The sequence below is a fragment of the Staurois parvus genome, unplaced genomic scaffold (genome assembly GCF_062004578.1).
Source record: "Staurois parvus isolate SC_StPar_1 unplaced genomic scaffold, SC_StPar_1.0 ptg000652l, whole genome shotgun sequence".
Taxonomy (NCBI): Eukaryota; Metazoa; Chordata; class Amphibia; order Anura; family Ranidae; genus Staurois; species Staurois parvus.
Genome location: NW_028318448.1, coordinates 79,082 through 151,170, shown reverse-complemented (window position 1 = coordinate 151,170; position 72,089 = coordinate 79,082).

Sequence of the window (72,089 nt, the reverse complement as noted above, 5' to 3'; positions counted from 1 at the left end):
AGTGATTGTTTTAAACTAATGTATTGCTTGTTAAAATAAATAATATAAGTTCTGTGAGTGCACATCACTGCTTCATTTGTATGTACCTTGCTTTCTCTGAAAACATACCAGCACATATTTCAGAGGGTGTGCAGGTACCACACTAGTATATTAAATTATTTTATTTATATATACATACATACAAAAATCTATACAAATTCCACATAACTTTCAAAAATAGTATCTCCTATGAAGGCACAAATCGTCAACAAAACCCTGTTTTGGTTTTGATTCCATTTAGCTAAATGAAAAGGTATGAAAAGGCATGAACAGTATTTTAAGGGCAAGATGTTCAATATGGTCTGGAGTGAAAGCTCTATCAATATGGTCTAAGAAATCTAAACTCCAATGATGCAGTAATTTTCTCCTCTATAGCCACTTTTCTTGTTTCTCCTTACCATGTTTAGCTTTTCCTATTGCAACACTAGAAACCTAGGTGTGACAAGAAAACATACTATTTTTGGACGAAAGTATAGTCAAAAACTGAACATAGAAAGACTTATTGAATGTTGTCAGACTTGTCTTGTTAGCAGGACTATTTCAAGTCTTCTTGTCAAACCTGGCAGCATTTGAACTGCTTCCATACCCAACACTCACAAAAATCCCAAGCCTCTCTGCTTAGTAGCTGTTCTTTTATAGTATACAGAAACACTGCACAATTTAGCCTATGTATTCTAGGAAAGAAGAAAGCTGAAGACCAGTGGGGTGAGCTCAGAAAATTGTTCTATGTTGCCGCTAGGAAGCACTGCATGAGATCATTTGTTTCCTTGCTATACAGAAGAAATGGTTCTACTTGTTAGCAATGCTTTTTTTTTTCTAATTTCCAAGAGCAGCCAATGTTTATAAAGAGTGAGCCCTAAAGACACAAAATTCTTACTGTGTAATGTAAATCCTAATAATGAATTTAGTTGCTCATTTTTTTGTCTGTTAAATGTACAATTAACCACTTCCGCCCCAGAAGGTTTTCCCCTCTTCCTGACTAGGCCATTTTCTGCTATTTGGCACTGCGCAATTTCAGCTGGTAATTGTGTGGTCATGCAACGCTGTACCCAAACAAAATGTATGTCTTTTTTTTCACACAGATAGAGTTTTCTTTTGGTGGTATTTGATCACTGCTGGGTTTTTTACTTTTTGTGATATAAACAAAAAAGACAGAAATTTTTTTTTAAAAAATATATTCTTTACTTTCTGTTATAAAATATATCCAATAAACTCAAATTTAGGCCAAAATGTACTCTGCTACATGTCTTTGGTAAAAAAAAATCCCAATACGTGTATATTAATTGATTTGTGTGAACATTGTAGCGTCTACAAACTATGGTATATACACTGGGATTTACACAGGTTTTACTTTCTGACTGCCTATCACATTTCGTAAGGTGATAAAATTGCAGGGCAGTACAAAGTCCCCTTAAATGACTCCTTTTTGGAAAGTATCCACCACAAGAAATTTGCTGGAGGGCATGTTGAGTCCATGGAAGATTTTACTTTTTGCTATCTTGGCATTTCAGGCCCACATCAAAAAACTTCTGCCACACACCACCCACTCTTTTAACCACTTGAAGACCAAGCCTTTTCTGACACTTTTTGTTTACATAAAAAAAATTTTTTTTTGCTAAAAGATTACTGTGAACCCCCCCCCCCAAATATTATATTTTTTTAAAGTAGGTTCCCTAGAGCATAAACGATGGGTGTTTAAATTTTCTATGTCACACAGTAATTGCGCAGCAATTTCTCACACACAAATTATTTTGGAAAAAATACACTTTTTTGAATTTCAATGCACAGACACAGGATATATTGCCCAATTGTTTGATATTTTATAAAAGATGATACGCCAAGCAAATAGATACCAAACATGACATGCTTTAAAATTGCATATGCCCGTGCAACAGCGACAAACTGCGTAAATTTTTAACATCCATAGGCAACGCTTTAAAAGCATTTACAGGTTACCACTTAAGATTTACACAGAAAGTCTAGTGCTAGAATTACTGCCTGCAATCAGACATAAGCGGTGATAGCTCACATGCATGGTGCAATCTTTGTTTACATACCAACATGGGACCAAGGCTTGTGTTCACCTTTGCGCAAACAACCATGGGGGAGGGGGCAGGGGTGCTTTTTTACAAATTATTTATATATATATTTATTTATTTATTTTTACACTGTCCCTTTCATTTTTTTAAAATCACTTTTATTGTTATCACAGGGAATTTAAATATCTCCTGTGATAGCAATAGGCAGTGACAGGTACTCTTTTCTAAGAAATCTCTGGTCTGTTAGACTCTAGATCTTAGCTCTGCCCTAAAGCATCTTGTCACACTATGATCAGTGTGATTAGATGCTTTCCCAATTTAAATGTTCCTTCCTGTTGGTTGTAAAAGCGATGCAGCAACAATTAGCCACTAGGATTGCTTTTACATGAAAACTGACCAATAGCTGAAAAAAAACAATATCAGGATGACGCCTGTAGCTACAGCCATCACCCTGGTTTAACCACTCAAAGTCCAGCGACGTACCAGTACTTTGCTGGTCCTTGCTGGGCATACAGTATATGTAACAGTAGAGAACATGGGCATATGATGAAATGGATCTGTGAACTAATATGACCACAATTCATTCTTTTTTGCAATGCCCATGTTGAGGGTTAGGCCCAGAAAAGTTTTAAATTTGGATACTGTGAAGGTTTCTATGCAAACTGTTTGGCAAGAGCTGAGTTTGGGTGGGCGGCGATGTATTCGTATGCTTTGGCACACAATCAATTGATAAAAATCTTCCATAGAAAGCATCAGAGGGGCTAAACGCTAGTGCTGGCAGTGAAATGGGCTAATCCTGCTAACACTGCCTTTTTGGGGACACTATACTAAGGAGGCACTAGTATACTTCTGTTCGTGATCAATATATTCATCCAAACAAATACTATACTAGCAATGGTGGTGATCAGCAACCTATAGCATGAGTACGATAGTGTACGGGCAATCTAACGCTGGGAGGGGCGCTGATTCTGACAATATCTGATGTCCCTAGTGGCAGTAATACAGTAATCAGTGAAAAATTCGACATACTGGCACTGTACTAATGGCACTGGCTGGGTGACAGGGTTGAAAGGGTTAATAGGGTAGATCAAAAGAGTTAAATGTGCTAATCTAATGTGTGTGTGTGTAAAATGTAGTGCTTTCACTCACAGTGTGGTGTTCTCGCTTCTCTCCTTGGACCGACCCGTGAATGCGCCCTCACACAAGGAAATAGGACAGGCAGTCAGCAAGTAAAAAAAAAAACTTTAAAAATGTAAAAAAAATTCTCAATATTTTATTTTGTTTTAACATTATTATTTATAAAAAAAATACTTTCATGAGAGTTGTTCAATGTTACCATAGTAACATTGTACTACTCTGGGGCAGTGATCAGGATTTTTTTTGTTTACACTTAATATTATAATAATAAAGATTACTGCTCCTGCAATGCAATGCTTGCTTTGATATGTCATGAATGGATTAAGTCTATGACAGTTCAAAATACTAGTGATCTGTGAGTGGCTACAGCTAATCACATGGTACAGAGTGCTGTTATTGGTCCATGTACCGTGTAAGAGCTGTGGGCCAATCACAGCTCCCCAGGAAAAGAAGCAAAGCTGTTATGAATCAGATTGATTTATAACAGCTTTGCTAGCATTGTGATCATGGGATCGCATAATGATCACCTGATCATTGGGTCCCAATTAATGAGGTCTGCATTCCGCTGTATCTGGTGGACACAGAAGTCATGGGGGGGCATGCTGCGTGCCTGAGTGGGCGTGCAGTGCCCCCTGTGTTAGTACAGCCAGAGAGATGTACTGTTGCCCGTCCCAGAGTTGCCCATCTGCAGTACAAGTACTGCCGGCAGTTGGCAAGTGGTTAAAAGTCCTGCCAGAGACTCACTGAGGTACAACCTTCTGTGTTGCAGTGCAATCTCATGCAGAGCTATAAGTCATGTCTAGCTGTCCTCTGTGAACTACAGAATACCCCCATGTTATTTATTGATTGCAGGAACTTTTATAGCGCCGTCAGTTTACACAGCGCTTTAGATACTGTATGTTGTACAATCACATCAGTCCCTAACCCTCAATGGGCGTACATGAAGAAAATGAGAAGGAGACATTCTGTAGGGCAAATTGGGAACAAGCAACTTAGGGTGAAAACACTGTTCCCCCATAGATACAATAAAGTCAGTGAGCATAGAAAGGAAATGTGTTTCTGTCAGATTCACCACATGAATATAAAGAAAAAAGCATTACAAAAAAAGAAAACTAATGCAACCATCAAATATAAGGACCAGTAAGCTGCAATATATTACAGTTTACATACACAAAATGCACTAAAATAACACTTGATAACCAAAAGGTATTGCCTATACTGTATTATTATATACTATAATTCTGCTCTGCAGTTTTTTTTTTTGCTACTTAACCACGGGTGCATTTCAAGCCAACAAATAATAAATCTTACATTTTAAATCATCGATACATTTTTGCTAAATCTTCTCTATATAGAAATTTTTATTCAATGATTTCCAATTACAGAAAATAGATTTTTTTTGAAAGAAGGGAATATGACCTGTGCGACAAACAAGGAAATCTGAGGGAATAACAGATGCCTGCCTTGCTGAGAAAAACAACAGGAGCTTCTGCAAAGTGAACTGAATGATTTAATGTTACAATTTAGACATGGAGTACTAGAACAGTAAATATGGAGTGAACGAATGTCAAATCGGGGAATACCAATCAAAATGCAGTGGAGATTTTTCTGTCATCTTTAGGTCACCAGTTTTTAGAGTGAAATAATGATGAACTAACAAGGGTAAAAGAAGGTAATATTAAATTCTAGGAAATCATGTCTCCATAGAAAGGCACACAGGCTGCTGTCATACACGGAGCATTAAACAGCTTGAATGTGTTAATGTACCAATATTCATTTTCTTTCTCTGTGGGTTTCTATCTTAAAGGTTATCTGATAACAACTATAAAAACTCTTTTCTCCCTGCAGAGTGGGTTAATTTTTCATAGAGAACAGCTATTGGTATGATCCATGCCTCATTAGTTTATGGGAGGGAGCCGGTCTCCATTAATTCTCTTTTCACTTCATTTGCTTGCCTCGGTTATAATTAGCTCCAGAATAACTTGGGCAGCTTTCAACAGATTTATTAACACAATTGCATTCTCCAGGAGCAGGTTTTATTCTTACATTTATTTTGTTGTCAGAAGTTAGAAAAAAAAAACCCTGAAGTGGCCTATGGCAGAAAAAAAATGTTCCATTAATTTGTCTTGTCTTGGTTGAAAAAGTCAGTAGTATGTAAAATAATGGGGTTGATTTACTAAAGGCCAATAGGCTGTGCATGTTGCAAGTGCAATTGTACGTATTTTCCCTAGAGCTTAGTGAATGTGTTGAAGCTCTACTGATTTGAATCATCCAATCATGTGTAAGCAAAACTGCTGTTTTTTTTTTTTTGTTTTACAAAGTGAAGCTTCGCCACCTTACAATTACTAAGGAAAATAAGTGCAACTGCAAAGTGCACAGTCTATTTGTCTTTAGTAAATCAACCCCCGTGTGTATTATACAGTTGTACCTCAGTTTACGAACTCCTCGGTCAGCGTAATTTTCGGTTTACGAATGAAAATCCATTGAAAATAATGCCTCAGTTTACAAACTTTTTTCTCAATACAAAGTGTATGTCGGTGCCAATTTTTAAATGCAATTGCTGGCTTTTTTTCTTTCTTTCTATAGCTCACAGAATTAGCTGTCACTTTCCCCAGAGCAAAAGGATATCTCGGGAAACAAACTAAAAGGAAAGATTGTTTCTTTTAACTCAGGGAAATAAACTAAAAGGAAACTTTCTTTCTTTTAGCTGGGGGGAAAATGACAGCTGCTTCTCTGAGCTATAGAGAAGAAAAAAAAATAGCCAGTTATTAAATTTAAAAACCGGCACTGACCTATAGTGACAGCTACTTTTTAAAACTTTTTTTCTGACCTCCGGAATGGATTAATTGGTTTTCAATGCATTCCTATGGAAAACTGCATTTCAATTTATGAATTTTCTGCAATATGAAATGTCCCGGAGAATGCATTAAATACGTAAACCGAGGTACACCTGTATAACTTAAGAAGCAACACTAACAATGAAAGCAGTTATTAGGGCCTCTGTAAAATATCACCCGTTCCTGTCTTTAGCCTTGGGTCTGTTATTGTCTTCTAGTTAATATATTTGCTTTAGCATGTCACCTCACATTTTGCACTTTCTCTCTAGTTTTCACTGAAATGTGTCCAAGCTGTATCAGTGTTTTTAGCTGCTCGATTATTCCCAAGTGTTTCAAATATGTGAATGTGTGAGGCAGTGGGGAAGATTCACTAAAATCAATGCACAGAGAATCTGGTGCAGCTGTGAATAGTAACCAATCAGCTTCTAGGTTTTATTGCCAAAGTGTAATTAGCCACTTACCCTCCAGATAATTTACCCCCCTTCCTGATCAGGCCATTTTTTTGCGATAAGGTGTTGCATTACTTTAACTGATAATTGTGCAGTCATGCCATGCTGCGTCCATTTTTCCCACAAATAGAGCGTTCTTTTAGTGGTATTTGATTGAATGTGCGGTTTTTATTTTTTTGTGCTATAAACAAAAAAGACCGACAATTCTGAAAAAAAAAACTATATTTTTTACTTTTTGTTATTAAACATGTCCAGTAAAAAATTTTAAAAATCAAATTTCAACAAAAATTTAGGTCAAAATGTATTCTGCTACATGTCTTTGCTAAAACAAAAATCCCAATACATGTAAATTAGTTGGTTTACCTGAAAGTTACAGCATTTACAAATGGCGGTATATATACTGGAATTTTTTTTTAAAAAAACATTTTTTACTAGTAATGGCGGCTGTAACAGCGTATACCCAGAGATGGATGCGGTTCAACCATTTTGGCTTCAACCTCCATCTTGGCAAAGGGTTTAACCATCCTGACAAACATATTCCCCCTCATTCTCCCCCTTCCTCTCTGTTCAGCCACAGTGACATCTGGTTGTGGATCACTGGCAGGCTAGAGCCAGCAGGGAGCCCAGAGCTAATAAACACCTCTCTGAGCCAGGGCCTAGCTGTCCAAAGAACCTGTAAAATGTAACACCTCGTATAAGATAAGGCAAGCTTTCCCAGGAGTTCAAGACATTCCAAGGAAGGCGGGACCAGCTAACACTTTTAAAAAATACATTTTCCCCCTATGTCTCATATCTTGGAATATGAGAGACTTACATAAAAACCGGACATATCGTCAGATTGGCCACGAGAAGGCGAACAGTTTGGTAGTGTCACTTGCATTGTCTCGAATACATAGGAAAACAGAAAAGTAGATCTTGTGAACTGTACAGTGTATAATTATTATTATTATTATTTCATAATTCATATCCAATCAATCCTCAGACGTGTCTGCATAATAATCTACCCGCGGGTGGAATGTCACTTGTACAGATGGGAAGTTATGGGCCAAAATATGAGTTATGGGAGATTTTGGCTCTAGTTGAGGTATCCACCCATACCTCCATGCCCTATACGGGGTATTGGTCCTTGAATTCAGAGACACCCCTGCTGGGGACAACAAAATAGGCTGTCAGGCCTAAGAGTTTGAGTTGAAGATGTCTCCCATTTTAACATCATTACCACCTGGGGAGACCCGTGCCCTTTTGCTCTGAAGCTTGGATCTGCTAACCCAGGACTTTGGCAAGCACCTTAACCCTTTCACCTCTCTCTGATATCTCTTTGCTGTGCTGTTATTCTCTGTATATTTATATATATATCTTAGTTACACCTTTTCTGTAAATATTTTTATTGCACCCGTTTGACCTTTTAGTAATAAATCTTTCCTTCTGAAAGTGTTGAACTGTTTCTATAGCGCTTTATTGCAATCTACGAATTCCTGCCTCTAAAGAGAATGCTACTGTGTTTGTTTAGCCTGCGGTGACCGTATTATGCAGACGATTATCTCAACCATTATGGTGTTTTAGCTGATATCGCAGAGTTTCCTCTTTCTCTGTACAAAAAGGAGGTGGTGGCAGTGTGAAGGGTTAATTGCGTAATTAACCTGACCAGGTAACAATCGCTCAGGCTGCCGGTACATCGATTGTGGTCCAATTAGCTGGAAAATCGTTGTGCATGGTGCAGCTGGGTGTGGCATTGTTACGCACGTGACATCATGGTTTTAGATCGGCTAGTCCTTCGGTCACGAGTTTGGTGAAAAGGTCTGGGGTCTGACGCCACGATCGTGACAGCGGCCATCAATTATAGCGGGCATTCTGACGTTGGAGGGAACTGACTTGGTGTCACTGACATCCCCAGTGACACCAATACAGTGATCAGTGCTAATAAAAAGCACTGACACTGTACTTATGGCACTGGGCAGGAAGGGGTTAAGATGTGGGGCGATCAAAGGGTTAACTGTGTGCTGTTTTACTATGTGGGCTGTGTGTTTATTTTACTGTAAGCACACTGCTTTGTATGGCTCTGCTATGCAGTGTGCAGGAGCTGACAGGGGAGAGATCTGTATTGTTTACATACAGGTCTCTACCCTGATGGAAATCCTCAGTGATTGCCTGGTGCTGGTGGGAAATCACTGGGTGGGACCCGGTGATTGACAGCCGGGGCGACGAATGGTCCCCTGTGGCATGGAGAATAGTATATATATATATATATATATATATATATATATATATATATATATATATATATAGATTCTTGTTTTTTTTTAAATCCCATATTTCTCCTTTACAAAGGAAATTATGAGATCGTCAATTGCAGGCAAGAGGAACATTGTTTTCATACCCCATTCACAAAACTTGTCATGTGACTTTGGATGCATGTTGCATGTCAAGTTGTACCCCATATTTTCCAATGATAACCATTCATATTTGTGCAACTTAAAGTTTCAGCGACATCATAGTTCATGAACTACTTTGATCCAACTTTTATGCAACTTGAGGGCCATAGACTTCAATGTTAACCCTCAAAGGTTGTGTAAAAGTTGTACTTGACAAGTCACATCCAAGTCGCTCCCATCCAAATTTGCATCAAAGTTGTGTCAAAGTTGCATCAAAGTTGAACCAAAGTTGCACTCTAAAGTCCCTCGATTTTGGAGTCCTACAAGTGTGAATGGGGTCTTTATAATCAGAGGTATTAGAGTAACTTTGTAGTAAAACACAAGGTGAAAAGCTGCAGCAGAGACTGCTCAAGATTAAGATTACGGGGACATGACCTCAATCTAATAGGAGGAAATTTCAAAACTAATCTAAGAAAGTATTATGTTACCGAGAAGTTGATGTTTGGAACAGACTTCTAGCAGAGGTAGTAAATCAGTCAACAATAAGAAGATTTAAATATGTTTGGGACAAACAGAGATCTATATTCAGACAAAAAAGTTAAAAAAAAGAGTACAAAAAAACAAACCAAAAACAAAACAAAAAAAAAAGCAGATTCGATGGACCAGTCTTCTTTCTGCCATCATTTTTTATATGTTTCTATCTGTGTCAACAGCAAAGAACTGCACAGGCCCCCAGATTTAAAGGATATGAGCCAGTATCTTATTCCAAGAAGTAGATGCTGACCCTGCCTACACAAAAATGGTGCTGGAGGAAAAAAAAGTGCATAAAGGTGTTGTGGGGGGATATGGGATCTCTGTGAGAGGTAATAAATACATAAAAGTGTTACATTTCACACTTAACATGTATGCACTAAACAAGAAAAAATACTGTATGCCAGGTCTGTTTTCAATATACAAAGCAGAGAGTCTAACATAGATTACGCTGGCATATACAACATTTTTTATTCATGCAAAGGCTGCTATCATGTATATTTTAATTGAAATAATGGCAAACGTCACCCATATTAGATACATCAGTCTTCCATGGTGAGCATTATTATTTACATGGTTGGGCTTTTTAACAAAAACGTCTGCCCATTGCTTTTGAGATTGGATAGAGTGGCTCTTCATAGACACATGCACTGATGCAGCACATTTCAGATTAGTGGGCTGATAACAGTGTATCTAATTTGGAAAACTGCAGCCTGCAAAAACATCTGTCTTACATCATGCTTGGAGGGGAGATGGATGTGAATATAAATAGATACGTGAATCTAATTCAATACTGTACTGTATATACAAGCACATACCAGTGTAGCATAAATACCAGTTGCATAGCAACTAATCTGATCATTCCGTCCCATAACAAGCAATAGTGGGTATTATTATAAGCTACATGTCAGATAAATGTGAGACTTGGCTGATCTCTCCAGGGAACAATTTATGCCATGAATTGCTTAAATGGTGTAAATAATATACACAAATGCGTTTTATTTTCACAACAGCTTAATTACTTTTCTAAATAAAAATAATTACAGTCTGGGAATTATTTCTTTTTCTCCCTGCTTTTATGTAATAATTTGTTTCTTATTTAGAAGGAGTCTTTTGTTTACCTTTCCTTTTTAATAAATGATCATTAATCCAAACCACCAAAACTTTAAAGCATATTCTTTTTTTTTTTAATCAGATTTTATTCAGCTTTCAGCTTTTGTGGTGGCCGTAGGCACAAAGCAACACATGGGCAAACATTACAGTTACACAGGTAAAGATAATTGTGTAAGTCTGCAATAGAGCGAAACCATGAAAGCACAGAGTGCTAAAATATATCATATGGTACACTCACCCAGAGCAGGTGTAGACAGTATATGATGCAATCATTATGTACATTGGTAGTGAAACATTAGAGGAAACCAAAGTGCAGAACTTTTACATCTAGCTCCAAAAAAGCTTAGACACATCTTTGTGTGTACACTCCAGGTCACAGATAACCAACCTAGGTCATCCCCAGCCTCATGCTAGAAGTTTCAAATCAGATCATATTTTATAAGGGAAGCCCTCTGCTCCTATGTGAGTTTTTCAAGTGTTATCAACTTATTAAGTTAAGAGGTCCAGTCTCATTTTGTAGGAGCAACAATACCGACCCATCTAAAAATAATAATTTGATGTGCAGCAAATAATGTCCTTTGCACTACAACAGTAGTGAAAGCATAAAGGTTGGGGTAAGCAGATGTAGCCAGGTGCTATGTTAGAAATGAGACTAAGGGACAATGACAAGTAGAACTATGGATCAAGCAGTTTCCCTCTAGTGCCCTGTATTTAGATTATTAGAACACTTCTTGTCAGCAGAGGGAGAGCTATCTTCCGAGAGACAGCAGAGAATCTTGGGACCTGTAGTCCCACTACCACCCCACATGATATTCAAGAGTGCTGCTTGAACTACACAACCCAGGTGGCTGGCCTAAGAAAGAGAATTGTGGGAGAGCTTATTATATTTGGCTGCGATTGGCAGGCTCACTTTCTTGGCTTGGGACTTCTGATAGGATGATTGGAAGCCAACATCCCGCACACAATCGCAGTGGACCCTTGCAGCCTAGCTGGTTACCTTCATGTTTTAGACATCAGATCTGCCTAGCTGTGTCACACATACTGTAACTAGACTAGGCACAACCATTCAACTTTATTATGAAACCCTCATAGTTCATCTCCACGTTCTTGCTGCCTATTCACCACACTGACAGCTGTCTGGATGACCATCCTTCCCCTCTCAGCTGAAACACAAGAGCCTGCACAGCACATTCTGTTTCCTTTGAGGCTGCCTCCATATCAGGATTGGTGAGTGGGTGGACACTCTACATTTTTCTGTCATTCAACTGCTTAGAGACACTGCATGCAGACATCTTTATACTTCAGTCACTAAACCTCTGCTATTAGTACTCCAGTTCAGGGGTGGACTGACCATTTGAATACTCGGGCACTGCCCTAGGCCTGGGGGTCAGTAGGGGGACCCATGAGATGCCCCTGGTACCTTTCATTGGCTTTTTCATAGGCTTTTTTGGGTGTGGGTGAGGACACAGCGGCCCCATGATCCCCTATTGCCAGGGGGCCCCATGAGTTGTCAGTCCACCCCTGCTCCAGTTGTACACTTGCTTACCATCACTGGCCTTTAAATTTTCAGCATTGTCTATGGGTCCCAACATTGCTAGCAGAATACAAATTTTATCCCTAACTGGAACCTTCTCCTATACAAGTCATGAAACACAATTCATCCAGTTAAAGAGGCACTCTACCCTTATGTACCAATACTAAACCAAAAGGGTATTTCAGTGATATTTAACTCAGTGCATCAGTGGTCCAGAGGGAGCAGATGCGTTTCTAACTCTATCTCCCCTCAACTAGTGTTGCACTTTGGGTGCTGCCTTTAATTGTACTTAACCTGTTTAGATAGATATACATTGCTAATCTAATATTATGTAACTGCTTGGTATTGTTCTTAAATTCACTAATTTTATATTTCCCTTATAAGATTAAAGTGATACTAAACTCAGGACCCTGCATTCACTATATCCGGTCTCCCGCAGTACACATAACATGGAAATGCAATTATTTTAGTAAATATAAACTGATAAATACCTTTTCTCATCAGCAGTTAGAGCAGTCTTGTGACTTCAGCAGAGCACTGGTTAAAGCTTGTAGGAGGAGTTTTCTTTCTGCTCTAGGAGGATGTGAAATCCTTGACCCTCTGTCTGGACAGTGCTGATTGGCCATGTGCTGATCACATGCACTCTCCCAAGAAAGAAAAAACCTCTCTAGTAATACACACCAAACTGAGCAAGTGCATGTGACTACAGATTCAGTCTGTATCAGGTGGTCATTTCAACAAGAGGGGCAGAGAAAAAAGGATCAAACTGCCTTTTTACACAATACAGAGGATTAATCCCTTAGGTTTCACAGTGAGTATAACAAGCATGCTTTACTGCATATACAGACTGATTTTACTGTTGTGGGTTTAGTAACACTTTAAGTGGGCTATTCTACTGTTAATAGGAGCCCATGCTTATGAGCATGCGATATAACAGTGCTGCTAAAGAATTGTGTCTCTTGCTCTTATTATTCTCTGTGCTAATATTCTTTATTACTAATTTGGGAGCATTAATTAAGCATGTCTGAAGGTCAGGGCAACAACCGCGGACAAGCACCATCTAGGGGCCCCTACGGGGGTAGTGTTGCACAAATTTCTAAAACACCACAAATTAGGAAACATTGCTATTGCTCGGCAATATTGGATTTTAATGGTACGCCATTAGGTCGAACAATTTTCTTTAAAATAATATATTTATTTCACAGATATTTAAAAACATACATGATAACCCTAACAGGTCCAAAGAAATGTATGCAATGTGATCAAATCACACATAATGCACAACAATGTTTACAGATTCGGGTCAGAACAACCAAAAGTATATTGAAAATCAAGAGTTTATGCATTATTCTAGTTAAAGCCTCTTAAAGGGCTGGACAGGGCATCCTTCTCATAAGTTGTCAACAGATTTTGCAGTCACCACTTCCTCAGGACAGAACAATTGTTGTATAATACACTAAACATAGTGAAAGAGACATTAGTATCATAACGTGTGACAATCATCTAATACATAAATCAATAATTTTAAACTTATGACCATTCTTTCACAATCTTGGACAGTGAAGCACTGGTATAATAGTCTCCCAGGAGTCTCACAGGGTGGAAGAGCAGCTAATAGGACCCTGGTAATTAGATAATGCATTGTATCCAGGTAAATAAAGCGTTAAATCTCACAAATCTACACTAAACATTCCCCCTCACTGTGTACCCATGTGTTACAAGAAGAGGTTGTTGATCAGGGACGATAATCCAAGGCAGTATCACCTCAAATCACAATTTCTATATTAGTAGCTAATATAGAGTATCCCCAAGCTAGAGATAGAAACATAAAACAATATATAAAGTCAATGGCTATTCACACAATCCTCACTTCTGCTCCACAGCCAGATAACCCTTCCAGTAAACTACATATATAAACTTTATAGAGTGGAGCAGAGATGTGATTTTTTTTGGTTCCACCCAACTGATTTGCAGTTGAGCCACTAAAAAATACAAACAGATGTTCAGAAGTGAGAGGCCTCCAAGGTCTTTGGGGTACTGTAATATTGACAAAGCTATCTGTGATTGTTTCTTCTTCCAAACTAGTTCCCTAAAAACCTCTTGAAATTGGGCAAATAGCTTTGCTGGGATCAGGACGGGGAGTTATGAAGAATATAGAACCCAAAAATACATCCCCCTGCGAGAAGAGGTTGGACTTTAAAGGCAACTCAACTAATAACTTTATATAATATTAATTTTATTATAAGTTCATAAAAAATCATATCACGTACACAAATATTGGTAAAAAACACAGAATGGCTGAATACATAATGTATGAGTAAAAGCTCAAATGGTGGAAATGAGCAGGAAAGTCTTCAGTAGAGTACCCGACATGTTTAATAGTTGATTAGTGGTTACACAAGCCCAAGCTTTGTTTCAATATGAAATCATCTGTATCTTTGCAAAACAAGGGGCTTATAACTCCCCCACTTAATATTTAACCATTAGCCGCCCGGCCAATGGCCGTTTGGCGGCTTCAAATGTGCCTCTGCACTCCGGGTGCACGCCATTTGGCGTGCTCCTGCACATGCGCAGTTTGCGCTAATGCAGAGCGGCGCAGCAGTGTGATCTGTCATCGGCCGTGCACCTCGGACACGGCCGATGACAGATCCGAGTACCGGCTCCCGTTGCTGGTACCATGTGACATGGTCACATGACAGTTGTATACAATGGATGGCTTCATTCATGATGCCATCCATTGTATACTAGTGCCTAGCTGTGAATGGTCACAGCTAATCACATGCACATGTCATGTGATTAGCTGTGACCAAATCACAGCTAAGCACAAAAAAAAAAAAAAAAAAAAGCTGAATGAATCGATTTCATTCAGTTAAATGCTTGCTTATAGCAAAGTAATTCTTTGCTATAAGCAAATTGTGTAAAAAAAAAAAATACTGATCACTTCCCCAAAGTAGTACAATGTTACTATGGTAACATTGTACTACTTTGGTCATAGTAAAATATGAAAAAAAATCTTAAAAAAAATAAAAAAAAATGTAATAAAAAATTAAATATAATAATAAAAAAAAAATATATATATATATATTTTTTTTCATACTGTCACCAGTCAGTGTCCCTGTTCACCACCATGCCAGTTATATGATGACGCTGTACTGCACTGGTGACAGTATGTAAAAAAAAATAGTGAAAATAATTTTTTTTATTTTTTCATTTTCCGAAAAATTATGACAAAAAAATACAACTTCAAAAAACTCGCCATGCCTCTTATGAAGTACGTCGGACTGTCTACTCTGCAAAAAGGGGTCATTTGGGGGATATCTGTACTGTTCTGACATTCTTGGACCTCAAGAAATTAGATTGGCTGTCAGTACTTCAGGATTGATCAATTTTCAGATCTATACCATAGTTTGTGAACTCTATAACTTTCCTACAAACTAAAAAATACATCCTAATTTGGGTTATTTTCACCAAAGACATGTAGCAGAATACATCTCGGCCTAAATTTATGAAGAACAATTATTTATTTGCAAACTTTTATAACAGAAACAAAGAAAAATGTGGGTTTTTTTCAAAATTTTTGGTCTTTTTTTGTTAATTTAGCAAAAAATAAAAACCCCAGCGGTGATTAAATACCACCAAAAGAAAGCTCTAGTTGTGTGAAGAAAATGATAAAATTTTAGTTTGGGTACAGTGTTGTATGACCGCGCAATTGTCATTCAAAGTGTGAGAGCGCTGAAACCTGAAAAACGGCCTGGGCAGGGAGGTGTAAAATTGCACGGTATTGAAACGGTTAAAATATGTATATTGTTTACATGTACTTTATGGGAGGTCTGCATTTTCAGTTGATGCATATACTTTTCAATATGAACAGGCCTCCATGCACTACATACAGGGGAAGCTGGCTCTTGACTGTGTTAGTGAGGATAATTTTATTGTTAGATTGATCAGTAGATATTCCCCCTCATAGTGATTGAACCAGGTTCTTTCTTAGTTAGGGGTGTTATGGCCTTCTATAGCATCCCCATATGTACATATTTAGTTGTCTGTTTTGATATACACAGTAATTACACCTAGTGTTTTTCTTTTTTCTTTCTGTGGGTTTAGTTTTTCAACTTGGCCTTGGATGTTGCTGGGTGACCTCAGTGTGGGATCTCTGTGGCCCCCTGAGATGGGGGGGGGGTGGAATCTGTGATGGCTGTTTATCTGGTGGTGTCAGTAGATGATAAGAGAGTGCTTTTAACTGTTTTTGAACAATTAAATTAATTTTGGATGGTATGTTTTTGATTGATGATGAAACAATGTACATTTATAACCCCATTTGTATGGCTTCTCACTATTGCTTTTTGCATCGCAGAGTTCAATCTTACCATCCTCTCCTTCAGTCTAGACCTGATGAAAGAAATGCATTTTTCTGAAATGTGTTCGGTACTTTACTGAAGAAATCTTTCCCGCTCATTTCCACCATTTGGAGGAGGAAGATCCACACTTACATCAAGTTTTTACTCATACATTATGTACTCAGCCATTCTGTGTTTTTTATCAATATTTGTTTATGTGATTTGATTTTTATGAATTTGTAAAATGACTTTATCATTTTAGTTATTAGTTGAGCTGCCTTTAAAGTCCCACCACTTCTCTCAAGGGAATATTTTTTTTTTGGGTTCTATACCATCTTTGGATATTGGCAACATTTGAGTGACTGTGGTGGTTTCAAAAACAAACCATATCAAGAATATAGAGCGGCTGGGGCATATAAATAATTTTTATAAGGTTTAATCTGCCTATGACCAATAATGGAAGTTACACAATGTGTGACTCTTCAATGCATGAAGCAGGGACAGTAAATTTAAGAGCAATATATTGTTTGATAGCTGGGGTAATGCAGATAACCAAATAAGAAATCTGATGGAGAATTTTAAGATGTGAGAGAAAGCCATCCAGGTTGTTTGGGAGTTGATTGACATGGAGAAGAGCTGACTTTTCCCAATTGAATGTAAGGCTGGAGTAAAATCCATAATCGTTTAGGAAGTTCATGTTACGAACTAAGGAAGATTTAGTATTGGAGAGGAATTATAACCACCAGGGTTTTGCAAGTGGTTTAATGGCAATTGCAAGTAGTAATAGGGACTATGGGCAGCCCTGTCTTGTCCCTCTATATAAAGCAAAGGGGGGGTTCTTTGTGAGCAATACTATCAATCTCAAAATAAAAACTATCCATGCTTAACAAAAAGATTAGTGAGTGCACTCTCAGCATAGAAACCTGGCTGCCCATAGATACATAGGTGCATCATGTGGGGGTTTAAGCTCACACTCTTTACCGACACACCTATGCATTACAAAGGTGGTAAGAGGTTAACTCAGGCTATAACTTTGTCAGTTTTTGTTTAAAGATGTAAGAAAAAGTAAGATATACATAAACATGAGAATTAGCCCCTTCTTTACATGAATTGTAACAAGTGAGGCAGGTGTCAGCAAAAAGTTGAATCTAGTGTTCACAAATGATTAAACTATCCTGTATGTCTGCCATTTGGCTCCAGGAGGCTTTTAGAGGAAATTTAGTTATAATGTTGTTCAACTACCTCAATACTAGTCACTTTTGCCCTCTTCCTGTCCAGGCCATTTTTACGATTTCAGCGTTGTTACACTTTGAATGACAATTACTCAGTCAGGCACCATCGTACCTAAATTAAATTTTTATGATTTTTTTTAGACAGATAGAGCTTTGTTTTGGTGGTATTTAATCACACCTTGGTTTTTTTGTTTCTTGTATAACAACAATAAAAAAAAAAAGAAAAGTTTTTTCTTGGTTTCTATTATAAAATTATGCAAATAAATAAAATGTCTTCATAAATTTAGACCAACATGTATTCTGCTATATTTCTTTGTTAAAAAATAAGCCAAACAGTGCATTTTATTTAATGTGTGTGAAATTTAAAGAGAGTACAAACTATGGTATATATATATATATATATATATATGAAAAAATTGATCAAATGATGTACTGACTGCTTATCTCATTTCTTGAGGCACTAAAATGGACGGTATACATACCCCCCAAATCACCCCTTTCACAAAGTTATCATTGTAACAAGATAACACGCATAGGAATACTTATAATCACACCCCAAAACACATTCTGCTATGCCTCCCGCGTATACAGACACCACAAATGAGAGACATTTTCAAGCCTATATACAGTCATGGCCGAAATTGTTGGCACCCTTGATATTTCTCCAGGAAATCATGTATTTCTCACGAAACGTATTGCATTAACACATGTTTTGCTATACACATGTTTATTCCCTTTGTGTGTATTGGGACAAAACAAAAAAAGGGAGGAAAGAAAGCAAATTCGACATAATGTCACACAAACCTCCAAAAATGGGCTGGACAAAAGTATTGGCACCCTTTCACAACTGCGGATAAATAAGAATGTTACAAGCATGTGATGCTCCTGTAAACTCACCTGGGGCAAGTAACAGGTGTGGGCAATATAGAAATCACACCTGAAAGCAGATAAAAAGGAGAGACGTTCACTTAACCTTTGCATTGTGTGTCTGTCTGTGCCACACTAAGCATGGACAACAGAAAGAGGAGACGAGAACTGTCTGAGGACCTGAGAACCAAAATTGTGGCAAAATATCAACAATCTCAAGGTTACAAGTCCATCTCCAGAGAACTAGATTTGCCTTTGTCCACAGTGCGCAACATTATCAAGAAGTTTGCAACCCATGGCACTGTAGCTAATCTCCCTGGTCGTGGACGGATGAGGAAAATTGATGAAAGATTGCAACGCAGAATAGTCCGGATGGTGGATAAGCAGCCCCAAACATGTTCCAAAGACATTCAAGCTGTCCTGCAGGCTCAGGGAGCATCAGTGTCAGCGCGAACTATCCGTCGACATTTAAATGAAATGAAACGCTATGGCAGGAGACCCAGGAGGACCCCACTGCTGACACAGAGACATAAAAAAGCAAGACTACAGTTTGCCAAAATGTACTTGAGTAAGCCAAAAGCCTTCTGGGAAAACGTCTTGTGGACAGATGAGACCAAGATAGAGCTTTTCGGTAAAGCACATCATTCTACTGTTTACCGAAAACGGAATGAGGCCTACAAAGAACAAAACACAGTACCTACGGTAAAATATGGTGGAGGTTCAATGATGTTTTGGGGTTGTTTTGCTGCCTCTGGCACTGGGTGCCTTGACTGTGTGCAAGGCGTCATGAAATCTGAGGATTACCAAAGGATTTTGGGTCGCACTGTAGGGCCCAGTGTCAGAAAGCTGGGTTTGCGTCCAAGATCCTGGGTCTTCCAGCAGGACAATGACCCCAAACATACGTCAAAAAGCACTCAGAAATGGATGGCAAAGAAGCGCTGGAGAGTTCTGAAGTGGCCAGCAATGAGCCCAGATCTAAATCCCATTGAACACCTGTGGAGAGATCTTAAAATTGCTGTTGGGAAAAGGTGTCCTTCCAATAAGAGAGACCTGGAGCTGTTTGCAAAGGAAGAGTGGTCCAAAATTCCGGGTGAGAGGTGTCAGAAGCTTATTGATGGTTATAGGAAGCGACTGATTTCAGTTATGTTTTCCAAAGGGTGTGCAACCAAATATTAAGTTAAGGGTGCCAATACTTTTGTCCAGCCCATTTTTGGGGTTTTGTGTGACATTATGTCATATTTGCTTTTCTGCCTCTGTTTTATATTTGTTCCAATACATACAAAGGGAATAAACATGTGTATAGCAAAACATGTGTTAATGCAATACCTTTTTTGTGTGAAATACTTGATTTTCAGGAAAAATATCAAGGGTGCCAACAATTTCGGCCATGACTGTACATAGATCCCTATATATAAGTTGGAAGTGATGAAACGCATCAGAGTGAGGCTGTGCGGTGACCGGAAGTGGCGTTGTGAACTGGAACCGGAAGGGACGCAGGAGCGCCATTTTGTGGGATCCAGCGGTGGTAAGAGCAAAAAATGTGTATCCTGCTATATGGAAATTAACAGGCATTTTTATTAGCTCATTTTGTGGGTGGCTTTCTACTTATTTAATAAACAATTTGTTATTGGTTACTGTACCATTGGAGTTTATCTCTTATTTAACATGAACATTATATCTGGTGGAGAGCAGTTAGGAGATTTATGGAGATTCTGAAGTTTACATGCTGACATCATACTTGGAGATTTCATAAGCGATACATGCCGACCATGAGAATGGAAGGCATATGGGTCTGGTGAGTGCATACCCAAAAGGGAAGGCATTTTTTTGAGCACGTGGTGATTTTGGTTTGGGAATATCAAAAGATTGTAACACTGAAACACTTGTTATGATGGACTTTATTTTCACACCAATTGTTTGATTTTTATCACATGATTGTTTGAGTTTCACTATATATTTTTTTATTTTCACATTTTATCATTGGAAAATGTGTTTCACTTAATAGCTGATCAAAGCGCCACTGGAATATTTATATATATATATATATATATTTGTTTGTTTATATGCATTGAGGGGCTTCATATTCAATGAGCACCTTCAGACATTCTAGGAGAATAAAGTATGCATCTAATTTGTTTACTACATATAACATTTTGAGAGGCCCTGGACCACCATAACAGGGGTAACACCCATAAAATGCCAAATTTTAAAAATAAATTACCCCAACTTATTTTCTAAGAGGACTGCTGAGTTTTTTGAAGACTTCATTTTTTGCTACAAGTTTCTGGAAAATGTGGAATGAAAATGTATATTATTTTCATTACACAAAGTTGTCAATTTAATACATTTCTCACATACAGCATGGGCATACTTAGAATTACAGCCCAAAACACATTCTACTACTCCTACTTAGTATGGCAATACCACTTGTGTGAACCTTTTTCAATGCCTGAACTGATTATGTACTGGACATTGTATTTTGTGTATCACACAAATCAACCAATTGTATCAAAATCAATGTCCTGTATTGATCACCTCTATATGAGAGGTCGGGGAATGTAGCTTATAGAGTATTGCATCACCTATAGCAGTCCCTGTACCTTTAAGCCAAGGCTAGTCCACTTGTACGTTGCCTCCCCAGGAATGCCATGTTCACTGACCAGGAGGTACAGGAGGCTTAGAAAGGAAAGGAAGATCAAAAGAGTCCTTTTGATTCCAGGAGTGCAGTTGTCCAAAGTGGATGTCTGGCACTGGTGTTTTGCAGTAAACATAGTTAGTTGGATGTGCAGATGGGTCAGTTCAGGTACAGGCAGAGGCATGTTCAGCAAACAGGCAATGGATCATTCAAAGAAACAGGCAGAAACATGTTCAATAAATAGGGCAATCAGATACACTGATTCTAGCTAAACTGGTCTGGCGACACTGTGACTGGTGTGTTGGTGACAAGAGAACTGTGACTGGATGCACTATTAGGGCTTTTTCACACTTGAGTTTGGGGGACAGAAAACTTTGCAGTTGAGCTATGGTTTTATTACTGCTCAACTGCTATCCCCTTTAGCGGCAGGGCAGTGGCTCGGGGTGTACATATGCCAAGGCTGTAATGTTTTGCTCTGCAGCTGTGGCTGTAATGACACCCCCTGTACTCCTGCCAATTATGACTCATTCATGTAAACGGGTTGCTTGTGTGGGTCAACAGGGCTAAAGCAGGTGATGAGGATACAATGCCTTCTAACTGCTCTTTGAAGAGTGATCTGAACATAGATGGCTCTTCAGAGAGCATCACAGATGTGAACAAGTCCTTATAGTGCCACAATGACTGCTGTGGTGTTGATCAGGAACACTGGCTGCTGTGGCGGTGATCAAGATTACTATAACTGGTGTGATTAGGGACAATATGACTGGGTTTGCAGTGATCAGAGACACTGGGACTGGTGTGGTGGTGATCAGCACTGAAGTCAGAGTGTCTATACTGGCATGTGTTCCATTCCAGTCCAGTGCACCTGTCAAAGAATTTTTGACCAAGGAATTTTGTAGGTCAGTGATTGGAGCCTGATGGGGAGCTGAAAGACTAGTTTCTCATCAGGTCCACCTTGCTGTTGATTAACAGAGCACAGCAGTAAGCAGATCCATAGCCACTATTCAGTCCAATAGCAGCATTTAAATCCGTCCACTACCATCTGATGTCAATCAAAAGTAAGGTGGAACTAGTCTCTCAGTTCCCCTGCAGTTTTCTCCCAGCAAGTCATTTCCAGAATATGGATATTGCAAAATTTGGGTAATGACATCACCAGTATCCCTACCTTCTTTACTTACATTCAGCTTTTGGACAGGTAATTACCCAGGCAACAGATGAGTTGGCTGGTGATAGACCTTGTGTGGAAAGCTTTCAAGTGGCACAGGCGTGCCCACTTTGTGAACGGGAATACTACTGTACGCCAGGTTAAAACTGGACTTAATAAATTTGGTAATGTTTCAGAAACTGGCACAAAGTAATTAGGTGCAGGTAGTCTTAAAAAAAACTACAGCCAAAAAGGTGTTGTTAATGTTTTATCCACAATGGTCCAAAGGTGACATTTTAAAAGGCTTTTTCCAGTTATCAAGTTGACATTGATTGATGGCCCTAGAAATATTTCTTTCACTCTGACATTGGCTGCAATACCTAATATTTGTGGTGTAGGGATGGGTTTAAAGTCTTTTTTTGTGTGTTTTTTATTTATAATATGTTACTTTAATGTTTTTAACTTTTTTTACACTCAACTTTCTAGCTATCACAATGTGATTGGATAGTATAAATGATCCTAATAGCATAATAGAAATGATCCTGTATGATAGCATAGTAGAAATGACAGGTCTATTAGACTATTAGACCCCTAGACCCCGTGTATCATCTTTGAACCCTGCTGAAACTGTTAAACTAAATATCATGTTTGATCAGCTGCTTCTGTGGCCAGTGTTGCTGAGGAAAGATAGCTGTGAAACCAGAAGTGACAAAATGCTTGTTGCTTCCTTGTTCATTCGCCAAAGAGGAGATCAGAGAATGGATGTTTGCTTATCTCTCTCCATTCAACCCACCAACATCTGTCATGCTCATTCTGGCACTGCAGGAGTGCATGTATAAATATCATGCCGACTGTCAGCTTTCTTGTGGAAGTGATTTACAGCTGTCTGATAACTTCTAAAGAGTAGTGAAATTTCACTTTGCTAAGAATAAATAATCACGTGCAAGTTAAAAAAAAAAAAAAATCAAGATTTTTGCTTGTATGTGAATAGATAATGGGTATTGGCGGACCTTTACCTTATTCACTCTCTTGCAATGTAATCTGTTTTTTTGTCATTAGCAAATCAACCCCAATGACTTTTCCAATTAAGTGACTGTTTATTAGAAGATCCAATAACTGACAAAGAAAGGAGCTGCTCTCTGCTCCTGATAGTCCCTGGTGTCTCACTCATTTCCTCATTATCACTGCTGTGGTACCCACTCACACCTAACAGACTTAGCCCTTGCAGCCTCTAGGGCTGTCACAGAATATATCTCAGAGAAGCTACTCCTCGTAGTACCAACTGCCCTGTAGTGATATGATGCATACACATCTAGGAATCGCTCTCAATTTTGCCCAAGTCGGGGAGATGGGCACATTGCAAAAACTCTGGGTATGGCTTCTAAACATTAAAGAAGTACTGACCATCTTTTTCTGCACTGAAAGAGAAAAATCAGACCAGAACTCCTGTTACATATAACATACATATGAACCAAAAGCAAACACAAAGTCAAATTCCTATGCTGCGCCTGTGCTCAAATTAAAGTACTTGTAAACCTCTGACATGACATATCAATAAAGCATGTTCCCTCTATATATACCGATACCCTGAGGAAGTCACGTGATAAGCGTGACGCAACGCGTCGGTACGCGGGGAGGAACTTCCGGTTACGTGGTGACATCATTTCCTGCTTGGGGGCCATATTGGAACACCTTTCCAGATACCCATGCAGTACACCCTTAGCATATGGTAGAAAAGCGATTATGTAAAGTATACAATGTGAGTGGGCATTTTATATTTATTTATTTATGCTGGATTAAACAGTTTGCACTATGGAGGATCTTTTTTGTTTCATTATGATCCTGGGAGATGCTTGCTGGTAGCTGTGTGGAGGCATGGGATTGAAGGACGCATACCATCACTGAGGGGAAGCCTGTGAGGAGTCTGTCCCTATTAGGATCGGTGTGATCCCTAAAGTGAGCTGGCCCTTTTGGGTCTATGTAAGGAGGTGAGGGGGCATTTTGACCACTGAAGGATAGTCACCTATCGATCACCTACACATCACTATTTGCATGAGAGTGCAGTTGGAGCACCATCATATGTGTTGTTGTTTTGGGACGATTATTCATGATTATTTATTTGTTTGCTGTTGGCTCTGGATATTTGTTAATGTTATTCACATATTTGTTGTGTGTTGTATGACACGTAACACTTTGCACTGTTTATGTTCCCATGTAGAGGGAATTCAGGTGTTGCACATATTATTATTTATTTGGATCCCTCAAGTGTGTTGTTTAGGGGGGATTGATTGTTGTGCACTTATATATATGTATTTCACATATTGCTTATCAATATTATTATTTAGTTTGTTTTTAGCGCTACACTGTGTTATTTATTCCCTCTATAGTGTGTTCTCAATTCAGAGAATTAAGTATCATTTCTGTCTGCGACCTTGTTCCTCTGCTATCTGCACAAGCCGCTTGTGACACGTTTTCCTGACACCAGAGATAAAAAGCTGACGGGGAGGGAATCCAGCACACAGCCTATGATTGACCTCTACTCCTGTGTGCTGTGTGAAAGGGAGCATGTCCATTCCTTCCAATCAGCTCTCACTGAGCTCTGCAGAGTGTAAATTCAGCTCCCCACTCACTGTTTTCTAAGAGCTAAGGCAAGTTGTATAAATGCCCCTGCAGATAAACAGGTACAACTTATGTAGAATGATTTGTTTGAGTTTTGAGTATCACCTGAGTCTAGTCACTTCACTGGGTATATGTAAGGGTTTACAATCACCTTTATGTATAAATAAACTTAACATAGCTTCATCATTTAAGGACCTATTGGTAGATAACACTAAACTGATACTCATGACAGGTTCCAGTTCTATGACCAAGGATGGAAACTTTGCTCTTGCATCTTTCATAATGATCTCCTCAAAAAGTAATTTCAACATAGAATTGAAATACAGGAGGTGTAATATAAAGGTTTCTTCCCTGAGGCACAACACAAGTTAGACACTTAAATTATTGCCAATGCGTTAGTTGGTAAAAGATAATAAAATGGAACCAATAAAAAATGTCAGGCCTTCAGGTAAACTGCTCAAAATCACAGGCAAAATATATCTCTAGATAGTCAGATTGTGGCTGTCGTGAAGAAAACTTAAAAAATCAAATGGCAATTGGAAGCTCTACCACATCTGGGCATTCAACTAACCCCTTCTCTGTATGCTTTATACCAAAAAAAATACCCTTTACTATAAAGAAAATTACCCACCGATCTGGATAGATGAGTCTCCTGACTCCTGAGTATATTGAGTCTCCTTCATGGTTTGGAAGGTTGTACTCTATTAAAATGAATGTCTTACCTAGAATACTGTATTATTTTAGGACACTTCCAGTTAACTTAAACACACTGGATGTCATGTTATTTCAAAGAATTGTACTGAAATTTATATAGGGCATTAAGAAACCTTGGGTGAATAACACATACACTGTTTGCTCCTAAGCACAGAAGGGGTTTGGGGGTCCCCCAACCCATCAGCCACCTGATGTAGCTGTCTCTTAGGGATAGACCCACTAACTTACTGTATGTTCCACCCTCTCTTTTTCTTTGAGTCTTTGAGACAAACTAAACATGTCTCATAATTTCAAATGCGCACCCAGCTACTTGACTCCATTGTTCAATATTCAATCTTTCACCCCAGGGCTCACCCCCATGCTGTATCAGTGGTGAATTAACAATTTGCTCTTGTGTATTGCTGATCTTTGTAAAGAAGACAGGGTCATCTCACTCCAATACCTACAAAAAAGAATCAGCTTCCAGACTCTGAGCTCATTCACTACATGCAGTTGATCTACTTTGTACACTTTTTAGAACACGATGGTGACATATTCAGCCTAACAGCCTTTGAAGCTTTGTGAAAGTCGTGTGATAAATGCTTGGGTGATATTTTAGCAATCTATTCTATATTCACATCAAAACCCCTCAAACAGTATATGCTTAAATGGGAATGTGATCTCAATATGGAAATGGAATAAAATGACTGGCATACAGTAGCAAGCCAGGCTTCCAGATCATATACTAACACTTCCATAACTGAGGCTAACTGCAAAGTCCTACTAAGATGGTATATGGTAGAGCAACAGAAATGTGAGCAGCTCTGCATAGGAGCTCCGGTAGCACCGCTGCTTTAAATCTGATGCTGTGGACACAGCAAGCCCACAAACCTCTCTACTTAAGGGAATCCTGACTACTGACATCTCACTGCCACCTCCGATATGGTCAGGGGCGGACTGACAACTCATGGGGCCCCCAGGCAATAGAGGATAATGGGGCCCCTGTGTCCTCACCCACACCCAAAAAAGCCTATGAAAAAGGTACCAGGGGCATCTCATGGGGCCCCCTACTGACCCAGGGCCCTCAGGCAGTGCCCGAGTTCCCAAATGGTCAGTCCTTCCCTGCATATGGTGAAACTGGGGCACAGCTCTTCCAAACTTTCTAGGGATCACTCCCTACGACCCTCCCCAGGCTGCTCTAAAGATGGTGGCTGTCCAACGGCTCCAAGTGCTATCCCCCAGAAGGAGAAGCACAAGAAGATGGGGGTGAGTGATCTTACTAAAAAGACTACAGCCTTGAAACCCAAACCCCCTAGTACCACCAGGGATCAATTTGTGGAGTAGGTTCGATTCCCCTTCCCTCAATCCATGGAAGACAGACTTGAATCTCCCCCTAGGCATTTTGGGCTGGAGTGGGTGGAGGAAGGGGGAAGCTATTCTCTCACATGCAGCGTGTCTGCTGTTTCTCCTGATGGGACACCTTTCTCTCCCTCACAACCAGAAGAGGAGGAATTATCACTGAAACATGTTCTGGAGGCTATCCATACATGCCAAGCCACCCTTACAACTGAGATTGATTCAGTGAATGTGGACCTGTCATTTCACAAACATGATATGCAAAAAATTAAAGGCAGACTGTCTACAGCATAACAACATATCAGCAATGTGGAGGATGCTGTGGACTCCTTGCAATGTGATGTTTGTTTCCTATAACAGTCTACCACAGACCACTCTGCCAAATTGAACAATCTTGAAGATAGGCTACACCGTAACAATTTGCTCTTTATTGGCTTTCCTGAGGGTTCGGAGGGCATAGATCCTGAATGTTTTATGGATATTTGGCTCAAATCTGCCCTATCTGTGGACCCTTTTTGCTATCGAAAGAGCCCATCATGTACCACTGCACCCCCTGCCTTCTGGAGCGCCACCATGACCTCTCCTCATCAAACTCCTGCATTTCAAGGATAAGGAACAGATCCTGAGATCAGCGTGTACTCTTGGTACTTTAACATTCAATGGAAACAATATCTCCATTTTCCCAGATTTTTCTGCTGCCACGCAGAAACAACGGGCCACTTACATTACAGTTAAGAAGAGGCTGTGTGACAAGAATCTGATCAAATTATGTGTAGATCATGGCAGCAGAGCACAATTTTGTATTTCCCCAGGGGATGCCTCCGCATGGTTGGATGGCCTCCCTTCTGCTGGTGTCCATATAAACGATGGCTTGCTGTGCCAAATATATCATGTCAGATGTGCCACCATGTTTGTGCGCTCTGTCTAACATGGCGTTCAGTTATAGTTTTTCTATATTGACCTTTTATGTGTATTGTAGTTTTATTTCCCTCTGTTCTTACCCAGGGAGTGTTTGGGCATGGCCCCTACAGGTTGTTGATTTTTGGGGAGAAAGCCCGCTATAATGTTTTTTGATGGGCCGTGAGGGGGGAAGGGGGTTCTTAGTTTTGGCATCCCTGATATATATTACCTTCTTTCACCTACTCATTCTATTATTACTGTCTGGGTTCTGGAGGTGGCAACTGCGGCTAGCAATCTGGGACATGATACAATGGCCCGTGCTGTTTATAATTTCGCTTTTCTCTAACTCATGCAATTTACCTTAGTGTCATGGAATGTAAGGGGTCTCAATTCGAAAATCAAACGTTCACTGCTTCCCACCCACTTAAAGAAACTGGGGCCCAGGTAATTTTCCTATAAGAGACCCATTTGGTGGGATCCAAAGTGATGGCCCTTAAATGCATATTTCCCATGCTTTTCATGCTACCTATTCCTCTTATTCCAGAGGAGTATCTATTTTGATCACTAAAGCTTTACCTGTCCAGATTGAGGAGGTATTCTTGACCCTCAGGGCTGCTATATTATACTAATACTTGGTCATTGTGATATATTTTATATTTTGGTTTGGTTACCCCCTCCTTTTGACACTCATAGGTTGTCTGCCTGCACCTCTAAATTAGTTGCAAAAGGTACAATTGTTATAGCAGGTGACTTTAATGCTGTTATAAATCCTTCTGTAGATAGGTTGCGGGGTTCCTATATCTCTTCTTCAGCCCTTCTAAGTGGACAGTTATGGGTGGGTTGATGTTTGCAGCTTATGCATTATGATCAAAGACGTTACTCTTATCACTTTGAGTCCTATGGAACCCTTTCTAGACTTGATATGGTTTTTACTACTACTGCTTAGCTCCAACTGGTTATAACAGTCCGTTACCTGCCTGGGCTATCTTGGATCATTCCCCATTGGAGCTCCAGTTCTGGATACTCCATGGCTGCGCACATGGCGGATGAGTCCTTTTTGGCTCTCAGACCCTATGGTCCTTTACAATGCCATGATGATAAGACCAGTTATTGGCAGGAGGCTGATTCTATGACATCCTTGGGCCTCCAATGGGTTGCTTTTAAGGCTGTTATAAGGGGCTCCTATATGACTGGGATGAGGGCACTAAAGAAAGCACTAAACAAAGCCATTGCATCCACTCTGGCAGAGTTATCCTAAAAAGTAACAGACATGGAAAATCAGTATGTTGCCTATACCTCTTCTCATACTTATCTTCAATGGAAGGAGGCTCAGAGAGCTTATAATATTGCCCTAACTGACAGGACCCAGAAGAAGTTGCTTTATCAAGCACATCTTTGATTCAGGTGATAAAAATGGACATCTAATTGCCGTTTTGGCTAGACCTGTATCTCCAGGATATCCCCAGGCTTTTGGACAGCAGTGGTACCCTCTGGACCTCCACTGACCAAATTCTAAACATGTTTTTACAGTTTTATGAAGACCTATAGACTTCTAGGGCCTACGATGGTTCAGCTGACCTCATGGGATATCTCAGTGGCATCCAGCTTCCTACTCTTTCTATGGAGGGCAGTCTGTCTTTGGATAGTCCAATTACCCCTGAAGAGATAGATGAAACTTTGGGCCTCTTTGCGAAACATCAAAATCCAGGTATGGATAGCCTCCCTATTGAATGGTACTTGACCCATAGGAAGTATCTTGTACCTCAATTAGCCGCTCTTTATACAGTCATTAGGGAGGATGAAATTCTACCCATTTCAATGCGTGAGGCTTTGATAGTGTTAATCCCTGAATCTCATAAAGATTTGAACCTTTGTGAATCGTATCAGCCTATATCTTTAATCAATACAGACCTCAAAATTATCTCCAAAATCCTGGCTCTACACCTTAATGCTGTTATAGCCTCCCTTGTAAAGTCTGACCAAATGCGGTTTATTCCTGGCTGCTCTACTTTCACTAATCTCCGTTGACTCTTTACAAATCTTCAGATGCCGACTGTCATGGATTCCTGTAGGGCACTGATATCGCTTGATACTCATAAGGCCTTTGACTCTATAGAATGGCCCTATCTATTCTTGGTTCTTCAGAAATATGGTTTTGGGTAAGTGTTTCTTGGGTGGATAAATATCTCGTATAACCAGCCAAGAGCTCGTATCAGGGTTCCCGGTCTAATCTCTGAATCCTTCTCAATGTGTCGGGGCATAAGGCAGGGGTGTCCACTTTCACTTCTACTTTTTACACTGACCATCGAACCATTGGCAGAACTCCTCAGGACCTGCTCTTTGGTTTGGGGAATCCTATTTGGTGCTCTAGAAGGACGGGTTTCACTCTATGACAATGATATGTTATTGTATATCTCGGACCCTCAGACCACTACACCGCATGTCCTTTCTCTAAATCAACAGTTTGGGCAATACTCGGGTTATAAAGTGAACTGGTCTGAGTTCAATTTGTTTCTCATAGATGAGATCCCCTCCTTTAGTTTGCCTCCTGGTTGCCCACTACAACTTAAGTCTAAATTTTGATATCTTAGGATAGAGGTTCAACTTCCTCTAGCTACGTTTTATGACAATAATTTAGCACCTTGTATCTCCTCCTTCCGTATTAAGGTCCCTTAATGGATTAAGCTTCCCTTGTCCTTATTGGGAAGGGTAAACCTGTTTAGGATGGTGTTTCTTCCTAAATTTTTATATATCATGGCCAATTCACCTGTCCTTATCCCAAAAAAACGTTTTTCAGGAAATTAATTCCATTCTTACATCCTTCTTATGGTACCCTAAACCTCCCAGGGTATCCTTCACCACTTTACAACTGCCCATTATTAGGGGGGGATTAGCTATTCCTAACATACGCTTGTATTACTATGCTGCTTAACTCATATATTTACACTGGTGGTTGTTTCCACAAATAAATAATACTGCAACTGCAGCGGAGGCTGCTACAGTCTCTTCCTATGAAACCCTTTCTAACCTGTTCTTTAGACAATCCTTACTTATTACCAATGGTACTTCTGTTCACCATATGTCCCTTTGTACTTATAGGCAGTGCTCTATCTCCCTGGCAGAACAAGATCATTTTTGTTCCCCTAATCAGCCATTTTGGAATAATCCACACTTACCACATTTTACCTCTCTTACTTGTGGCCGATTATGAGCAGGACAAGGAATAACTTATCTACACCAACTGTATGAGGGGGGCACATTCAAATCTTTGGCCAAATGTGCCAGGAGTTACGCATTCCCATGCATTGGTCCTTTTACTACAGTATGTACAACTCACACTGCAGAGGCACTTGAATAGGCCTTCCTTTGTCCAGATCATATGGGACTGATATCTTCCTATTATTCTTTGCTCATGGGTAAATCTGACTCCTACCTATCAAAAATTCAGAAAAAGTAGTTGGGAGATATCCTCAATCTCAGCCCCGAAAATTGGCAGGAGTTGTTCAATTCACATTCAGGGAAAGTGATTTCAGCTAAAAATAAGCTTATTCAGTTTCATTATCTCCATCACCCTGGGCCATTTGTTTAAAATGCGGAAAAGAGATACCCCTACCTGTCATAAATGTGAAAGTGAGCCTGGTAATTTTCTACATATGGTATGGAGCTATCAGAAGATACGACCCTTTATCCCATTTTTGTAGCCCCAAATGGTGTCTGTTGGGAATATTTGAAGATTTGGAATTGTCTACCATCTCCAAACACTTACTTTGCCTTCTGCTTTACTATGCTCGTAAGACAATTGTACTTAATTGAATCTGTTCTGAGACATTACATATTGGGTTATGGAAGAAGGTTATCAATCACATCTTACCTTTGTATAAATTGACATATGAAGCCAGAGGTTGTCTCCGATATCTGACCTCATATAAGGAATTATTTTGTTATGTTATTGTTATGTAATCGGCCTAATTTTTATCCATATCTCAGCACTGGAACATTTATATTTTTTTCTTGCATGCCACCTTGACTAATGACCTACTTTTCTTCTCAGGTATAAGTGAATGAACTTTTTCTGTTAATCTACTATATAGGGGGTACATGCCGAGTTTTTTTTTCCTGCCTTTTTTGTGCTTGTTTTTTATATCTATCTCTTTTCTCTTCATTGTGCAGGATGTGTCTGCCAATTGATTGGTCGTGAGTTGTATAAAACCATGAGTAAATGGCTCCTTATGTTTCTATAATTGTACTTAGTGTGCATCAAATACTACAGTCATGATTGTAACACTTATAATGGGGTATGTGACTCTATATTGTGTTTGTACTATTGTATTCATCTTATGATGGTATCCCTGCTATATATTTACGCTAACTGCTTGATTATTGCCATGTATACCTGATGTCCCTTCTACTCAATAAAACCAAATTTAAAAAAAAAAAAAAATGGTATATGGCCCTGTCAAAATTGGCCTCTTACATCCCCGTAGCCTCACCATTATGCTTTAGGGATGTGGGCAAGAAGGCTTATATCTCCATATCTGGTGGACTAGTACGAAAGTGAGACAGTTTTGAATTTTTTTTGTAGAATTATTATACTCCCTGACTGGGACAAATCTCAAAAAGACCTAACAATAAGCTTTATTGGACCACCATGTACAAGAGGCTCCGAGGCATGTAAGACAGCTAAACTCCTTTGTATTTATAGCTGCACAAATTGCTATAGTTAGATCTTGGAAGTCTCCTACTATCTCATTTCATCTGATTAAGGGTAAATTATCTTGGATGATGATTAATGAGAAACTCTCTGTCATCTTGAATGATAAATTGAAGTGTTTTGAGAAACCTTGGGACCCCTGGATCAATTATCTCTCAGGGAATGCCTAGCACCCCCCCCCAAGCACCTATGATATTTGCAGAACATTATGGCTGCACAGTGTTTCTTCCTTTTATTTCTTTCCTCTCTCTTCTTAGTGAGTAGTACATTTATCTATAGCGAAATCCACTTGGATGTCTTACTGGGTATCCAGAAAAGAATGTGTGTACTAAGACCCATCTTTCTAACTAACTCATTGTGCTAACCTTGTGTATATAATGCCTATTAAGCTGTAAAAATGGACAGGAGGCACCCCTGGCCCCAGTTCTACGCCTCCTTGAACTGATTGGGAGGTATGAGATTAGGGGAAGTCTACTCGCTTTGACAATGCTTGCTGACTGCAAGATTCTGTATGGCATAAAATTGTACCTAATAATTGTACATGCATATACACTTCTGTTTAATTTTTCAACAATCCACTGGTTTGATTCTATGAGAGTTTGTATTTACAATGTAAGTTTTTTAAAAAATAAACAAAAAGGATTGGACACAAAAAGGAACCTATGACATTACGACTGTTAAAATCATATGTCTGTGCACAGAGATAGATATGAAGGGAAATATCTTGGCATAGCTGACCATAGAAAATACGGACAAATTCAATATATCTGCCATTTTTACTCACAGTACTATTATAATTTCAAGGTTTCAAGAATTTAAGATTTTCAGGCTAATTCACAAATACACCTTTATTTTCATTTTTTACATAGCTTTTTCAACTATTTTAAATATGCAAGAAAAAGTGTGTTTTAAATTGCATGTTCTGGCACTTTTATTGCCTGCATGGCAGTTATTATCAATTATTTATCTGTCTACCACTTTCAGCGATGGAAAACATGAATTATTTTATTTTTTCTATGAAGTGCATTTTAAGTGAGCTGGAAGTAAGGAATATATTACAATCACGCTCTGTGATTTGTTAAAATGCATGAATAGAGAGCAAAGCAGAGTTAAAGCAGTATATCCAGTGACAAAAAATATATTCAATGACATCCTTTCTTTAGCTCACTTGCATCATATTATCTGGTTAATTTAGCATAAAGTAGTTTAGAGAAATATGAAAATCTGGAACATTATAAGACTGAAACCTTAATGTACCACAAAATAGTGACAGATGTACTTCAGAAATCATGCTCCAAATACTTTTAAGCCTACACGTATTGCTAAAGCTTTGGTTTATTACTGCCATCACTTGTTTAATGTGTTACTATTTTCAATAGACTGGAAATAGGGTACTTGATTTATATGCTATCCTTATCAGACTGTCAGAAAGTGACACACTGTTATGAACTTGTGTGTAATGGTAAACAAGAATCATTTAATATAAACCTCTGATTACAATACTTTTAGCGGTCAGCTTTTAATGTTTTCTGTTCTTTCAGTAGAAATTGCTATCTTCAAAAGAAACATAAATCAGTCCTTAATTTTGCTGTATCCTAAATCTGTATATGGTGGAATGTAATACAATTGTAATTATAGCTTATGATACCAGAGGCTGTAATGTACCAAATACCTTTGTAGCACCACATTGTAAATTTATTAGGGTGTTTGGATATAATTAGCAAGACAGAGGGGACACTGGAACTGTGGCTTGAAGATAACACTTATTAATTAAGGACATTGATGACTTTACCAGGCATGGACAGGAAGACAAAATGGAGAACTTTTACCAAGCTAAATCAGTAATAATGCTATACTTGTACAGTGCTATACTTATGCTCCATATATACTTACATAGTGTAGCCCAGGGGTTGGCAACCTGTCGATCGCGATCGACCGCGGGGAACCGACAGGTCGGTCGTGAAAGTGGGTCTGCCTCCCCCCAGCCTCCACCGCTCTTGTGTTACAGGCAGAGCAGAGAGCAGGAGGCAGCATAGTGCTGGATGGAGGGCGGAATCGGGGGTGGAAGCTGCTCAGTGATTATTTGCTAGGCTGTCCAACCCAACATTGTGTTGTCTTCTGATCTCTGCTCTGCTCTACACATGCTGACAGGTAGGCAGTGCTGCCTGTGTGTGTGTGATATGAACGGGACACAGGAGACACTGTGGGGGGGGCTTAGGAGATATTGTGGGAGGGGGGCTTAGGAGATAGTGTGGGGGGCTTAGGAGACACTGTGGGAAGGGAGGCTTAGGAGACACTGTGGGAGGAGGGCTTAGGAGACACTGTGGGAAGGGGGCCTTATGAAACACTGTGGAATGGGGGAAACAGGAGACTCTGTGGGAGTGGGGGCTTAGGAGACACTGTAGGAGGGGGGCTTAGGAGACACTGTAGGAGGGGGAGTTTGGAGACACTGTGGGAGGGGGGGACAAAGTAACAGTGGGGGAGGGTATTTTGATGAGAAAAGGACAGGGGACACTGCTTTGGGGGATGGGGAGGCAGAGGACACTTTGTGGGGGGCAGAGAACACTGCTATGGGGAAGGGTAGAGGACACTACACAGTGGGGGGACATGGTGATGTAAAGAGGGCAAAGGACACTGGTTTGGTGGATACAGGACACTACTGGGGGGGAAGGGGGCAGAGGATAGAACAGTGGGGGGATGTGGTGTGAAGGGGGGCAGAGGACACTGCTTTAAGGGGGGTTCAGGACACTACTGTGGGGTGAAGGGGGCAAAGAACACAGCATTGGAGGTACAGGACACTACTATGGGGGGAATGGGAACAATGGACACTACAGTGAGGGGGTGATGTGAAGGGGGACAGGGGAAACTACTGTGGGGGGTGATGTTTTTTTTTATGGGCGCTGCCTAGAACCCCCCCCCCCAGGATTTTTTCTTTACTACATGTTGTCCAGGTAGGCCTCAACCTCCTAAAGGTTGCCTACCCCTGGTGTAACCCTACCCCTGTAAGGGCTGCTGGTACCAGCTGGATCTTCCCCAATAGTTTGCAAGTCACCCAAGCACCAGTCCATACAATCCAAAGAATCAGTCTAGGGGATGTCTTTTGTAGTTTATTGTTTAAAGAACTTTAACAGGAGAGGGGGTTACAGCATGGGATACTCCAAAAAGCTTGGCACTTAGTTTTTTAGAGGACAATCTTCTTCTTGAGTAATAGTGGGTACTGAACAGTCTAAGGCCCCATAGCTGAAGACCATGGGGCAACTGGTTACCTTGCTCTGATGCACAACTACTGCTGCCCATTGCAGTTTCCAAAGCACTACACAGTCCCAGGGATCAGTTTAAGGTCTTTGCTCACAAGTCCCTAGGACTGATGCCACCTTCCTCTGGACACGATCCAGTAAGTAAGCTGGCACATATCTAGACCAGATCTCCTACAGTGAACTTCTGCAATCGGCTCTCCCTTCTGAATTTTGATATCCTGTTAGCCATTAGTACCACACTACATTGTTCAATATATTTCATAATTTTGACAGGTCCATTCTATCATTGCACTGCCTATTTTTTATCCCTTGTGCATTTCTGGAGGTCATCTACTTGAAGGCACTCAACCTACTATGTTTTCTCTGATGTACTTTTGTTCAATGTGAGTTATTTTATATTGCGTTTTTGTTTATTGATGTTTCTTTTCATTTTTTTTGTTTTCTTTATTATGATCAACAATGATATATACATGTATTACAGAAATCATCAGTGATAATAACCCCTGATGAAGACATATGCTATCTGAAAAGTGAAATGCTTTTGGATCTCATATTTGTACATCTGGCACTCCTTTTGAAGCACTGAAGATATGGTTTAAGTGATTGATGGCTTATTAGCATTTTTTGTGTTTTTACTATGGTGATGTATATACTGTTTTGGGGTTTATGTAGCCCACAGAGCGATCTTTTAATAATTTGATGTTAAATAAAAGCTTTGTAATTTTTACTATACAATTTGTGTTTAAATTGGGTGCTTTGAAGTCCCCAGGTTTTTAAAGATATTATTGAGTTGGGATGCGGCACCATAATATTTTTTGCTGGAAATAAGGAACATGTATTCAAAACACTATACCCAGTAAGTGAAGATCTAAACAAGAGCTGTGCCCTCAGAGCCATTAAAAGTAGACAGTAAAAAAATAAAAAAATAAAAGCAACAGTACACACATAACAATCAAATACAAAATAAATGGAAAGAAAACACAAATAGAAATAACATAAACCACTTGAATCTGGAAGGTTTTACCCCCATCATGACCAAGACATTTTTTGCTATTCAGCACTGTGATACTTTAATTGGCAAATGCTCATGCAATACTGTACCCAAATGAAATTGATATCATTTTTCACACAAAAAGAGCTTTCTTTTGTTGGAATTTGATCACCACAGGGTTTTTTATTTTTATTATATAAATGAAAAAAGACCAAACATTTTGAAAAAAAATGTGTTTCCTATTTTCTGCATAAAACATATCTGATAAAATAAAATTTCTTCATGAATTTAGGCCAAAATGTATTCTGCTACATCTCAATAAGTGTATATTAATTGGTTTGTTTGAAAGTAAAAGTGTCTACAAACTATGGTACTATGGCACTGGAGTAGACCCTAAAATGCCAGGATAGTATAAACATCCCCCAAATGACCTCTTTTTGGAAAGTGGACACCCCAAGGTATTTACTGAAAGGTATGTTGAGTCTTTGGAAGATATTATTTTTTTGCAACAAATTTTTGAAAAATGAAAAAAGAAAGCAAAAATGTATTTTTGTTTTCTTTTTTTAATTTTCCAAAACCTTGTGACAAGGTCTGCAGAATACTCAACATACCTCTTAGCAAATACCTTGGAAAGCTTTTGAAAGCATTAAGGTGCTCATTGGCTTTGGGCCCATGTATGCAACTAAGCTCCCAAAAAGTCTCACACATGAGGTAGCCAGGGCGGACTGACCATTTGGAAACTCGGGCACTGCCCGAGGGCCCGGGGTCAGTAGGGGGCCCCATGAGATGCTCCTGGTACCTTTTTCATAAGCTTTTTTGAGTTTGGGCTAAGACACAGGGGCCCCATGATCCCCTATTGCCCTGGGGCCCCATGAGTTGTCAGTCCGCCCCTGGAGGTAGCAGAATGTGTTGTGGGGTGTAATGCCATTTATACCCATGGCCAAGACTCAACATGGCTCTCAGCAAATACCTTAAGGGTGTTGCTCTCAGAATAAATTATCAGTGCCTGCAGCACTTTAGGGGGAGATTTCTCCATCCACAGTTAAAAAAAAAAGAATGTGTATGCCCAGCATTAGGAGCATTGGGTGGTCAGCGAGCAGGAGTTTCTATGCTTCAGCATATACGTCTTTCACTTTGACTACGACAGTGTGGCAGGTAATCCAGTGACAAATGACACTGGCTGAGAAGGACGCTAGCTGACTCTGATGCTATCTGACGTCACTGGTGACATTAATGCAGTAATCAGTGACAAATACTGTACACTATACAAATGACACTGGTGACAGGACAATCAAAGGGCTAACTGGAGGGCAATCAAGGGGTTAAATGTACCTAACAAGTGCATGCAAGAACATGTGTTGATTTTGGTCACACAGGACCTGGCTTTTTTCTCTCCCTGAACGAAAAGAGCTCAGTGTGGAAAAACTGGTCAGATCCTGTGTGTTCAGCTGATCAGCAGGTTCATACCCAAAATCATTGGCCAAAACCTGTTTACAAACTTGTGCTGTAGCCAATCACAGCACAGGTCAGCAGGGGGTGTACACATGCGTGTCTGAAGTTCATCACAATGTATGGGTAAGTTGTGGTGCCTGGCTGTGCCACAGTAAAGTAGTTAAATAAAATAAAAAAAAAAACATCACTTTTTTTTCAAGGACATTTTGACTACCCAAATTACAACACTCACATTCTAATAACACCATATTCTAATAGCTAATGTCTCCTAAATTTCAAAACTGATTAAACACTTGTAGTGCTGTATTTTTTTTTTTTTAAGTTTCTTTATAGGACAATTCCCCCTACAGAAGACGTGTCATTACACGAAACGCGTCTAGGAGTAGCCCTTGCACGCCTTGACATCACGCCGCTGGATCAGGAGGTCCGGCGGCCACCCCATGGTTCCACTGGTCAGTGTATTCAGGAGCTTTTTATTACTCACAATCACCCTGTGCGTTTATACTCATATTGTTACTTCATTTATTTTATCTTAATAAACCTTTACAATACTACACTATGAGCACTTCTATCTTTACCACTTGGCACTGAGCCTCCACACCTCAGCCCAGTATTCCAGGTACCTGTCCAGGCTGGAGAAGTAAGAGTGTTAGACCAGACCACTATCCCCGGCACCTGCCATCTGAGTGACCACCAGAGGATACTCCCATTACCAGGCTATACTTTCACAGGACGTTCGGCTACATGAGATCTTTATACGCGCATTAAGATTGCGCTTCCGGTGAGTGGGCAATCTCTCTATATCTCCATGTCGGGATACTGGAACACACTCGTTTTTGATTGAGATTATACCTATTACCTTGGACTGTTTATCATTCAGTTTATTTAATTCTATATAGCCACTATTATTGATTCCCGGTCACCAGTGGGGCCCCAGCTGTCACTGACAGCTATGACTGAGAGCGAGCAGCTTTGTGAAATGACTGACTGTTGGCTCTCAAAAGGCATATTAATGTACCTGGAACGAGGCATGATTAAACCTATACTAATTGTAGGTGAGGAGGACGCTAATCTGACTTCTCTGCAATCTGTAATCACAAGGTCTTTAGGAGGCCAGTAGTTTACTTTCTCTTTGCTTACAACATCACCATTCATATTCAAACTTCCAAAGCAGGGCTGAATCTGATTGGTTGGCTGGTACCTTATAAACTAAACACTATTAAAAAAAATACATTTGGCCAAAAAACATTATAGTTTCCCTTTAAGATGTCAGGTAGAGCATACCTCCTTGCAGGAAGTTTTTGCTAAAGCATGTTGGCATTCCCCTGCAAAACTACTTCTGCCTTCTGTTTGCAAGTTATTAGTAAAATTCACATGTGAATTTCTAGTTATGACATTTTACATTGAATGAAGCAGTTGCAAATATCAGAACTTAAGATATATTTATTCACACTTAATAAACAGCTGTTCAGTTTAGATAGAGTAGTACGATTTCAGTTGGCAATGATTTTAAATTATTTATTTTGTATTTAATGGTCCTAGACAGGGGGAGCATCTATAATTTGTTTTAGCCATATAAAAATTATTATTTTAAATTTATACTGTCTTAATTTTATGAACAACTTTGAATTTTCCATTGGAATATACTTTTTTAGCTAAAAGGAAAGGAGACTAAAAATAAACATTAAATTCTGTATTCATGAAGCTGCAATTTTTTTCAGCATGTTCACTTATTTAGAAAAATTATGTTTACAGACCTAATGGGTATATGCATTTTATGTTATATTCTTTCCATTGTATCTTTTTGCCTATGTTACACATTAACGTCACCATAAAACATCCAGAAGTATATATTTTCTATGCTTTTAAAGATGTTTAGTCAAAAGGAAAATGTTAATGTCAAATGAAGAGTAATGTTTTCCTGGTGCCAACATAGCAGCATACATGTGGTAGTAGCCTTTCCTACTTCCACCCACAGGATCAGTGCATATTAATAAAGAGTTGATGCCCACACAACAGCCTATTCCCTCAATACACCATGATCGAAGATAGCACACTTGCAAGCAGTACCCAATAAGTAGCCAGAACAGTTATAGCTAGTTCCTTTGAAACCAACAAGGTGCCAGTGGACAGTCACCTTGTGGTTCCTAAAGTTAATTCAAAAAAGCCACTATCTGACTGGACTGCAGCTACCAGAAGTATTTGCTGTATAGTCGACCAGCTGCATCTGACCACTGTGGGTACCGTACAGAGAGATGTCAGTTGACACGATAGGCAGGATAGCCAAACAGATCCTTTTTATGGTGCGTTCCTGTAGCACTACTGATGGGCTCAGTAGTCCTCACTACAGCTGACTATGGAGGGAAGGCAATAGATTACTCACTTGCTTATAAGATAGCATTTGCTTAAAATGTAACTAAAAGCAAAACTTTTTTTTAGTTTTGGACAGAATGGAGATGTATTGGAATACCTGTCAAGTTTTTATTGCTACCTCTGCTTCTGTGAGGGAGATTCACCCTCTCTATTTATCCTGTTTGCCATTATCATTGAAAGTAATTGTAAAAGAAATCACACATTTTGGGTTTTCCCCAGAACATTAATGGAGGGGGGGAGGTGGAATCTTCCAATGGGGACACTAGTTATATCTATAGTTCTACTTCAAGCTTCCCAACCTGGTAGCTGGTTATTGGTCTACCACATGTATGCTGCCATGTTGGCACCGGGAAAATGGAAAATTGCATCGAATACATGCCATAATTTTCCTTTGCTGGTGTCAGTCCTTGGCAGCATATTGAACCCACCCAGTTCATCCCTTGCAATGTACAGATAATGGGCTGTTGTATGGGCATCAAATCTTTATAGTTATGCACTGGTCCAGTGGGTGGAAGTGGTCGAGGCTACTACCACAAGGAAAATTATGGTAAGTGTTTGATACAATTTTCCATTAATACCTTTGCATAGTATCTAATACGCTAGGACTACTGCTGTTTTTTATATTTTGGGGGGCTTGAGTAGCCTGATCCCTTTGCTTTACTTCCATAATATGTTTCTACCCATCTTGGAGTTTGGTTTACCTTGTTGGGTTGTTCTTACTCTTCTAGCTGCATTTCATAGCATAATGTAAATAAACATCATACGGAGAAAGTAGGGTACTTTTGCAATGGCCTGAAAATTCAAGCAGAGATTTTGCCTCTGAAATTCATAAGAAATATAATTAAGTGTGGTTTAAGTCTCCACCATTTACCAAAATCTCAAATATAGTCAAATAGATATATTAATACACCTTGAATGTGTGTCTTTTCAAAATAATACTTTGTGTGGATTAAAAATTTAGTAGGGACATGGGCTTACAGGTAAGAAAAAAAGATGCTGGTACAAGCTGTCAATGACAGACTGTAAGAGTATTGGAAACCGACTTTATTACAAAAAAGAACTACATTCATAAATCAAAAACAATATTACTGTTCATTCAATTTAAAAAAAAGAAAAGAAAATATATGGGTAAATAACCCCATTCTTTGTGCTCCAGGTGATGGGCTCTTTAAGAGATACCGCCAGAGTTAATGACTGAGAAGGCTGATAAGGAAGAAAAAGGTAGAAAGGAAGAGGAAATGAAATAATGGGAGGGTTGTTGAATGTTGTACCTGTTTGATGTTTGACATGCCTGTCAAAAAGCTCCACTGTTAGCTGGTCAGTGTGGTACCATTGTGTTTGGATTTTGTTTCACTAAAGTTTTTTACCTGGCTGAACTAAGCATATATCTTTTCTGTTACTGGGATTATACTGACTTGAAATTAAGCATCTCTTTTTGAGTTCTCTTTTGTGGATATGGACATTTATTCCACTGCTGACAAGCCTTTTAAGTTTATACCCTTCCTGTTGGCATAACGTACATATGTTTCAGCACAGTGGGTGGACGATAACACTAGCTTTACACTTCAGCCCCTGTCCGTTTAAGGATGAAAAAAGACACCCATGTATTTCTATGGACTAGCAGATGTAAACAGATTATCATCTGTTTACATACATTAATGTCTGCATCCATTAACATCCTTTTTTTTTTAATGGAAGAACACCCTATTTTTCTTCCTAAAAAAAAACCCAGAACATACAATGGCTGTAAATGGACAAAACGGACATACAGTCCATTTTTGCATTGGTAAAGGATGTAAAAAAAGGATGTAAACTGATGAATAACTTGCGTAAATTGATGAAAAACTGATGTGAACTGATGAAAAACTGATGTAAACTGATGAATAACTGATACTAACTGATCAGTTTTTTCTTGGAAAAAATGTGACTGAACTGATGAAAAACCTGAACGCCCATGTGAAAGGACCCATACACTTTATTGCTAAAAGTATTGGGACACCCCTCCATCTAGACACCTAGTCATGCAGACTGCTTCTACAAACATTTGTGAAAGAATGGGTCGCTCTCAGGAGCTCAGTGAATTCAAGCGTGGTACCGTGATAGGTTGCCACCTGTGCAATAAGCCCATCCGTGAAATTTCCTTGCTACTAAATATTACACGGTCAACTGTTAGTGGTATGATAACAAAGTAGAAGCAACTGGGAACAACATAAAGTGATGGGCCACGTAAAATGACAGAGAGGGGTCAGCACATGCTGAAGCGCACAGCGCGCAGAAGTCGCCAACTGTCTGCAGAGTCAATAGTTAAAGACCTCCAAACTTTGTGTGGCTTTTAGATTAGCACAACAGTGTGTAGAGAACTTCATGGAATAGGTTTCTCTGGAGTGACAAATCACACTTCTCTGTCTAACAATCCGATGGAAGTGTCTGGGTTTGGCGGTTGCCAGGAAAACGGTATTTGCCTGACTGCATTGTGCCAAGTGTAAATTTTGGTGGAGGGGGGATTATGGTATGGGGTTGATTTTCAGGGGTTGGGCTTGGCCCTTTAGTTGCAGTAAAGGGAACTCTTCAGCATACCAAGACATTTTGGACAATTTCATGCTCTCAACTTTGTGGGAACAGTTTGTGGAAGGCCCCTTCCTGTTCCCTCATGACTGCTCACCAGTGCACAAAGCAAGGTCCATAAAGACATGGATGAGCGAGTTTGGGGTGGAGAAACTTAATTGGCCTGCACCTCGACCTGATAGAACACCTTTGGGATGAATTACAGCGCTGACTGCGAGCCAGGCCTTCTTGTCCGTCATCAGTGCCTGATCTCACAAATGCACTTCTGGATGAATAGTCAAACATTCCCATAGACACACTCCTAAACCTTGTGGACAGTCTTCCCAGAAGAGTTGAAACTGTCATAGCTGCAAAGGATGGGCCAACTCAATACTGAACCCTATGGACTAAAACCATGGGACAATGAGATGCCATTAAGGTTCATGTGCGTGTAAAGGCAGGCGTCCCAATACTTTTTGCAATATAGTGTAGATAAGTCAGTTGTCCTTACCGTTTTGTGCTGAGCAGCTCCCAGCACAGTAACTTAGTCACAGGATAGAGAACGACCTTTTATACAGACCTCCTTTATCTTTGGTGCAGCATTATATAGAGGCCAGCAAAAGTAAAAACTATGTCTTGATCAGAATCATACTTAAGTGATATAAAACAAAGCAAACACAAAAACCTAATCTGGATATAATTACCTGCCTCAATTCTTCATGAATGACAGGAAACATGGGGAAATATATCTCCCTTCGCAATGTCAGTAGGTCAATATATTGTGAGGTTTCCCACATACCCTTAGTAAAACAAACATTGTTTTCCCAAAATTTTAGTAAGTTCTGCTTTGGGTCCTAGAGCCTGCTCTGGGTGGGAGGAAGTCACTATCCCTAAGTCCACATCTTACCTGATAGCCAGACCTAATTATTAATGTCAGCTGTCTACAGGCTATTATATTTGCAGGTTAATTGATGCTCAGGGCTCTCCCTTGCTTTCTCTGCTATGGCAGCCTGCTGTTCAGTGAAAAGGCTGACAGAACACTAAAAAGGTACAAGTGCTGCTTGTTTATTTTGGAGAACCTACTGGGGACACCCTGTTAGTCAGTAACTAACAGTTTAGTTATTATCTTGGACAAGTTGATGTTTTGTTTGTTTTATGCTATGGACTTACTGTACAAAGTAACTGAAACTGTGTTTGTTTGGTACCTTGCTAAATAAAAGTGCAGGACAAGGCTGCCTGGACTGTTCCTGTGTATCCCTGTCTCATGCATGATTTACCGCTGCCAATACCAGTTGACCCAATCCTGGTATATTTATTTTCATAATCTAAAAATGTATATTTGTCACATGGAAAAATTAGGTACATCCCTACCTTTACCACAACTTCAAATTTGTGAAATTAGAATCAGGAGTTCCAAATTTAGTGAGAATGATTAGCAAGTGGTACTTGACTCACCTCAGATATCCAGAATCTGGTGCTCTCTTTGCTCTTGACACCCAGGGGTTTATTTACTAAAGCTGGTTCACTCAGAATCTGGTGCAGCTGTGCATGGTGGCCAATCAGTTTCTAACCTCAGCTTGTTCAATTAAGCTTTAGCAATAAAACCTGGAAGCTGATTGGTTTCTATGCAGAAGTGCACCAGATTCTGAGTGAACCGACTTTAGTAAATAAACCCGACCCTTGTCATCATGCCAAATGTAAAGAGCTCTCTAAGGCCCCCCAAAAAAAGGTTGTGGAAGCCTATGAGTCTGCAAGGGCTTTAAAAAGATTATCTAATTATTAGAAATCAATCATTCCATTGTAACCAAAATATTCAAAGACTGGTGGGCAGCTATGTAAATTACCTACAAGAAGGGAAATGCCAGCTTCTGAGGGCAAGGGTGTACCTACTTTTCCCACAGTACACTATTGATATTTTTGTTGAATAAATGATTGAAATGGCCATTTATTCACCTTACTGACTCTTACTGACCCATCTGACCAGCAGCATTTTGGATTTGGGCACAATTTTTCATCAATGAACATGGAATTTGGCTGACCTGTGAAACTGGGAGATCTGCCTAAAAACCTCATCTCTAGTATGAAAATATATACAAAAGGGGAAAAATAATGCAGCTCTATATTCATTAATACATTAATGAATGTATTTTAATGAAAACATTGTAATTACCTTTCATCAGCCTCTTGGAGTCCCTATACAGCAGAGATTAGATTGAGAGATAAAGAAGAAGCAAAAAGAGTCTGTGATTTCATGTGCTGACAAGGAACTTTCTGATAAGAGGAGAAAACAAGGTGAAAAGGAGATGATCTTATCATGGTGCTGCTTCTCCTTCACTGTCCATTCAGAAATTGGGTGCAGGTTCTTGATAACCTGAACTCAGAGAAAGTGAGTTTAATGATGTTTAATGATGCTGACCATTCAACTGAGAACCTAGAAGACATCTAGTTGAGTACTGTGGGAAAATCTTTTAATGAGCTGTTTATTTATTTTTACTTTTTCAATAATAATTTTTTATTATTTTTAAACAACAAAGACATATAAGTATATACAGGAAAAAGAAAATACAAAATAAAAAAATAAAAAAAAGCATGCGAGAACTTCTGGACATCAGACACAGAAAAGCCACATTATCCATAAATAATATTAAGTCAAATAAAGAGATTCCAACAAAAATGGAAAGTTCCAAACAGGGGCGGACTGACCATTTAGCCACTCGGGCACTGCCCGAGGGCCCGGGGTCAGTAGGGGGCCCCATGAGATGTCCCTGGTACCTTTCATAGGCTTTTTTGGGTGTGGTTTGAGTGTGGGTGAGGGCACAGGGGGCCCCATGATTTCCTATTGCCCAGGGGCCCCATGAGTTGTCACCCCTGCTTCCAAACCCTAACATTAAATAACCTTTTCTTTTGTATACAGTATCTGTTGGTTACTGATCTAAGCAAGTGTCTCACAGTGCTTTACATGGTTACTTCATATGTAATTTAGGGGAAACTACTAAAATAAAAAAATGTTTTTTATGTATTAACTAATTTTAATGAATGGAGTTTGTGGTAGAAATTTCTATTTTTTTCACATGCTACGTAGTTCACAAGCAAAAACCAATATGCGTCTGAGATTAAAATAAGAAGGATGTTTAGACATTATGCACCTCACCTACCTATACTTCAATAGGTACTATATTCATCAGCATCTTCAGTTATAGCTTGGCATTATAAAAGTATAAAACATTTTTTTACTGTAGCTTTCCAAACATTTCAGCAAAATGGCATTTTCCCTCTATGAGAAAATCAATCAGGAATTCATTGAAAACAAATGCCTGCATTATAGGCTTTATTTTCCAAAAACGTTTCTTCCAATATTTCATTGCATGCCAATTGTGAAAATATCAATTTGCCTGGGTGTAAGTTAAAGGTATTTTATGAAAACACTGAAGAAAAAGGATCCACTATATTCCTCACTGCATTTGCCTCTTACTTTTAAATCAGGGAGCAGAGCATTGTGTCCAGCTGAATTTAATGGTATACTCCAGAAAAACATGCAAACAGTTTTGCATTTAACTTGTTTCAAGGTACACAGTCCCAGGCCATTGTTGTTCCACTACAGGGCTAACAGAAGCAGAAGTCTCCTGCAAACTGCTTTGCAGCACTGCATCTTTCCAAGCCCATACAGATCCACCTTATCAGCTCACTGTGTGTGTATGGCCAAAACTACATGACACCATCTATCTAGTCCAAAGCAACACCTATAGCGGTTGAAAGTTACATCTTAAACCAGAGCCTTGCAGTAACCTGGAAGATAATTAATGCTTTTAACTTTGTTTCATTTTGTACTATTTCTCTGTTGTACCATACACTACAACCAACATACAGTTTGCTTGGCATTGTTCTGCTATACCAATTTTCCAGAGCTCTGTCTAATGTGAATACATTCTGATTTTAGATCTGCATAGAGACCCCCTGGAAGACCCTTCACAAGATGCAACTTATACATTTGTCTTACTTCAAATTACCCATTATTATACATCTCAGTATACCCACCCTCTTTAATGCTACTCTCACAATTGCTTAAGCTGGAATAATACTTCCAGGATCATGAAAATTTTCTGAATGTTTTGATTACTTTTTCAAAGAAAAAACTACCACTTGTTGCTCTAAAAAAAATTCAGCTAGAGGTATCTGTGTTATGGATCTTCATTGTCCTGGGCAGATATGGAACCTGGAAATTCAAAATAAGCCCTTAACTTCTTCACGCCTAAGGGTAAAACAAATCTTAATGCCTAAGCACAGTTTTGCAACTTTGACATGTGTTAGCAAAACCGTACATATCATCACTACTTTGTGCATCCAGGTGGATTATACCTTGTTTTTTTCAGGACAAATAGAGCTTTCATTTGGTGATAAATGGTAATGGATATATCCTGATTTTTTTTATTACCAAAGGAAAACTGGCCCAAAATAGTAAAACATTTTTTTTTAAATGTAGCTGTATATTTCTTGCTACTACCATAACCTACCACCAAAGAACAACTCAAAATAATTTCTCCTGCTCCTGTTGATTGCAGCAGTGCCACATGTGTGTATGTTAGTTGTTTGTACCCATAGTACAGCCCAGAAACAATAGTACGCAATTTGCTTTTTTATCCTGCCACTAACTGACACTGATACTAATTTAAAAATTAAATTAAAAAAAAAACTGACCCTGACCCTTGACCCTGACCTTTGACCCTGAGATTAACCTTTGACCTGAGTTTGACTCAAACACTAACCCTGGCACAGACCTAGATCAATCCTTGATCTAGGTATTTGTTTATTTTTTTATTTAATTTTTTTGTATTATAATTTCTATTTATTTATTTTTTACACATACTTGTTTTTTTTCTCTCTGAAAGTACAGAGAGAGAGAGAGAGCGATACAATGTATCTCTCTCCTCCATTCAGAGAGAGAAAACAAGGGGAGCGGGCTTCACAGTGGCTGATCACTGAGATAGCCAATCAGAGGCTATCACAGCGATCAAGTGACCCAGAATTGGGAGTTCCGGGTCCCAATAATTATAACGGGACCCAAGGCTTTCAGTGACACCCCAGTCTTTGATTTGGGAGTGCTCCATGCAGTGCACTCCCAGCACAAAGACAGGTACCCCACGGAAAAAAGCCCAGTTCTGTGAGTCCGCTAATTTGTGAACAGTCAGCATCAAGGGGTTAAACTACACTTGTAAGAGACTTTAATCACATCTGTTTTTTTTCTGTTTGCGCCTTCTTAGGCTGTGTGCTGAATTTCCCTCCTGTCTATTATGTGTAGAGTATTTTCACATAACATAGATACAATCATATACTGTAGACATACATGACTTATAAAGACATTTCAGACCACCCTTCAGATATCATCTGTCTACAAGGGAGTTTTTCTTAGGTTTTATATTCTCAGTTCTTCCATAAGAACTACCAGAGACATTTCACGTTGTCTTCTCAGGAACATATTATTGCCAGTTCCTTATACCATTGTGGTCACCTAACTGAATATATTTAATTATTAAGCATTGTTCTAGAACACTTCTATGCACCCTTTAAAATCTCCTCTAACATTTTTCTAACATAATGATGGACACTCTTCAATATCAAACCCTTATATAGTATGGCGATCTCAACTTTGCTCTAAATGCTGTTGTAGACAAAACCACTCAGTAGATAGATAAACTCATTCAAACATACTAAGTTATTGCAATTTCTTCTACTCTGTGACCTTACAAAATATTTGGAGTGTTTGTTTCATTTGACATTTAAATGCACTTTTTAATAGAAATGAAAAAAAATAACAAACTCTAAGGCATGCTTTTATCCATTTTCTCAGTTGTATGAACTTTCTAAATGCTAGTTGTTTATTCTAGGCACAGAAAAAGAGACTGAACTTGTAAACATTGATCTATAATCTCAAACCTGATATTGGCTGTCAAATAAGGAAATGTTTGCACATTACCTACCGAATACAAAATATCTGTCCCGCCATTATTATTGCATTTTTCCAGATTAATGTCAGAAAATTAATCAAATGAAACATAAAAACAAGACAGTTCTCATGTTTAATACAGTTGGATAAAAAGCAATTATCACAACATATTTTTCATTTATTAGAAAAAAGAGACTCTATTAAAAAGGGCATTTGCCATGGTACGTCTAAATAAACAAGTCTGCTTTACCAATTTCATTTCCCTGACCCCTCTGTAATCTTCAGTAAATGATATATTGAAGTGGGAACTCACTTGTCTTTTCCAGAGCAAAGAATTGCTTTAATAAGCCACTGTCTAGCCCATTAGGATTAAAAAAAATAATCTTCTGCCTTCACAAGAACACTTTGCTTTAATAAAATACAGAGAACAACAACATATTTAGTTGAAGATTATTTCCTGTCTTAATGTATTAGCTGGTTAGATACAGTTAATATTTTTGTTTTGTGTCAAGGGGAATGAAGTACAGAAGTTTATTGTCTTTTTATAATTAACTCTGGAACTTTCAGAGCTAATGCACAAAAATTGTGTCATGAATTTATTACTTGTTTGCCATTTAAAGATGAATAAGTGTATAAAATTGTAGTTTACATATTCAGTTTTATACTTCAAGCCAGAAATCTATTATTTTAATAAAGTTCATGGTTGACTAAGAAAAAAGACACTTGAGTATGAAGGTCAAGCAATTCAACACAAATTTTTGTCCAGAGGTAGGGAAATCTCCACTTTGCAGCTGTGGCCAATTTGCCTCACAAGTGTAAGGGAGGGTACGTTACTTTCTAAACCTAAAGAAGGCAGTTGGACTAATTCCCTGGTTTTAAATAATTTTTGTGTTAAGCTTTGGCAATTTTAACTTTAAATATCCTTAGTCAATTTGACTATTTGGTCTGCCATTTTGCCACATAATTGGGAATTTACAATTAAATTTTATACTGAGGGTTAAACTGTTGTTAAAAAAAAACTCTGCTTGCGAATGTACAGTGTATAAAAAAAAGCTAATATGCCAAAGAATAAATGAATATAGTGGATTTAAACATGTTAATTAGATCGCCTTTAAGAATTTTTTTCCAAAGTAAATAAGGGCAGTTGAGTCCTCCTACCAATTTCTATCAATTTAGTGCTCCTATGGTATAATTGATATTAAAAAAGAACCATTACAACTGATATACAGTACAATTATTACTTTTACTGTGTACATGGGGTAGGCCATTTTCCCTTTCAAAATAACCATCCTCTTTGCAAAGTAATTGTTCACCTACCTTAGTGAAAGAGGGTGATTAAAGTGGAAATTAATTTTGCAAAAATATCCAAAAAAAAAAAGTTTATTGCCATTTGAACATGATTGCACTGAACTAAGTAAATTGTATCTTTGCAAAGTGAATTACTTTTTATTTGGTGAATGATATGAAGTTGTGTTTCATAAAAAGTCCATACTTAATCACTTGTCACCCTGCCACAGTACATTTACTGCCACAGTACATTTACTGCGGCAGGGCAGCATGTACAGACTGAGTCGTGTATTTAGTGTATTCGTGATTGTGCCTGCTCCGGTTTAGCAGCACCCAGAGTGCTCCTCTTCTGACTGCTGTGGTCACCAAACACAGCATATCACTGTTACTGGTAACCAGGTATCATGTGATCACTATGCTTGGTCATAGCGATCACAAAAAAAAAGTAAACAACCTGTCATGAATGGCTTTCTATTCATGAACAGCTTGCTTATTGTTGTGATCTGTGAATGGTCCACAGCAATCACCTGGTACCTGACTACCTGTACCATGTGATTAGCTGTGGCCAATCACAGATCACAACCATAAGCAAGCTGTTCATGAATGGGAAACCCATTCATGATAGCTGAAACTATCGCTTATACATTGATCATCACTGTATAAGCAATAGCAGTGTAAAAAAAAATTCCTTGTCACCCTTCAAAGTAGTACAGGGTCACTACGGTTTCACAGAGCTACTCTGATGACAGGATGTAAAAAGAAATAGTGAAAGAAGAAAAAAGTAAAAAAAAAAAAATTTAAAAAAATGTAATAAAAAATTATATCTATATTTTTTTACATACTGTCATCAGTCAGTATTCCTAATCACTGCCACACCAGTCATATGATGACACTGTACTGCACTCGTGACAGTATGTAAAAGAAAATGTGAAAAAACAAAATTTTATTTAATTTCTTAATTTTACAGAAAATTGTGACAAAGTCACAACTTCAAAAAACTTGCCATGCTTCTTATTAAACAACTTGGATTGTCTACTTTTCAAAAAGGGGTCTTTTTTGGGGGGAGGGTATTAGTACTGTCCTGGCATTTTAGGGCCTCAATAAATTAAATCAGCCATCAGTACATAAAAACTGATCAATTTTCGAATATATAAACTATAGTTTGTAGATGCTATAACTTTTACACAAACCAATTAATGTACACCTATTAGGATTTTTTTTTTTTCAAGATTTTTAAAGTGTTACAAAAAGCTGTAAACAGACAGTAGTAATACAGTCCAAGGAAACAATTACAGGAACAAGACTTATGAAATAATATTCAAAATATCTAAGCAAGGGACATCAGCTAGGATGAGCCATAGAAAACTACAAAATAGGTAGGAAAGAAACTCACTGATTTGTCACTTGCACTGGATCATCTGTTATTAGGATTTTTTTTACACCAAAGACATGTAGCAGAATACATTTTGCCCTAAATGTATGAAGAAACTTGATTTTATTGGATGTGTTTTATAACAGAAAGTAGAAAATATTATTTTTTTCTGAATTTTCAGCATTTTTATATATTGAAACATAAAAAAACAGTGGTGATCAAATACCACCAAAAGAAAAGCTCTATAAAAGAAAGCTCTATTTTTGAAAAAAAAAAACTATATAAATTTAATTTGCATACAGTGTTGCATGACTGCAATTTCCAGGTAAAGTAGTGCAGTGTTGAATAGCAAAAAATGTCATGAAAGGGATAAAATCTTCAGGTCAAGTGGTTAAAAAAAATTTTTTGTACATGATTGGGTATTTTTTGCAAAGTAAATTTTCATATTGTTTCACCTCATTCACTTTTTATGTTAATATTTTATACGTGTTTAGTAAACGCGGGTTAAAGTATTACTGTACAAAATGCATTTAATTCCCAATTGCTTTTTACTGACAACTATAGTCCTCACTGCACTTTCACTTTCAGGCTCCATGCACACTGGCTTAAATAAAAGCTGCTCCTAGAGGAGTTTAGCCTTTTGCCTGTAGAAGTAACTAATGTTATTCTATTTCTCCATACACATTAGGTAGTCTAAAGGCTTTTTTAAAGGATAAGTTCACCTTTTTGTAAAAAAATATTAAATGCACATTTTTTTTTTGCAGATAAAAAAATGAGTATTTATTATTTTTGTCAGCAGGAGCCTGTAAAGCATTGTCAGTATATCTGCTTGCCCGTACGGGATGTACGAGCAAGCAGATATACTGACAGGATGAATGAATGAACTACCACACTGTTCCACAACGCCGTGGTAGTTCATTGAGGACTACAAGCTGAAAACCGCTAAGGCTGTCAGAACTTGTAGTCTCTCATTTACAAAGGACTGTGAATGAGTGACGCGGCCAGGCGGGCAGAGTCCCGCCTGGAAGCGTTTTTAAAAAAATTGACAGCTAGATCCCCCGCTAGCTGTCAACGTGAGGAGTGGGGGCCAGTCTGATCATAACATATTACATGTTGCACCCTAAATGTGACGACCTTGTGTTGAAGCATGCATCTAATGCTCTTCACTTACAACTTGAAACATTTCCTACACTTGGATAAACTAGCTTGCAATTCCAAATAAGTGCTTCTGTCAGAAAACAGGTTAAAATGGTAAACAACACCTGTTTTATTTTAAAGCGGTTGTAAACCTCAGACATGAAATATGAACAAAACACATCCCTCTATAGCATGAGCGCTAACAATGTGGCCCTCCAGCTGTTGCAGAACTTCAAGTCCCATCATGCCTCTGCCTTTGGGATTCATTCTTATAACTATCAGCCTTGCAATGCCTCATGGGGTTGATAGTTCTGCAACACCTGGAGGGCCACAGGTTTAGCACTCATGGTCCAGCACATCTTCAGGCAGTCGGCTTTTGGGTATAAATTACCAGCCGCTTTTATTGGGCAGGCCAAGATAATGTCACTCCCAGGCTAAGGCCACACCAAGATGATGCACTGGAGTATGATCAGCTTGGCATTGGCATTGGAGGGGATTATTTGCTAGCCTTCTACCCACTAATTATGGCCTATGAAGGAGACCAGTGATTTTGTTTGCTTCCCCTGGTCAGAGCATGGAGGAGAGTTGGGTCCTGAAACCCTTTGATTGGTCAGGAGTATCTACAGGGATTATGCAGCCAGGAAGTCCCCAGAACAGTCTGTCAGACCTGTGCATTGCATCTGTGATATATATTTTTTATTTTTGCAACATGAGTGATTGTATTAATTTTTTTAAAAGAGATAGTCCATACCTTTACCCACTTCAGTACTGGTATGATTCACCCCAAATTTACCATTTTCAGCACAATTAGTTGATCCTGCAATGCTGTACCCAAATTCATTTTATATAATTTTTGAGACAGAGAAAGCTCTCTTTTGGTGTGTTATTATATAAAAGAAAAAAGACCACATAATGTGAAAAAACTATTTTTCTTACTTTCTCTTTTAATACATAGTAAATCAAAATGCCAGGGTAGTACAAAAAAAGTCAGAAATTACCCCATTTTGGAAAGTAGACATCCTAAAGTGATTTGTTTTTTTGCCACAATTTTTGGAAATGAAGAAATATTCCCCCACTGAGGGGGTTTAAAACATGGTACTTCCCATACCTGGGCTTGTTGGGTTCACTTTCAAACAACCCCTGAATTCCGTTCCCTCATGGGCCATTCCACTTGACATTGTGCCGAAAATGTCTTAACCGTATCCCCCCCATAATTCCTTCCGTTTTCTTAGGATATCCTTGCATTCCCCTCTTCCCTTTTTTGCAGGTCGAAGCGTGATACCTTCTAGTCCAATACACCCGATTCTCCGACACACATTTTTTTTTTTTCGTTACCCTCTTAGGGATTGCTTACAATTGTCATGTCCTCGTAGCCTGTGCACTGGTAATATGCCTGCCTACTATACCCCTTCCCTAGCTCTATCCCCTCCCTTATGATCCTCTCTCCCCCCCATCCCCTCCCCCCCCACACCGCACCCCCCCTTTTTTTTTTCTTTTCTCTCCCTCTTTCTCATCCTGGCCTTTCACCTCTCACACGGCCCTTAGGCGACACACACTCATACTCATAAAGAAACAGCACTATACGTGCCTGTGGATTTATAAAGACCTCCTCCCACACACGGGTAACCAGTGCCCGAAACCCCCACCGCAGCTCCCTCTTTTATCCCAAGGTTTGTCTAGTGTTCTCTGCATTTGTCCTCCTCTTCGGGTTGCATGTAGTCCTTATGCACTTCCTCTGCCCCTTCACCTTACCCTTACTTGATATTAGACACATGGAGGAATAAATGCCTGAACTTTCCTGTTTTGAGGCTTTTAGATGCCTTAATATGGTTCTTGATTATTACATATTTTCACGTTTGTTGTGGCTGTTTGTCGCCTCTTTTACCCGCTTACCACCAATTCCATTGTTACTATGTATGACTTGAGATTATTGTCTATGTCAATATACATGATCATCTTTTTCTGTATGGCTTATGTTATCCGCTTTTTCAATGCCTTGTCCCCCATTCCTTTTCCCCTTCTTCTCTTTTGTACCAATTGTATATTATGCTTTGTATTTTCCTAATAAACTTTAAGGAACAAAAAAAAAACAGAGCTGCGCAGCGACCTCGGACATGGCCAATGACAGATCTGAGCACCGGCCCCGTTGCCGGTACCATGTGACCTGCTGTGACCAATCACAGCAGGTCACATGACAGTTGTATACAATGGATGGCTTTATTCATGCCATCCATTGTATACTAGTGTTTCTAGCTGTGAATGGTCACAGCGATCACATGCACAAGCTGGGCCAATTACAGCTCAGCTGTGTCATGTAACTAGATGTGGCCAAATCACAGCTAAGCACAAAAAAAAAACAAACCCCGAATGAATCGATGACATTCAGGTAAATGCTTGCTAATAGAAAAGTAATTCTTTGCTATAAACAAACTGTAAAAAAAAAAAAAAATACTGATCACTTCCCCAAAGTAGTACAATGTTACTATGGTAACATTGTACTACTTTGGTCATAGTGAAATATGAAAAAAAAATCTTAAAAAAAAGAAAAAAATGTAATAAAAAATTAAAAATAATAAAAAAATTAAAACAAATTAAAAAAATATATAATTTTTTTTCCATACTGTCACCAGTCAGTGTCCCTGATCACCGCCATGCCAGTTATATGATGACGCTGTACTGCACTGGTGACAGTATGTAAAAAAAAAATTAGTGATAATAATTTTTTAATTTTTTGAATTTTCTGAAAATTTATGACAAAAAAAATACAACTTCAAAAAACTCGCCATGCCTCTTATGAAGTACGTCGGACTGTCTACTTTGCAAAAAGGGGTCATTTGGGGGATATCTGTATTGTTCTGACGTTCTTGGACCTCAAGAAATTAGATTGGCCCTCAGTACTTCAGGATTGATCAATATTCAGATCTATACCATAGTTTGTGAACTCTGTAACTTTCCTACAAACTAAATAATAGATCCTAATTTGGGTTATTTTCACCAAAGACATGTAGCAGAATACATCTCGGCCTGAATTTATGAAGAACAAGTATTTATTCGCAAACTTTTAAAACAGAAACAAAGAAAAACGTGGGTTTTTTTCCCAAAATTTTTGGTCTTTTTTTGTTAATTTAGCAAAAAATAAAAACCCCAGTGTTGATTAAATACCACCAAAAGAAAGCTCTAGTTGTGTGAAGAAAATGATAAAATGTTAGTTTGGGTACAATGCTGTATGACCGCGCAATTGTCATTCAAAGTGTGAGAGCGCTGAAACCTGAAAAATGGCCTGGGCAGGAAGGGGGTAAAAGTGCCCTGTATGGAAGCGGTTAAATTTATGAAGAAATTTCATTTTTAAAATTTTTTTTACTGGATATTTTTTATAGCAAAAAGTCAAAAATATTGTTTTTTTTCAAAATTGTTGGTCTTTTTTTGTTTATAGCGCAAAAAATAAAAAACGCAGAGGTAAGCAAATATCACTGAAAGAAAGCTCCATTTGTGGGGAAAAAAAAACATAAATTTGCATGACCGTACAATTGTCAGTTGAAGTAACGCATCGCTGTATTGCAAAAAATGGCTTGGTCAGGGGGTAAATCCTCTGGAGGGTAAGTGGTTAAAGTAGTGCAGGAAGCTTAATTAATTCCTCAGCATGGCAACCAGTTTCTATCCTTTATTTTCAAAGCTTAACTAAACAAGCTGAAGATAGCAGGGAATTTGTTGCCATGCACAGCTGCTGCAGATTCCTTCTGCTTCAGTTTTAGTAAGTTCTCCCCAATGTATTTAACTTGTAAAATGTTGCAGAATTTATTTTATAGAGGAAGGTTTATAAAACTTTCACTGGAAGAAAAGTGGAACCTGCTTTCAAAATGAATAAATATATGAATACATAAAGCAAGCTGTTTATCTTTTTTTTGTTCTAGTTGCCGGCTTGGCTAATAGAAAAGTTTCACTTCAATGCTTCATCAAGTGTGAACAGAAAAAAACAATACAATAATTATTACTAACAAATGCAACTGTTCCAGCAGGGAGCTCCGCCACTTGTGAATATAGTTTTTTCATAGCAGATGTTGCAATGACCTATGTAGCAAAATGATTATATTTGAGAATTTTATGTCTCTTAGCAACCAGCATGACTTCACCGCTGTGCGCCTGTTAAACTGTCTCTGTGGTCCTTTACAGCTAAGCTGTTTTTGTCACAATTTTTTGGGAAATGAACAGCTCAGCCAGGTGCACGTAGAACATATGAATAACTATCTTAAAGTGATACTAAACCCAGGACCCTGCATTCACTATATCTGCTCTAACCGGGGTACACAGAACATGGAAATGAAATTACTTTAGTAAATATAAACTACTAAATGCCTTTTCTCATCAGAAGTTAGAGCAGTCTTGTGACTTCAGCAGAGCACTGGTTAAAGCTTGTAGGAGGAGTTTTCTTTCTGCTCTAGGAGGACGGAAATCCCATAACCTCTGTCTGGACAGTGCTGATTGGCCCTGTACTGATCACATGCATCATCCCAAGAAAAGAAAAACCTCTCTAGCAATACACACCAAACTGAGCATGTGCATGTGACCATGGGTTCAGTCAGTATCAGGTGGTCATTTCAACAAGAGGAGGGACAGAGAAGAAAGGATCAAACAGCCTTTTTACACAATGCAGAGGATTAACCCCTTAGGTTCCACAGTGAGTATAACAAGCATGCTGCATATACAGACTGATTTTACTGTTGTGGGTTTAGTAACAGTTTAAAATATTTATGCAAGTGCTATTTCTATCTAACCTTCTGGAAACAGACTATATCATTTCACTCCCAACATATACAGAAGCTTACTCTTCATAGGGTTACCATGATTTCTAGAACAAATGCCAGCATTCATGGGTGTGGGTGGGGTCTAAATGGTGTGGCTCAGGTATTGCATTCAAAAGCACAATAATATCACTACATGTTGCTTTCAGCTGACAGACACCATACTCTTTATCTAGCTAATTACAAATGAAAACCTTACCATATTTAATGTATGCAGTCAAGAAATGACATCAAAGACTTGTCATAGTGACTTCTAGTAACAAACTAGCTTTCTTAAAGGTAAAGGATACAAAAATACAGATGCAAAGAAAAACCAACAATACATTCCATCCTAGTGGTCCGTCTATAACATCTATAAAAGAAATCTATAAAAGAAGGGCAAAGATAATTATGAGAAAAGAAGAAACTTCACATCATAAAACATCATGAAACATCACAAAGTAATATAGAAAGGAACAGGTCATAATCATGATTCAATCCTCTGAGTCTCAGTGTTCCAAGAGTTTGGTTTCATAAAACCTCTTGCTGATTTGGTATAACTATGCATTCCTCACCTCTATGGTGTTTAGAAATATGGTCAATCACCTTAAAAATAATTGTATTGGTTTATGTCCTGCTTCTAAAAATTGTCACACTATGGGAATCTGTATTAGTTTTTATTTTTCAGGCTAATAATTATTTTTTCATCAAATACAAAAAAAAAAGAAATGTTAGTGTCCTTTTCACTACTTGTGAGCTGCATGGAAGACAAAAAAGTTATTTTTTCTTTCTCTAAACTACTAATCTCTACATATCCCATGTAATAGAGATGAATTAGGGCAGACATGTTCAAAGTCGAGCCTGGGCAACATCCATGACATGCTCCACAGATGCAGCAGAGCAGGTGAGCAAAACTACACAGGTAAAGGAAATGTATTATTTACAGGATTACCTGGTGAAAATAAATGAAAATAAGCTTGAAAAAGAATATTAATACTAACACAGCCATCTTAATGAAGACTTGTAAGCCACAATAAATAATATTTTTTTGTTTTTGGGTTTAGACACTTTAAATCAAATGGTCCATCAGAGATCCCTTTATTGTGCGTAATTATGCACAGTATATCTTCAAAATATGGCAGCACTACCTCCCACAGTGGCTTTCTGTAGTGATGCAACATGTGCCTTCCCTTTGTCACCTTGTTGCTGTTACTGACATCTTTTCCAGGTCTTCTACCGATTCAGCATCTTTAGCCAGCTTAATTGATTTGCCTAGAATTATATAACTCCCATGCATAGGTAAAGGATTTGCTTCATCCCAAGGCTGTACACTGAGCATTCACATGCGACCTAAAGTAATTGTAAACCTCAGACATGAACAAAGCATATCTTTCTATAGAGTGTACTTGTCTCAATACAGAGCACTAAGTATAATTTCTGTCTGTTGCCTCTTTCCTCTGCTATCAGCATGAATCACTGTTCCTGTGTGCTGTTTGAAGGGTGTGTTTCCCTTCCCTCCAATCAACTCTCAGAGCTCTTCTCACCAAGCTCTGCAATGTGTAATTTCAGCTCTCTCCCCCTGTTTTCTGACAGCTCAGGCAAGCTTTATAAATTTGGACTTTGAACAGATGTAGAGAAGAGAAGGCTGCAGATAGAAAGTTACAACTTATGTAGGAGGATTTGTTTCATCTCCGTGTATTACCTGAGGACAGTCAATTTACTGGGTATATGTAAAGGTTTACAACCACTTTAGGTTTTGCTTTATCTGTGGCTACATCAACATGTCTATCACATGAACCACTAATAACTATCTACAGTATCTACAGCAGATGCGAATGAAGGTAAAAAAAAAATCCAGAGATAACCATGTCTACTGCAAGAGGCAAATTAAATCCCTCATATATATATATATATATATATATATATATATATATATATATATATATATATATGGCAGTTGGGGGGTTTTAAAGCAGTTTTTTAGGTTTTGTAGCTGCTGACTTTTTTTTTTCAGCTGGAACTCTGCTTTAAGTTCCTTCAGACCTCATAGCATATAGCATGGCTTGTTACAGGTGTACCCCTATCCATGAAATACCTAACTAGGTGTGTATGGAATATTGCTTTCAAATTTGAAATCATTTGGAGTTCATCCTCGATAGTTCACTGGTTATGAAGCAAATGAAGTCATCAGTGCAGCTGTATCATTTGAAGAACTTACTTGTGAAAAAGCTTCTCTAAGTAGTACCTGGAGGTGGTAGAAGGGCATTAGGGTAAAGACTTCCTCACCAATTGTGTCTAGCAGGGATAAGCAGTAACATTTGGCAAACTTCCTCCCACCAACTTACTGAAATTTTGCCTAAAGGAAAATATAAATTGCAGCTAAAGCCTTTTTACATTTTTTTATTAAAAAAGACAAAAATCATTACATTTCAACAAAAAAACAATTCAAAGGATATTGCAAAGATTCTATCAGGGCAATCAGAAATAGAAAATATTATTATTGATTTGTTGCTAGGTGTTATTGCAGTTTTGAATATCATCAATGTATACTGATATGTAGATTACTGATTTTTTTTCTAGGGAGACTTGTGCATTGGACGCTTATGTCTTGACGCTGATAATGAAGTAATTGTCATATTTTACTGAATTCAGTTTCTGCCACTTTTCAGTGGAAGTGTAAAATTGCCAGTAAGTATGATGAAAAATATCCTATTATTCTTTCAACAGCTGGTTGGCTAATTACTGGCTGCAAATGTGTCGGAGTGGGATAATGGCATCATCTTAGTGTTTTTCTTCTTTCTAAATGTTGGTAATAAAATTCATCTTCCTTGATTTATTCTCATTGAATACGCTGGCTTTAACATTTATCTCCACAGCTTACCTGGATCACTGTGAAGATAAAAATCTGTCACTTTCCAAATGCATTGCTGTATACTTCATTTTCAAACAGCTTATAATTTAATTCCTAACAGTAATAATTTGCATCCACTCAATCTATTTCTAACATCTAAGGGAGAAGATTAAGTAGATCTAGAGGAGTGACTTTCATTAGTAAATAAGTATGCAGAGATTAAACACCCATCTAACTCTCAGAAAGGCAGTTTCAAGATTCTTTCTAAAAAAAATTAGCAAAGGAGGAAGGAAGGTATAAAGTCTGCAGGCTGCAAGATTGGAAATAGCTTTCCTGGGGCTTTCTGTAGCCTCTTCATTACTGTTTTCAATCGCAATCCATTCTAGAAGTGACAGAAATGTTTAGATCATCTAGGGCAGTGATTGCCAACTAATGAGGAACAGGGGGCCCTCACCTGTGCCTTAAAGCAACAAGGGGCCACATATAAAATTCAGTATATGCAATGCTACAGAAGACTTTCAGAGACTGCAGATATATTAAAGGAGATGATCTGAGGCAGCAGACATGCTATCAAAGGAAACCTCCTGTATGAGACGGTCACTTCTAAAGACTTCTAAAGATTGCTGATATCATGGCTCCTTTGCAAATCAATACTCACACTCCACTACTGGTGTCTCCAAAGGGCCACACAGCAAGTACCAAAGGACTTCATGTGGCCCTTGGACCACAGCTTGGGCACCAGGGATCTAGGCTTTAATTTGAGAAGTTATTTATCTCTGTAAAATTTGGTTTCAAGACACTTTAATTGATTTAGTGTGTATTTGTTAAAATGCCCCTGTCACTAAATAAACAATATTTAGGAAAGTCATAGCTGTAACTGAAGAATTTAAATGCTTACCTTTCCTGCTGCCTATGCTCCTGAATGCTGCTCTGATGCTGTAAAATGATCCCCTAAATTCAACTGGTAAACTGACATATTTGTGAGTGTTCAGGGGTGGACTGACCATTCGAGCACTCGGGCACTGCCCGAGGGCCTGGGATCAGTAGGGGGCCCCATGAAATGCCCCTGGTACCTTTTATAGGCTTTTTTGGGTGTGCTTTGAGTGTGGGCAAGGACACAGGGGCCCCATGATCCTCTAATGCCCCATGAGTTGTCAGTCTGCCCCTGTGAGGGTTATAGCCTCTGATTATTGCTGTCTATGCCTTCCTGTCCCCAATGAGTTTAACACTTCCGGCCCTTTAAGGGGTCTGCAATGCTGGGAGGTGGGGCAGGGTTTAGGGTCATGTGAATGCCGTGATTGGCTGTCACAATGGTCACACAATCAGAAAGCCCCTGATTGCAAGTAGCGATTAGAACCATTCAGTGAGGCGCTGATAAATATGCTGAGAGTGCGCAGGGTGCACGCTATCGGCACATTTTTTTTTTACATTGGGTACGTAATTATGCAGCCCTTGGCGTAAAGACCCAGCCACTGAGAGGCTGCATATTTGTGTGGGTTCGGTGCTAAGGAGTTAAGCATAAAAGAGTCAACATTAGCATTAGCTAAGTCATGCATACTATTCATATTATGAAAACATAATTTTTTCTTAAAATATACAGTATTTGCTCTTGAAACAATGTGGATTTTAATTAATTAAAATCAGTTTCTCCAGGAGCAGAAAGTGTAGTATAAATACTAAAATCCATTTTATTTCACTGCTACAAATCGGGGAGCATATAAACATCAGTTTATGACTGCTATACAATGAAATTAAATATAACCATTTTATTTAAGCAATATCTCTGCAATTTTAAGAATGAAAATTATTATCATACAAGAAAAGTATCTTATTGTAAAAACAAATTTAATAACATTTGCAATAAATGAGCAACTATTTGTGAAGGTTTGTGGGTAGCAGGCTTGGTTCACCAGACAGAGATAGATACAGCGAATAGGGCAGATATTTAAAAGTGTCCTTAACTAACAATTTATGTTTGTCTAAAAACAGTAGCTTGTATTTAAATAGGAACTACATGTCATCTGAGCACCACAAACGAAAAATGCTTTTTAATTAATTTGCATGATTTAACCACTTTAATACCGGTCACTTTTACCCCCTTCCTGTCAAGGCCAATTTTCAGCTTTCAGTGTTGTCGCACTTTAAATGACAATCGCGCTGTAATGCAACACTGTGCCCATTAAAAATATGTTATCATTTTTTTCACACAAATAGAGCTTTCTTTTGGTGGTATTTAATCACCACTGAGTTTTTTATTTTTTGCTAAATAAACAAAGAAAATCTGAAACGTTTGAAAAAAACTCTTATTTCTTTGTTTTTGTTATAAAATTTTGCAAATAAATAACATTTCTTCATAAATTTAGGTCAAAATGTACATTTATTTGATGAAAATACCCCAAATTAGTGTATATTATTTAGTCTGTAGGAAAGGTCCACAAACCATGGTATATATATCTGAAAATCGATCAATCAATGTACTGTCGGACAATCTCATTTCTTGAGACCTGAAATCACCAACATAGTAAGTACAAATGCCCCCCAAATTACCCATTTTTGGAAAATAGACAGTCCAATGTATTTAGTAAGAGGAATGGTGAGTTTTTTGGAGGTTGTATTTGTTTTGTTACAATTTTTTGGGGAAAATGTAGAAACTTATAAAGAAAAAAAATCACAATTTTTATTTTTAACATATTGTCACCAGTCCAGTACAGTGTGATTATATAACTGGTGTGGCGGTGATCAGGGACACTGACTGGTGACAGTATGTAAAAAAAAAAATAATATTAATTAAAAAAAAAATGTTCATATTTTTCTATTTGTTATTTTTTATTACATTATTTTTTCTTTTTTTGACTATTTTTTTCAACACACTGTGACCAAAGCAATACAATGTTACCATAGTAACATTGAACTTCTCTGGGCAACTGATCAGGCTTTTATTTTTTACACATTATGATTGCTATTACCAATGTATTTCATTGATATTTGCAATCATTGTTACTGAATAAAACTGAATCATTCAGTCTTTTCTTGTGATTAGCTGTAATTAGGCAAAGCTCATCATATGATACAGATGGGCTGTGATTGGCCCTGTCTGTACCATATGACTGCTTTGATCAATCACCGCTAACAACACAATTGTATACAAAGAATGGCATGTCAGGAAGCCATCCACTTTATACAATCGACATGTGATCTGCTGTGATGGTCACAGCAGTCACATGACACTGGCAACGGGCCAGTGTAGTGATATGTCATCGGCTGTGTCCCAAGGACACAGCCAGTGATAGATCACATTGCTGCACGACCCTGTGGCCGGCTGCTTTTGACAGGATGTCATATGATGCCCAGTCACAACGCGAGTGTCCTGCCCGGTCTGCTATCTGCTATAGGCCGGACAGGAAGGTGTTAAAGCAAAAATCACCCATCCATCCATGTCTGCATTTTGTTGAGAAATCACTTTCACTGAAAAATACCCTCTAGTATTTCTGGCCGTGGCCATCTTGAGTAAGGGCAGATTATTCATGTAGCATTTACTTCCTAAAATCCACCTGCTCCTAGCTCAGGCATGCAAGCAGGAGAGGTTATGCTTAGTTGAGAAAGCCACTCCTACTGAAGACTCCTGGGATGTATGATATCATTTGCCTAGGCATGGAAACCAGGAAGTACCTAAAGAAATGTAAAAAAAAAAGTTTAAAACAAATAAATATGATATACTTTCCAATTGATTTACTAATGCTAGCAGCATAAGGGTTAAAATTAGCCACTGTTGATTGAGAGAGTGACAGTCAATTTTAAATGTGATACTCTTGACAGATTTGGATCCCTTACCTGTTTTCTATGATAAAAATGAAATAAAAAAAAAACTACACAACTGAAAAAGGATCATAACTGAAAGTCCACTCTCCATGATTTTTCAACAATATAAAAATGTAAGTATCCAAGATTCTTCTCAAATTACACAGACTTTTAGGATCACTTGAAATTCTGTCAGGCAAAAAGGAAATGCGGCAGGTATAAAGTGCAAACACTTAGACATGGGTTACCTCACAGGAATGTACAGGAGGCACTGGAAAGTGTTGGTGGTGTTGCTAGGGGGTTGTGGAAAACTTTGACATTATTAGTGAATTCCAGAGCTTTGTCTGTCAAAATGGCCCAGTATTTGGTTGTAATTAAAAACTTTTGGAGGCTTCTGCAGACATTCAGGTTTTTTCTCCCCGAAAGAGTTTCTTTAGGCTCAGTTGTAGATTAGTTCTCACTTTGCTTCTATTTTGCTAAATTATTGTAAAGTTATGGCCACCAACTGCAGACGGGTTGTGCATATTCCTCATCACGTTACCACATTTCCTCTTGATACTAAGCTGACCCAATTGAAGGATGTTTTATTTTCAATTATTTTTTAGGTGCTTTCCTCTTGAAACTCTGATTGATCATGAATGGTATATGGACTGGTAATCACATAATGGGCTACTGAATGCTTTTCAACCCTTTTTCTGCAGGGTTAAACACAAGTATTCTTGGTGTGTTGAGAAGGTGAAAAGTGGGGGCATGAAAATGCTTATTCCTATTTTATACTTATTTATATATATGAAAAGTTATAAAAAAACAGTAATCATGAATAGGGATCAGTCAAGTTGAGCTGCCAGTGGACAGATTTTCAGTAGCAATTATCTCAATTATCTCAAATGTTCATATGTATTTGAACTCTGTGACATATCTAAACAATTTAAATTTAGCACATAATGGAAAAAAAACATAAGCAGTGAATGTAGGAGGGAAATCTTGACTCTACTGATTGTTTTGACAGTGCCTTCATATTCTAAATGTCTACAGAGCTTTGTAATACGTTTACTTTAGTGGTGACCATATATAAGTTTCAAATTTGGCTTATATTCAATAGGTATGGGTTAATCAATTTATTTACTAAATCATACATTAAATTTATACATTTCAATTCATTAGAAAGAGAGTAAACAATCAATCAATGGCCATTTCAAATGTAAATTTGCCTTTAGGAATATTTTAGTTGCTTGTTGAAGAATCAATTAAAGCATCAAATGAAATCATTTAGAGATCATTTAGCAATTTGGAGATGTAAGCATGGGAGACCAATGTTATCTATTAGCAAATGTATTAAGTTTTACATAATAAATCTAATTAACATTTGTAAACAATTCAGGGAAAAGATTAATTACATCATTACTATTTTGGTGTATTTATTGATGCTTTTTTCCATCTAATTTTTGATTATTGAGTAAAGCATGCAGATGAAAAATCTACTATTACAGTGTCACCCAAGTAGAAGCTGAATTGCAATGTGCATTGCCATACCTGCTTTGCATGAAAAATATGAACTGTTACATTTTTTCCATTAGTCTGTGTTTGTAATGCCATAACCTTAGCTGTGACACAAAATAGCATATCACCATTGCAGAGAAAATCTGGATTTTTCTAATGTCATTTTTCCAGGTTTGCAGCCAGAGTGGCCAGGAAGGGGAGGCAGCTAGTATCAGACCAAGCAATACACCTTTCAAAATAGAGGGGGTACCTTGCAATGGAGGATCGAAAAGTGTCCACCCCTTACCAAGCACCTTGTCCCATTGGTAAAAGACAAGGCCTTTTTCACACATCCTTTCCCTGAAAAAGCATGTGGGAGGTTAAAGGAATTTAAAATCCACCTTCATAAACCATAGGCTTCCAGATACCTGCTTCCTATCAGGGGAGTAAATGCAGGGGCACATTAACCACATCCCGACCGCCCTATAGCAGATATACTGCTACAGGGCGGCAGGGGTGCGCAAAATTATGTATATATACATGATTTTGTATTTCCGAGTAGGGAGTTCCCTACCTGTGTCGCTGGCCATGGCTATCAATCACTGGGTCCCAGCCGGTGATTACCCGCTGGCCCCTAGTGATTATCGAGGATCTCTGACGGGGAGGAGGGCTGCTTTGTTTACTAACAATCCTCCTCCCTGTCAGCACACTGCTCTGGATGGATGTGCTCTCACGAAGGTGGTGCTATACACAGAACAAAATTGTGCTGTGCTTTGTGAATGGTATAGCAGAGAGAGGGGGGAAAGGTACAGCATCAGAATTGGTGTTGTTTATGGACACTGTTTTGATGCAGTGGGAACCCTCAACTGAGCTCCTGATATGTACAGCATGCCCAAAAATTACTTGTCCTCTTTACACACTTGAAGTACTTGAAACATGAGAGCAGGGATGCAAGAAATGAAGATAAAAAAAAAATATATAGTTTTGCTTGGAGTTGGGTTTTCATCTCTGATTTTCCCACTTTTGTGTTCTGTTAATTTCGAGTCACTAAAAATGAATGACATTTAGCTGAGGTAGCATATCAATTTCATTAGACTCTTAGAAAGAGCCATCTACTAGCAGAGACAGGCCTTTGTAGAAGAATGTAAAACAGCAGGAGAACATAATATAGCTAGGGTATTTTGCTTCTCTGCATTAATACATTCTATAGGTTGAGACCACCAGGAACTCCAGCAGCACAAAAACCCCACTTTACCTAATTCAGCTCCAACCACCATAAACAATCTTTTCACATACTGCATAATTATTTTTCCTCTTTTTTTTTTCATTCTTCATGAAAAATAAATGTAAAAAATCAAACACAGAGAGGTCCCTAGTAATGGCTAATGGACAAACCTGAGATTTTAAGAGAAGAAATGTTGCACTGTAACGTAGGGGTGTAATCAGTGGGCTCTAATACATGTATGAATAATACAAATAATGTTTTCTATAAGGGAACTTTGGGACAGTAAAAATAAAATAATTTCAAAGACATTCATTTATTTTCTCAATAAAATAAACAAGGCAGAGACTTTACTCACTGCATATTACCATGCATTTAAATACTTCTTACAAATGTTACAGGGAGGCACAGAACATGTAATCACCAAATATAGCTCTTTACCAAAGAAGTGCTTTACAAAGAAAATGAATATTGCCATTAACCTTGGCTCCCTTTCTCAACTAAATAAGTACTGTACAGGAACTGTACATTATTAGGTTTTTAGCTGGCTAGAACTAGCTCACCAAAAAAGATTTTAAAGTGGAACTTCACTCTCTCAATCAACATTTGCTTTTTTCAGTTACCTCCTGGTTTTCCAGGTCTAGGCAAATTATGTCATGCATCTCAAGAGTCTTCAGGAAGGAATGGAGGATGGGTTTTCTCCACTAAGCACACCCTCCTGCCTGGGCTAAGGGCAAATGGACTCTAGGAAGTAAATGTTACATGAAACAAATGCACTTACTCAAGATGGCCACAGTCAGAAATGCTAGGGGGTGCTTTTCAGCAATTTCTTAGCAAAATAAGACACGGATACATAAATTAGTTTGCTTTGAATATTAAAAATGAATTAAGTAGCATGTTTAAAAAATAAAGAGCCAAAAAAAAAGCAGCTAGCACAAGAAATGAACCCCTTCATCCACAAAAAATGAACATACAAAAGCGCAGTGCTGAGTAATCAGTTAGGAATAAAACATAATATAAACATGAAATTTGCTCATAGGTATTATATATAACATCTATATATGTGAAAGCAGGGGCGGACTAACAACTCATGGGGCCCCCGGGTAATAGGGGATCATGGGGCCCCTGTGTCCTTGCCCAAACTCAAAAAAGCCTATGAAAAAGGTACCAGGGGCATCTCATGGGGCCCCCTACTGACCCCGGGCCCTCGGGCAGTGCCCGAGTTTCCAAATGGTCAGTCCGCCCCTGTGTGAAAGTCCCAAGTGAAATGTCCCGAGTGAACCAGAAAATTCTTCAGTGATACGGTATGATGACCAGTAATCAAAACAAATGTGCCCATGTGTGGGCAAAAAAACATCCGTGACAATCCTCCACCACTATGCACTCACCAGAAATAAAATAAGATCAGACTTAGAGCAGAGAAATCCCTCCAGGCAATATAAAGCTCCTCAGCTGTAGGAATCTCTTATGATGTACCAAACGTGGAATGGAAAAAGCTCTGAATAGAGAGATCTCTCCAAGTAGTAAACAGCTCCTCCGCTATAAAAATCTCATCTAGTGTACCATTATCTGCCATCCTGCTTCCTTATCAAAGACGCTGTTTCCATTCCACTTCTGGTACATCATAAGAGATTCGTACAGCTGAGGAATCCACATGGGTGGCAGATTTGTTTTGATTACTGGTCATCACACTGTATCACTGAAGAATTTTCTGTTTCACCCAGGACATTTCACTTGGGACTTTCACATATATAGATGTTATATATAATACCCATGAGCACATATTATGTTTATATTATGCTTTATTTCTAACTGATCACTCAGCGCTGCACTTTTGTATGTTCAGTTAGCATGTTTAGTTTGTGGTGCTCAGTTGCAGTGCAGTTTCACTTTAACCACTAGTGGACTGCCCACAGTACATATACTGCTTCAAGGCGGCCCCTGTGCGCAGGATCACGTTTACAAACGTAATCCTGCATTCAAGGTAGGGGGCACGTGTGAGACGTGCGACCGTCCTACCCGCGGCATCGATCGCAGCCACGGGTAGCAATCACTGGGTCCAGGCTGGTGATTACCCGCCAGAGCCCGGTGATTGCTGGCAAACACTGACAGGGAGGAGGGCTGCATTGTTTACAATGCAGCTCTCCTCCCTGTCAGTTTGAGCACACTGATCCGGATGGATGAGCTCAGCCTTCCGGATCAGTGAGCTTACAGTGAAGCACACACCCTTGCCCCCTAGTGAAACACTCCCCTCACACAGTTAACCCTTTGATTGCCTTCTGATGTTAACCCCTTCCTCCCCAGTGCCATTAGTACAGTGTCAGTGCTTTTTTTTTTGCACTGATCACTGTATTGGTGTCAGTGGGGATGTCAGTGACCCCAAGTCAGTTCCCCCCCAGTGTCAGAATGTCCGCTGCAGTCCCGCTATAAGTCACTGATTGCCACCATAAGTCGCTGATCGCCGCTATAAGATGCTGATCGCCGCTATTATAAGTATAAAACAAAAATACAGTGTCTATACCGTCATTTGTAAACGCTATAACTTTCACGTAAACCAATTCATTTACACGTATTGGGAATTTTTTTTAGCAGACATGTTGCAGAATACATTTTGGCCGAAATTTATAACAAAATTTGATTTTTAAATTTTTTTTACTGGACATGTCATATAGCAAAAAGTCCAAAATATTGTTTTGTTTCTCAAAATTGTCAGGCTTTTCTTTTTATAGCGCAAAAAATACCACCAAAAGAAAGCTCAATTCATGGGGAAAAAAGGATGTAAATTTCATTTTGTTGCAGCATTGCATGATTGCGCAATTGTCAGTTAAAGTAACGCAGCACCGTAACACAAACCGCTTATGTAATACGTCTTTAAAGATAATTGTGAATTACCTACTGTGTATAAAAATTTAAATCATGTTACTCGCTATTGTAAAGATTTACTATAAACCCATATGGGTGGTGGAATATACAAGAGAAGTCCTCACAAGGGCAAGGTTTTCAGGACCACATTCACTGCTAATGCTCTGGTCCCTTAAGTCCAGTAGCCAAACCCCATAAAAACATGTAAAAAAAAAACTATTTTTAGTTGAGGGCAATTTTCATTTTTAGGTGTATTTGTTTATTCTTTTTTTAATTTTTATTTGTTTCTGTTAAGGAAAATCTGTATTTTGCAAGTGCAAATTTAATGCGCAGTGTACATATAGCAAACAGTACAGAACATTATAAATAGAGATGAGCGAATTTCTCAAAAATTTGATTCGGCTGATTCGGCGAATTCCAGTGTGAAATTCGATTCGATGCGAATTTCTTCGCTACGAAGATGACTTATAAAAAGGGTTTCTAGGCTTCAGAGAGACTTTAAATTAGTGCAGAACACTGTACCTTTAATTTAAATGCCCTTGGAGATGAGGAAAGAGAAGGAGAAGGAGAAGGAGAAGGATGAGAAGAAGGAGAAGGATGAGAAGAAGGAGAAGGAGAAGGATGAGAAGAAGGAGAAGGAGAAGGATGAGAAGAAGGAGAAGGAGAAGGATGAGAAGAAGGAGAAGGAGAAGGATGAGGAGAAGGAGAAGGATGAGAAGAAGGAGAAGGATGAGAAGAAGGAGAAGGAGAAGGATGAGAAGAAGGAGAAGGATGAGAAGAAGGAGAAGGAGAAGGATGAGAAGATGGAGAAGGAGAAGGATGAGAAGAAGGAGAAGGAGAAGGATGAGAAGAAGGAGAAGGAGAAGGATGAGAAGAAGGAGAAGGATGAGGAGAAGGAGAAGGATGAGGAGAAGGAGAAGGATGAGAAGAAGGAGAAGGATGAGAAGAAGGAGAAGGATGAGAAGAAGGAGAAGGAGAAGGATGAGAAGAAGGAGAAGGATGAGAAGAAGGAGAAGGATGAGAAGAAGGAGAAGGAGAAGGAGAAGCAGAAGGAGAAGGATGAGAAGAAGGAAAAGGAGAAGGATGAGAAGATGGAGAAGGAGAAGGATGAGAAGAAGGAGAAGGAGAAGGATGAGAAGAAGGAGAAGGATGAGAAGATGGAGAAGGAGAAGGATGAGAAGAAGGAGAAGGAGAAGGATGAAAAGAAGGAGAAGGAGAAGGATGAGAAGAAGGAGAAGGAGAAGGATGAGAAGAAGGAGAAGGAGAAGGATGAGAAGAAGGAGAAGGAGAAGAATGAGAAGAAGGAGAAGGATGAGAAGAAGGAGAAGGATGAGAAGAAGGATGAGAAGAAGGATGAGAAGAAGGAGAAGGATGAGAAGAAGGACAGTTCTGTGACAGTTTCTGTCTATTTCTGACAGTTCTGGGACATTCACTCCATACAGCTGTTTCAACCGCTGTATGGAGGGAATGTCATGGAACTGTCAGAAATAGACTATTAATGACAGTTCTGGGACTGTCCTTCCATGCAGCGGTTGAAACATTGTATGTATTTGTTTCCATAAATGGATCCATTTATGGAAACAAATAGATACAATGTTTCAACCGCTGTATGGAAGGACAGTCCCAGAACTGTCATTAATAGTCTATTTCTGACAGTTCTATGACATTCCCTCCATACAGCGGTTGAAACAGCTGTATGGAGTGAATGTCCCAGAACTGTCAGAAATAGACTATTTATGACAGTTCTGGGACTGTCCTTCCATACAGCGGTTGAAACATTGTATCTATTTTTTTCCATAAATGACATTCTGCAAATACACTTAGAGGAGCGCTGCAGATACACTTTTTGCCGGCTTGGAATTAATCTTATTTTCATCCTACTTCTTCTTCTTCATCCTCATCCTCATAAGAAGAAAAAGAAGAAGTAGGATGAAAATAAGAATAATTCCAAGCCGGCAAAAAGTGTATCTGCAGCGCTCCTCTAAGTGTATCTGCAGAATGTCATTTATGGAAAAAAATAGATACAATGTTTCAACCGCTGTATGGAGTGAATGTCCCAGAACTGTCATAAATAGTCTATTTCTGACAGTTCTGGGACATTCACTCCATACAGCTGTTTCAACCGCTGTATGGAGGGAATGTCATAGAACTGTCAGAAATAGACTATTAATGACAGTTCTGGGACTGTCCTTCCATACAG